The following is a 58,216-nucleotide window of genomic DNA, read 5'->3' as shown; positions in this document are numbered from 1 at the left end:
TCGAAAGAATAGTAAATATGGCAGGCGACCAGCTTGGCTTAACGGTGAAATCCTAGCGGATCTTAAACATAAAAAAGAAGCTTACAAGAAGTGGAAGGTTGGACATATGACCAGGGAAGAGTATAAAAATATTGCTCGGGCATGTAGGAATGAAATCAGGAGGGCCAAATTGCACCTGGAGCTGCAGCTAGCAAGAGATGTCAAGAGTAACAAGAAGGGTTTCTTCAGGTATGTTGGCAACAAGAAGAAAGCCAAGGAAAGTGTGGGCCCCTTACTGAATGAGGGAGGCAACCTAGTGACAGAGGATGTGGAAAAAGCTAATGTGCTCAATGCTTTTTTTGCCTCTGTCTTCACTAACAAGGACAGCTCCCAGACTGCTGCGCTGGGCATCGCAACATGGGGAGTAGATGGCCAGCCCTCTGTGGAGAAAGAGGTGGTTAGGGACTATTTAGAAAAGCTGGACGTGCACAAGTCTATGGGGCCGGACGAGTTGCATCCGAGAGTGCTAAAGGAATTGGCAGATGTGATTGCAGAGCCCTTGGCCATTATCTTTGAAAACTCGTGGCGAACGGGGGAAGTCCCGGATGACTGGAAAAAGGCTAATGTAGTGCCAATCTTTAAAAAAGGGAAGAAGGAGGATCCTGGGAACTACAGGCCAGTCAGCCTCACCTCAGTCCCTGGAAAAATCATGGAGCAGGTCCTCAAGGAATCAATCCTGAAGCACTTACACGAGAGGAAAGTGATCAGGAACAGTCAGCATGGATTCACCAAGGGTAGGTCATGCCTGACTAATCTAATAGCCTTCTATGATGAGATTACTGATTCTGTGGATGAAGGGAAAGCAGTGGATGTATTGTTTCTTGACTTTAGCAAAGCTTTTGACACGGTCTCCCACAGTATTCTTGTCAGCAAGTTAAAGAAGTATGGGCTGGATGAATGCACTATAAGGTGGGTAGAAAGTTGGCTAGATTGTCGGGCTCAACGGGTAGTGATCAATGGCTCAATGTCTAGTTGGCAGCCGGTGTCAAGTGGAGTGCCCCAGGGGTCGGTCCTGGGGCCGGTTTTGTTTAATATCTTCATAAATGATCTGGAGGATAGTGTGGATTGCACTCTCAGCAAATTTGCGGATGATACTAAACTGGGAGGAGTGGTAGATACGCTGGAGGGCAGGGATAGGATACAGAGGGACCTAGACAAATTGGAGGATTGGGCCAAAAGAAACCTGATGCGGTTCAATAAGGATAAGTGCAGGGTCCTGCACCTAGGACGGAAGAACCCAATGCACAGCTACAGACTAGGGACCGAATGGCTAGGCAGCAGTTCTGCGGAAAAGGACCTAGGGGTTACAGTGGACGAGAAGCTGGATATGAGTCAGCAGTGTGCCCTTGTTGCCAAGAAGGCCAATGGCATTTTGGGATGTATAAGTACGGGCATAGCGAGCAGATCGAGGGACGTGATCGTTCCCCTCTATTCAACATTGGTGAGGCCTCATCTGGAGTACTGTGTCCAGTTTTGGGCCCCACACTACAAGAAGGACGTGGATAAATTGGAGAGAGTCCAGCGAAGGGCAACAAAAATGATTAGGGGTCTGGAACACATGACTTATGAGGAGAGGCTGAGGGAACTGGGATTGTTTAGTCTGCGGAAGAGAAGAATGAGGGGGGATTTGATAGCTGCTTTCAACTACCTGAGAGGTGGTTCCAGAGAGGATGGTTCTAGACTATTCTCAGTGGTAGAAGAGGACAGGACAAGGAGTAATGGTCTCAAGTTGCAGTGGGGGAGGTTTAGGTTGGATATTAGGAAAAACTTTTTCACTAAGAGGGTGGTGAAACACTGGAATGCGTTACCTAGGGAGGTGGTAGAATCTCCTTCCTTGGAAGTTTTTAAGGTCAGGCTTGACAAAGCCTAGGCTGGGATGATTTGATTGGGGATTGGTCCTGCTTTGAGCAGGGGGTTGGACTAGATGACCTCCTGAGGTCCCTTCCAACCCTGATATTCTATGATTCTATGATTCTATGATTCTATTAACACATTGTCTTTAATGTCACAAATGATTCTAATCTCTGACGAGAGACTCTGTCAGCTCACCAAAGTCACAGGTTTTAATGAGTCTTCTTAATTCTGAGATATATTGTCATCATAAAGTGTCATCACTTTTTTCATGCATGTTAAAAATTTGTGTCTCTCATAGGGGTCTCATTCCTTTTTGGCATGCAAAAATGCGGCATTCCTCACATTTGGTCTGTAGTTTATTAAACTTCATGATTTCATTTTCTTCAAACTTAAAGTTGCTATAAATATCTAATGCTTCCTCCCCAACAATATGCAAAAAGATTGACGGTTTCTTTTTATCATTTTTCTCCTCTGCCCCTATAGCTGCTAAATACTAGTCTCAAAACTCTGTCCAGATTTTTTCTCTGCAACATTTCCTGGCAGTTGCAGACTGGATGGAGGTTGTAACACATCCATGTTTGTCTTTCTTCTCTTCTTAAGCCTATCAGACCACTATTGGGCTAATAAACTATGTACACAAGCCTTGTTCTTTGTTTGCTCCTCCACATTCTCCCCTTTCCTCTGTCTTCAGTTTCAAGCAGAGGAGTTAACATTAAAATGTACTGCAATCACCCTCTCATCCAGCTCTCCTGTCACCCTGTCCTAATATTGGGGTTCCTCAACTCAGTGAACGAGAAAAGAATAAACTTTTATGAAAAAACTAGAGTGCATCAGTGGTAAACTGCTATGCGTAACTCCCCTTAGTTCTCCACCCTCTGCTTCCAGGGCTTGGCTCAGAATTCCTATATTTAGAATACTGTCCCTTGTGAGGAAGGTTCTGGAAATTATAATCTTTCACAAACATTGTGAGCGTGCAGTAAGTGTGAAGAGCACAGCAAGCATGCAGAGTTTATAAACTACAAGGCCAATGGAGAGCTGAAGATGCCAGAACTCTATTCTTTTACTATCATGTAGCATTTTCTATTGTGGTCACACTAAAGGGGAAGCAGGTTGGGCCCAGGGTGCTGGCCCCTGCACAGACTCAGATGAGCTCACAGTGTCTGCCCCCAGGAGCTTACAAATTATAAGAGTATGGAATGGATCTGCTGAAACTTTACAAGTGAACCTGTTCATTAGTTTAGGAGTCAAAATGAATTTAGAAATGGGCCCTTTAAGAAATTGGCATCTGGTGTCAGATCTTTTCCTTTTCCCTAATGATCTTAAAAACAGAATAACATGGAACCTTCAAACTTCCCTGACAGTTAAAAACTTCTCAAATCTCATGCATTAACTACATGAATCGATATTTCCATCCTTTGATTCTTCATAATTGAAACTTTGTCTTTAGCAGGGCTGATGAATAATGTTCTACCCCAGGGGTTTTCAACCTTTTCCTTTCTGAGTCCCCTCCCATGCTATAAAAACTCCACGGCCCACCTGTGCCACAACAACTGGGTTTCTGCATCTCCAGTAGATTGAAAGTCAGGGCCGGCGTTAGGGGGTAGCAAGCAGGGCAAGTGCCCAGGGCCCCATTGCTAAATTGCTCAAGCTTTGGTTTCAGCCCCGGGTGGCAGGGCTCAGGCTTCAGCTTCAGACCCAGGCCCCAGCAAGTCTAACGCCGGCCCTGCTCTCCAGTTTATTTTGGTGGACCCCATGTAAGCTGCTCACGCCCCCCCTGGACCTCCGGACCCCTGGTGGAGAACCACTGTTCTACAGCAGCTTCCCCAAAGAACTGCCCTCTTTCAGAACAGCTTCCATCTCCTGTTGTCTCAGTGGGACTGAGGCCACAGGCTGCCTTTAGCAAAGATGGTCATTGACTTTTTCACTGGCTCCTCACAGTGTTCCTTCCCTGCCCCTCCAGAGTACCTGCCTCTGAGGGCAATTTGGCTCCTCTCCCACTAGGAGAAATGGGGTCTGGCAAACACTTGCAAAGATGGCAATTCCTTGGGAGTCACTGTGAAGGAGATTTTATTCATAAGCTTCTGCTGAAGGAGACAGCTTCAGTTATTAAAAATAACAGTGAAAATGGCCATTCAGCCTAAATACTGCTTTCCAAAAAGTACTCATTGTGCCAGATCTACTCAGCACTGGCCAAGGGGAAGCGAGGAGGATGGAGCAGGGAAATGTGGGGGACAGGAAGGGGGTTCTGTGTGTGTGTGTGAGAGCAGGGGAATGGGGTGGGGAGGGGTGCAGGAAGGAGAGGGAAGCTGGTGTGTACATTCCAGTTTTCTGTTCTGGCAATGCCAGGGCTGGAAGCCCTGGACCTGGCCAGTCCATCCTGGAGACTTTGTGCTGCTCCAGAGTGGGGTAAAGCAGCCAAAATGCCCTGGGAATCTGGCCTGAAAAGCTAATCAGAAAAACAAGTGTGGAGGTTCCTTTAATTGTAAGAGTTAATGCTAACAACCCTCTTCAGAAGGGAACATCACAAAGTTCACAACTGTCTGCCCCAAGTGCAAGGGGCATTTCTCTGACCTTGCCATCTCTAATATAAACATCTCGTAACAGGTATATATTTATTTAAACAAAAACACACCCTACCAAACCAAGATACTCTTCTGCACAGGTCACCCTGTGGGGAAAGGCTGAGAGAACAAGAACACATGACCCATGTTCAGTCATGTAGCTTAATCTGCTCCTGGAAAGTGCTCAGATACTATGGTGGTGAGTGTGGTATAAATACCTATAGAGCATAGAAGGGAAATCTCTACCCATCAATCTCTGACTAGCAGGGATTAGGATGAGGCCTTAATGGGGCAGATTATCCCACATCTGCCTGCTGTGGTGTTTCTCACACCTTCAAGTTTGCGGGTGACACTAAGCTGGGGGGAGAGGTAGATACACTGGGGTGGGACAGGGTCCAGAGTGACCTAGACAAATTGGAGGATTGGGCCAAAAGAAATCTGATGAGGTTCAACAAGGATAAATGCAGAGTCCTGCACTTAAAACGGAAGAATCCCATGCACCGCTACAGGCTGGGGACTGACTGGCTAAGTTCTGTGGAAAAGGACCTGGGGATTGTAGAAAAATGAGGCCCTGAAATATAAACCCTTGTATCAGGCCCGGTATGAGACCTGAGGCCTGAGCTAAAGGAATGGTCAAGACTTTGCTAACATAAAGCAAAGTTAAGGTGTGAGCCAGAGGCAGGCCCTGCTCACAGAAGTTGGCAAGAAGAAGGCTGCTAATTGGACGTATACACCTATCTAAAGGGGATCAAGCACTAATAGGATAAACAGGTGCCAGGATGGCACCAGAACAGTCCGGTACGAACACATTCCACAGAGATAACGAGGAACAGGCTGACCCATCCTAAAAGACAGGGTCAAAAGGATAATATGATGGACAGACTCGTTTGTTCGAATCAACTTGTACCAGGAGAGAGGCAGCACCCCAACACGCAGAGGGGTTGTACCTCGATATGTCAGGAGTGATGTGTAACTTGTTTGTACCTGTGTATAAGAATGCACCCCTGAGGGGATGTCTTTGTCTGGCCTGGGGGGCAGTGGAGAGTCTCACCACTGACTGAGCCGGTCTGTTGTCAGGGAGCACACATTCGTAGTATGTCCTGTAGCGTCTGCAAGGAACTATTACTGTGCTTCGTTTGACAATAAACCTGGCCGGGTGCCTTCGTACCTTATCAGAGACTGTGGTCATTGTGGGTTCTCTCGGGGTCTGCTGTGTCAGCTATCTGCGCAGAGCCAGGGCAGCACACAGGGGGAACGCGCACACAGCCAACTGTTATCAACATTGACCAGAGCAGAGCACCACACCAGTGATGTCTGACAACAGGGATTACAGTGGATGAGAAGCCGGATATAAGTCAGGCTTCACAAAGCCCTGGCTGGGATGATTTAGTTGGGATTGGTCCTGCTCTGGGCAGGGGGTTGGACTAGATGACCTCCAGAAGTCCCTTCCAACTCTGTTATTCTATGATTCTATGATTCTAAGTCAGCAGAGTGCCTTTGTTGCCAAGAAGGCTAATGGCATATTGGCCTGCATTAGTAGGAGTATTGCCAGCAGATCGAGGGACGTGATTATTCCCCTCTATTTGGTACTGGTGAGGCCACATCTGGAGTACTACATCCAGTTTTGGGCCCCCCACTACAGAAGAGATGTGGACAAATTGGAGAGAGTCCAGTAGAGGGCAACGAAAATGGTTAGGGGTCTGGGGCATATGACTTATGAGGAGAGGCTGAGGGAACTGGGCTTGTTTAGTCTGCAGAAGAGAAGAGTGAGGGGGGATTTGATAGCAGCCTTCAACTACCTGAAGGGGGGTTCCAAAGAGGATGGAGCTCAGCTGTTCTCAGTGGTAGGAGATGACAGAACGAGGAGTAATGGTCTCAAGTTGCAGTGGGGGAGGTCTAGGTTCGATATTAGGAAACACTATTTCACTAGGAGGGTGGTGAAACACTGGAATGGGTTACCTAGGGAGGTGGTGGAATCTCCTTCCTTAGAGGTTTTTAAGACCCGGCTTGACAAAGCCCTGGCTGGGATGATTTAGTTGGCGATTGGTCCTGCTTTGAGCAGGGGGTTGGACTAGTTGACCTCCTGAGGTCCCTTCCAACCCTGATATTCTATGATTCTTCTGAAGGTGCTGGCCACCGCTGGGGACAGGAGACTGAACTAGACCAGCCATTTCTGTGTTGACTCTACAGCTCTTCAAATCATCGCCCATGAACATCCTCGCTGGGTTTGTTGTTAATGGTAATGGATGGACAAGGAAGGTGAGATAATATCTTCTATTGAACCAACCTCTAATTCCGAATGAAGCTGGTCCAGTAAAAGATATGACCTCCTGCACCTTGTCTCTCTGATAGCCTGGGACCAACACCGCTACAGCAATGCTGCAGTGGCCACAGATGACATTTTTAATTTAAAAAACAAGCAAATTCTTCCAATGAAGTTAAGGCTGAGAGGACATGTCAGTAATTTAGGGTAAAACACATTCTAGGGAGGGTGTAATTATCCCAACCAACCATTATAAACCCAGACAATTCAAAGTTAGTGTTAAACTGAAACAAAATCTAAACATGCTGAAATATGGAAATACACAGCTAGGGTATGCAAACAAGCTTAATTCTGCCCTCTAGGGAGATGTGCGGGCTGGCACGCACACGCCCACATACACACAGGCACACACAAACACTCATGCATGCACCCACAGAGAAAGAAAAAATTAGATATGCCTTTAAAAATCAGTTTGATCTAATATAGGGCCACAACCCTACAATGACTTAAATATAATACCTCTTAAGCTTAACCAACACCATAAAACCCATATGCTGTCACTACAGGGCAGAGTTCACTGCATATTTTCATGCTGTTACGTATTTTTAACTCCTTCTTAACATTGCTTGCCTTAGCACTAGCTGGTGTCTCTCTCCAACTCGACCTCTGCCCCCGGGAAGTGTTCCACCTGGGAATTGGCAGCCCCAGCTCAGCAGGCAGGTCTGTGCCCTTCTGGCACAGCGCCGCTGGTTTATAGGGACTCTGGAGCCAGAGGCCAATGAATTGTCTTATGCTGCTGCCCATTGTGCAGTAGCTGAGAACCTTCCCCATCAAATCAATAGCAACAGCTCAGTTCCTTCATGCAGTCTCTGGCCTTCTTCCGTTACGGGTCAAAACCCCTTGGGGAGGGGTTGTGTTTGTCACTGTTCAGATTGTATTAATTTCCCTTTGGTTGGCTGGGTGGGGGGTTACATGGGCAGAGGAGGGCCAGTATAACTTCAGCAGGGACAGGCTTTTGTGGGGGGGGCGGGGTGCATGGGGTTTCAGTGCATTGCAATGGTCAGATCACAGCCCACTCCACAAGCTGCTTGGGTACAAGTGAGGCTCCCTGCCCATGGATTGGCAGGACCCTTCCCCATTGCTGGGGGTTGTCACCACAGTACTTCCTGCTGGTGTGGGAGGTGGCGCAGAGCGGTTGCTAGCAAAGCACTCCATGCTGCGAGCACAGAATGAGGTGAGGCTGGGCTGGGATGGGAGAGCCCTGTTCTGCCGTGACTACAGGCCACACCCTGCTTCCCCGGCTCCTGAAGGAGTTCAAGGCTTTGCAAATCTGGGCCTCCAGGCCCCACTCCACTGGCACCAGCAGCAGAGACATCCTGGCTGTGGTCAGGGAGAAGGCAGGTACTCACCTTGGAAGTACACCCCGGAACAAACCTTCAGCACCCTGGGCAGGGATGCAATGTCCAGGGACAAGATGTACTGCTGGAAAGAGAGGGGCTCCATGGCTCCGCACCCTCCCTGTGGCTCTGCTGGGATCCGAGTGTAAGGGGAGATCGGGCACTCTAGGCTTCGCTGTGTCTTTCACTTCTGCTTTTGACTGAAATAATTTCCTTCCCCAAGCAGAGGCGGATACTGCTGGCAGTGCTCCAAGCCTCTTACAAAGCCCTGGCTGCCTCAGTACCGGGACTTCTATCCCCTCCCTTTAGGCTCCCGTGCATCATCCCCACCAAACAGTATTTTCACCCCCTGCCACAGCCTCACATGCCAAAATTCATAGCCCCCAGCAGGGCCGCTGGACCGAGCCCCTGCATGCACAGCGTCCATCCTAGCCAGCATTTACAGGTTTGTTCAATGGCTTTTGCCTCTCCTGCTATAAAAACTGTTCCAGCGCTCTGGGTGCTTGGGCCTTTCTGTGCTGACGCTGCTGCTCTGCTTGGAGGGGTTTTGGTCTGTGAGCCCTGAGATGAGGAACTGGGTGCACTGGCTTAGCAGAGGTCCTGGTATCTCGGCCTGTCCAGACCAGACTGTCTCCGCAGTGTGTCTCCCTGGCTCGCGCTGCGCCTGGCTGTCTAGCCAAGGCCGAGCTCAGAGTGCCCTGGAATAGAGGCCAACCTGCCCCTGCCAGGGCCAGCTGCAACCACTCTGGAGAAAAGCCTGGGGCCCTTGCAAAGGGAGGGATTGGAAGCAGGGGAGGGATGTGTGTCTGGTGTTGCCTAATACAACCTGCAACCCACTGCACACACACCAGCCCTCCATCTGCCTCTGGACCCCCTAGCTCCACTCGCCAGCCCCCCCATCTTCCCCTGGAAGGATACCCAAGGCTCTCCTCCCAGCTGGGGGGCCCACTGGGTCTGCGCTGTGCATGGCATGGAAGGGGGCGTGTGGGGTAGGGTTTAGAGCAGGGGGCTGCAAGTCAGCACGTCCAGCCTGTGCCCCTCACTCTGCCCCAGCCTTCCTGTAGGAGCTCGGGTGAGTCACATCCCCAGGCTGTCCAGAGAGTCAGGCACTGTGGTGTGGGGCCCACTTTTCCTGCCCAGAGGGACAGCTGGGCCCCGCTGTGACATTGCACTCTGTATGATTTTATGACAATATGCTAATGAATGTGAGTATAATGTAACTGGAATATGCTTCATGCAAAAGGTCTCTTGTAAGGTATCATTACAAAGCTTATAATCGACTGAGTGTGGTCATCCTATTTGTATGTATGTATCACTCTTGTATCTGAAACTAGAAATATGAAATATAACTCTGAGGGCCTATTGTAATTATGCAAAGTGTGGGCCATTAATGGTGGTTTGGAATCTTGATGGCTCCCATCAACTAGGACAATTGACTGTAGATGGCTCTGTTTACTTGTAAGTCTTCCTGTATACGTGTGTGCTGGCAAGTGGATAATGACGTCTTACAGTGTCATGTCAGCTGACCTGGAATCCATCTTCAACCTGGTGCTTTTCCATTGAGAAGGAGGGGTGGGAACCCAGAGAGGGACAAAGGATTCCTGCCTTCTGCAAAAGATATATAAGGGGGTGGAACAGAACAAAGGGGGCTGCAGTCATGAGAAATCCCCTAGCTACCATCTGAGCTGGAACAAGGGCTGTACCGGGGAAAGGATTGTGCCCAGACTAGGAAGGCGACCAGTCTGTGATAGAAGCTTATTGCAACATCTCTGAGGGTGAGATTTTATCCGTATTCAGTTTTCTTACTGTACTAAGCTTAGACTTCTGTGTTTTATTTTATTTTGCTTGGTAATTCTCTTTGTTCTGTCTGTTATTACTTGGAACCACTTAAATCCTACTTTTTGTATTTAATAAAATCACGTTTTATTTATTAATTAACCCAGAGTATGTATTAATACCTGGGGGGAGGGGAGGCAAACAGCTCTCTCTCTCTGTGCATATCTCTCTATCAGTGTTATAGAGGGCGAACAATTTATGAGTATCTAAAGCTTTGTACAGGGTAAAACGGATTTATTTGGGGTTTGGACCCCACTGGGAACTGGGCATCTGGATGTTGGAGACAGGAACACTTCTTAAGCTGTTTTCAGTTTAGCCTGCAGCTTTTGGGGGATGTGGTTCAGACCCGGGTCTTTGTTTGTAGCAGACTGGCGTGTCTGGCTCAAACCAGGCAAGGCCCTAAAGTCCCAGGCTGCCAGGGAAAACGGGCTCAGAGGTAGTCTCAGCACATCAGTTGGCAGCTCCCAAGGGGTTTCCTGTGACCCAACCCGTCACACCCTCCGCTTGGGAGCAGCAGAGGCCGTTGTGTGGGTTCCCCTCACCACAGAAGGGCTGACGAGGCTGTAGGGGCCCAGAATCTACCCCGGGAACTGGGGTGCCTCTGGTGAGGGAGGGGGACAGGCCTCCCGTACCATTCCCCTCCAGCTGCACTCAGAGCATAACATCCCCCACCTCCTTGCTGGATGCGCTGGCAACAGGGCTGCATGGGAGCCTGGCACAGCGGGTAGCAGCATTCCTCCCATGGGAAGGTCCTTAGAGCCGAGCCTGAGCCAGCGCTCAGACACGTATTGTGCTGTAAATGCTCGTCACCTCCAGCCAGGTCCATGGTGTGATGCTGTGTCATGTCACAGAGATTCCTCACTGAGTTCCCCATGCTCACCTGCTGCCAGAGCAGGGAAGGGAAAGCTGTCTGGACTGCCTGGAATCCCCTCTGCAGCAGTCATTGCTCTGGGGATCCCTATGAGCCCAGCTCAGACACTTTTGTCCTAATTTTGCAGAACATTCAAGCCCCTGAACTCGCTGCCGAGCCTGCCCCGCAGATCACACAGCAGCCTCGCCACACTCGGTGCTCAGCATGACTAGGCACTGCGTGACTAGAGCTGTCTGTAGCAGGAGATTTCCCCACAGCTCTCAGCCTGCTTATCTCAATTTCCTTCTCTGCTGTGGTTGTAACCTCCAGGTGACAGTGGAAGGCTTCAAAGACAGCCATAGCCAGCCCAGAGCCTAGGAAATGCATCTCGCCAAGCCCTCCACTGGGGAGCCTGCCCTGTCCCCTTGCCACGTCTGCGGGAGCTGAGGTGTGGCAGGGACAGCAGAATGGTTGGGGAAAAGTCCCTGGCTGGGCGTCTCACCTGCGGGGAGGAGGAAGCCAGAGCAGAGGATGCAGGAAATTCGCCTCCATTCCTGTCAGTATTTATATGCTGGGAGTGGCCAGGGCCCCTCTGCACTGAGCACTGCAGAAACATATCCAAAGACATGGTTCCTGCCCCAGCAAGCTTAGCCCCAGCTCCCCTCCTCTCCAAGTCTGGGGCGGGAGTGGCCCCCCAAAGCTCCCTCCGTCCTGGACGGCACGGAGAGTGCAGTTGCTTTTAATCTCCACTCACAACTCCAGCGCTGGGCTCCTGTGGCCATGCTCCAACCGTCCCTCGCTGCACTCCGGCCAGCACCACTGCCCTGAGGGTCCTGCAGGCACCGCGTGTGCAGGGCGGCTCCTGAGGACTTCTCGGGGCAGAGCTGAGAGCTGTGGATGTTGCACCAGCACTGGGGCCTTGTCCACACTATCAGGTTTTGTTGCCAAAACTGCTGTTTGTCGACCCAGACAGTGAGTGTGTACACACTGCGAGGAGACTTTTGTCGGGAAAAATGTCCGGTTTTCGCGGCAAAATACATCCACCCTCACAAGAGATTTACCTCTTTTTCCTCTACATTTTTGTCAACAAAGTGCAAGTGTAGACACAATGCTTGATTTCATCACTTTAATTAGCCTCCAGGAGGTGTCCCACAGTGCCCATCCTGACTGCTCTGGTCAGCAGTTTGAACTCCCCTGCCCTGCAGCTAGGGAAACAACTGTCTACCCCTCCCTCTTAGAAGCCACAAGAATTTTTGAAATTCCATTTCCTCTGGCTCGGCGTGGAGAGGTCTCATCGCATCTTCCCAGGTGACCATGGCGGGTTATTGCAGCAAACGCTCTCCCGCTTGGACCACTGCAGAGCTGTTGGATCTGCTCAGTGTATGGGGAGAGGAGGCTGTACTTCCCAGCTGTACTTGAGCCATAGGAATCGGGACATCTATGGACACATTTCTTGAGGCTTGTGCGAAAAGGGCTATGATCATGACACACTGCAGTGCAGAGCAAAGATAAAGGAGCCGAGGCAGACGTACCATAAGGCAAGGGAAGCAAACCGTCGCTCAAGTGCTTCACCTAAGTCCTGCCAATTCTATAAGGAGCTGGATGCTATCCTCGGTGGTGACCCCATCTGCAGCGCCAAGAGCCCGTGGATACTTCGGAGGCGGTGGAACGAGGACATAACCCAGAGGATGAAGTTATTGATGAAGAGGTGGAGTTAGATGAGGATGTGCAGCTCCCGGTGGGGCAGGCAGCCAGGAACTGTTCTCCACTCTAGAGGTGTCTAGCCAGTCTCAGCAGTTGTTCTTCAGTGAACAAGAAGAGGGAGATGAGACAGCTGGTAAGTGGCTGTGGCTTGTGTAGTGCAGAGGTGGGTTCAGGGCATAGAAATGTGGGAGGCTGGCTGTGTTCCAGTGAGGTGGACATTTCCCTGTGTAGCTAAGTAGTACGGCAGAACAGGGTGTTAATCCACACTGAGCCCTCATGGGAATCCTCCAGAGAGATCTCCAGGAAAGGTTCCCGGAGGTACTCGGCCATCCTCTGCTAAACGTTCCATGGCAAAGCAGCTTTGTTCCTTCCCCCATTGTAGGAAACTTTCCCACGCCATTCGGCAATCACTTGTGCAGGGACCAAAGCAGCACATAGGCGAGCAGCATAGGGAGCAGGGTGGAAGCCACAAGCATGGAGTAGATGTACCCTCGTTTCCCTGCTTACCCTTTGCAGTGAGATGTCTGCTAGAATTACCCCTGCCTGTGGAAAAATGTGGGATAATTTTAGAATTTGTTCCCTAGAATGCTGCACCATGACCTTTGCAAAGAGTGTGTGCTCTTTTCCCCATGTGGAGCACCCCCCTCCCCACGCCAACACTCCCCACGCTTTGGCTGTTCGCAGAGATGTGTGCCTGGCTAGGGTCAGGGAGAAAGTGATGGCAATGTGGCAAAAGGTGTATTTAACTGAAATGTTTCAGTGCTCTGCGTGAACTTAATCCTGCTTCTGTGCATCGTCCCCTGTGCTTCACCCAATGCGGCCTTGAGGGACACCCCACGCGCCCCGGCCGAGCATCTCCACCAGATAAGAAAGCGCCCAAGATGCAGCAAAGAAGACATATTCCGGGAGGTCCTGCAGTGCTCCAATGCAGAAAAAAGGGAACGCAAGGAGTGCTGGGAAGCCGAACGGCAGGACAGAAAAGAGAATCACGCGTTTGTTAAGGACGCAACTGAGCAGATGATGACGGTCATGGAGGGGCAAACGCAGATGCCGAAGTCATTAACGGTGCTGCAGACTGAGCAGATCCGTGCACGCCCTCCCCTGCACCACATTCTGCGCTCGGTCCCGGGCCCCCCAACTCCGCTCACCCCGTCCTTTCCGGCACGCCTGGCTTCCCCTTCACTCACCCCCTCGGACAACTTTCACAATGAGAGCCGGGCCTGCACGCGGTGCTGAAATCTGCCCTTCCCGGGTGCCTCCTCTCCCAGAGAGCGTCTGTGTGCTTGTGCGTGCTGTTTCATCCGCAATAAAAAGGAAGTTTTGTAAGGGTAAATCTTCTTCATTTTTTTTTCTACAAGGTGAGCTTGCAGGCACTGCCAATATGTGCCTGGGCATTGTAATCACTTTATCACTGGAATATAGGCCCCAAATGTCACCATTGGCCCCTAGGAAAACGGCATGTCACGTAACATTGAAGCAACTCAGGCAGAGATAATAGCTCCCCTCTGGGCTCCTCTAGCAGCCCTGGGATCTGGCTGCTCAAAATCAGGGGCCAAGCCGTCTGCCTCAGCACTCCACCCCTGAGCAAACCGTTCACCTTTAGCTTCACAGAGATTATGCAACATACAGCATGTGGCTATGACCCTAGGAGTATTATCCTCAGTGAGGTCCCACCGGCATCGCCAGCTTGTCTTTAATCTGACAAAGTCACATTCAACCGTCATCCGGCACCTACTAAGCCTGTTGTTGAACCGCTCCCTACTGCTGCCCAGGTGTCCCATATAAGATTTCATGAGCACGGCTGTAAGGGGTACGCAGGGTTCCTCAGGATCACCATGGGCATTTCGAAATCCCCCACTGTAATCGTCTGGTTAGGAAATGAAGTCCCCTCTTGCAGCTTTCTGTAGAGGCCTGAAGATGTGTGGGTCGTGCACCTTCCCAGACCACCCCCACTGATGTCAGTGAAATGCCCACAGTGATCCACAAGCACCTGCAACACCATGGCGAAGTACCCCTTTCTACTGATGCCCCCTCAGCGACAGTGCTGCCTGGAGGATCCTGGGCACTGTCTCGATCCTGCAACTTCAGGGTGGGGAGTGGTTGTCTGTGGTCCATGGGAGCAGGGGGGTGGTGACAGGGGGGCTTGTCAGTGCTGGCTGCTGTGCCCCCTGCCAGTGAAACTGCCCAGAAACTGCCCCCCTGCAATCCGGGGAGGGGAGGGGACATGGCAGAGTTTGGGGGGAAAGGGGCAGTTGTGGGGCAAGTCCGGGTGCGAGGTGGGAGCCGGCGGTGATGCCCTGTGGGGGGTGTAGGAGGAGCAGGGTTTTAAGGTGAGGGTTGGTGTGGCAGGGGGCAGAGGGAAGGAGGGGAGAGTCTGGGTTGAAGGTGGGGGTTGGCTCAGTGTGTGGGGGGTAGTAGAAGGGAGGGAGGTGACAGCACTGGGGTGAAAGTTGGGGCGTGGGGTGGGCAGTAGCAGGGAGATTGAGGAGAGCCTTTCTTTGGGGGATAATTGTGTGGGGTGGGGACAGTAGGAGGGATGGGGCTGGGGCGGGGGCAGAGAGCCCAGGTGTGAAGGTTGGGGGAGGAGCTTGAGGCTGGAGTGTGGTGGCCTTTGTGGTAAAGTCTGTGTGTGTGTCTCAGCAGCCCTTTCTCTCTGCAAAAGACGGGCACCAGCCATCTTCCTCTCCAGAGTTCTGGAAGCATCATTGTACCAAAGTAGAAAATGCAGCTTTCAAAAAAATGTATTTACGACACATAACTTTGAGTGGTGGGGAGATGCAGGTGCGACACCACTGACTGCCACAGCCGGCCTTACTATGGCTCATCAGTGTGCGACCTCAGCACATGTGTTCGGGGCCCCAAGCAGGCCCTGAGTGTTCAAACAGCAAAGATAAAACTAACCACCACCCCCCTTCCACACAAACCAAACGCAGTGGTATTCGGGGTACACTGATGTTAGCCCAGTTTGCTCGCTGTGGGCTGAGTGGAGTCTCCATCAAGTGTGGCTTCAAAGATCTTATTTCGTTTTTGAATAAATGTTTTCATCCCACCCTGGCAACACCTCCTTTCCTGTGGCGCTGTTACTCGGAAGGGGCCCAGCGCAAGCACATGGGGGCCCACAAATATGTTTGGGGCCGGGCCCACAAAAGGTTAATCCAGCCCTGCTGAAAGCTGCTTGCCCAAGGGGCTGGGTGGCGCTAACTCGCATTCGGCCCTTGGAGCTGGGAAGGTTTATGCAGCGATTTTGGTTGTTAAATTCTGGCCGAGCGGGCTGCCTGGGACAGGCTGGTCCTGCGAGTGCCCTGGGGACAGCTGCTTGCTGGGGCTGTTGGGAACACACAGGTGACATCAGCAGCTGACTCCAAACCCGGTGGGGCCCAGCAGCAAACCCTCCCACTCCCAGCCTCTCCGCCCATGGCAGGAGCCAGAGCGTTTGTCCAATCATCTTGTCTCTCCTAGCCAATGAGTGTCACTGCAAGAGGGACACGCCGATAGGGTGCTGCATGACCCTGCCCCACCCATCGGCTTTGCCTTCCCACCTGCGGCAAAGACTGTCCCTTTGTTCTCTGTATAGCGCCGAGCACAGTGGGGCCCTGGCCAACGACTGGGGCTCTTAGGTGCTATGGTAACGCTACCAATAAATAATACGTATCCAGCCCAAGGTGCAAGACACGCTGCTCTGGGGAGCTGGCTGCAGGGCGCCGGGGAAGCCATTCCCAAAGAATCTGGGCTCAGTTGCCTGTTGCATAACGCCCAATGCTGGTGCACACCGTGTGTGTGTCCAGGCACCCTTCTGCCACAGCTGTACACCTCACCGGGTGCCCCCGGGGCGCCGCCAGAGGGGCAGAGGCTGTTTTCAAGGGCTGCCAGGGGCGTGTGGCAGTGCACGAGTTAATGAAATACTGTAGAGTCCAAGGCCAAGTGTGAAACCCTCTGTCCTGGGGTTTCACAGCCCGGCCTTTCTCTGGGCTGCTCAGCTGGGCTGCAGTGACTCATAGCAGATGAGGAAGGAAGTGCGGTGAGGATGTTCTTCAGGGATGTTGCGTAGTGACGGGCGGGGCGGGTGCTGCGGGTACATGGGCGAGCAGGCTGAGCGCACAGGCCAGCACAAGCGCCCTGGCTTAACTACTCTTCCCCAGCTGCCCCGGCAGCCAGCAGCGTCCAGCGCACGCAGCCGCTGCTGAGCCGCCGGCAGGAGTGATCAACACCCAGCGCGCGGGGCTGTTTCACTTCTCGTCAACAGATTGGGGCCTGGCAGGGGTTAAACGATTTTTTGGGCATGTTTTACCTTGGCAGTATCAGTACCGTGGGCCCAGCTCCCCAAAGGAAACCAGTGAAAGTTTGGCACCTAAATCCCCGCGGCTCAGCACCTGCCACTGGTTGCTGGAGGACCCTGGGTTTGCGATGAGCCCCAAGCCGCACGGCTGAGGCACAGCGGGCAGGCGTTGCTCAGCCTCCAGCTACTGGGCCGTCAGCTCAGGTTGTAGCAGCATCTGCTTCCAGGCCTGGAGGTGCCCCATGGAGGTCCTGGGGGCTGGCCCCGATGGTGGCTGTCACAACACCCCTTATTGGAGAAGCAGGGGATGGGTCCTTGAGCCAGGATGTGAATTAGCTGCTGGAGTGACAGGTGTTAATAAAACCAAGCCAATGGGTTCAACCAGCCTGAGGCAAAGCCCCTTCTCCCTTTGATCTGCCCTCTTGGCTTGGGATGGCCCCATAGAGCCTTCCAGCCTCGACAGCACTAAGACATCCAGGGTAAAGCACAGCAGAACCCAGCCCCTCTCCGGCCTCTTCCCTGTCCTGCAGGAAGAAGCAGAACTGGCCCAATCCCCCCTTTGCCCACCCAGCTCCTTGGCAAAGGCGACAGGGACCCGTGTCCCCTGCCCCCTCACCTTTAGGAGCATACTGAGGCCCAGGGCAGCCTGTGGTCACACGGCCATGGCTGGCTCCCTCCCCTTCAACCAGGCCAGCTCCCTCACCTGCACCCAGAGAACTGAACACGGCCAGCCCCCATCCCCGCTCCAGCCTTCTTCCCCTGCCTCTGGGAACTGAGCACTCCCAGCCCCCGACCCACCCACCCCGGGGACTGAGCACTCCCAGCCACCCCCCCTCCACCACCCCCACCCCTCCTGCAGGTAGGGTTGCCAGGTGTCCAGTTTCTGCGTGGCTCCCGGAAGCAGCAGCATGTCCCCCCGCTGGCTTCTACCTTTTTAGGCAGCCAGGGGGCTCCACATGCCGCCCCCGCCCCATGCACCAGCTCCTGGCCAATGAGATCTGTGGGGGCGGTGCCTGTGGATGGGGCAGTGCACAGAACTGCCTGGCAGAGCCTTTGCATAGGAGCCGGTTCCAGCTCGGAGCACCCTCCGGCACCCCAAACTCCTCATCCCCAGCCCCACCCCAGAGTCCGCACCCCGAGCCGGAGCCCTCAACCTCCCCACACTTCAACTCCCTTCCCCAGCCCAGAGCCCTCCCACACCCTGAACCCCTCATTTTTGGCCCCACTCTGGAACCCACCCCCCCCCAGCCCAGAGCCCATACCCTCTCCTACACCCCAACCCCCTGCCTCAGACCGGAGCCCCCTCGCATACTCTGAACCCCTTCAACTCCCACCCCCCAGCCCAGAGCCTCCTCCTGCACCCCAAACCCCTCATCCCTGGCCCCACCCCAGAGCCCGCACACCAAGCCAGAGCCCTCACCCCCTCCCACATCCCAACCCCTGAGCCAGCCCGGTGAAAATGAGCAAATGAGTGAGGGTGGGGAGAGCAAGTGACAGAGGGGAGGGATGGAGTGAGCGGGGGCCTCAGAGAAGGGGCAGGGCAGGGGGCAGGGCAGGGGTGTTCGGTTTTGTTGAGTAGAAAGTTGGCAACCCTACCAGCAGGGAACTGAGCACTCCCATCCCCTGCCCCCAAGAACTGGGCACTCCCATCCCCTGCCCCCAAGAACTGGGCACTCCCAGCCTTGCCCCAGGAAAGATCTCAGGATGGTGCCCCTTGGCGGCAGAGCTGCTGTGGGGGGAGCACTGCTGGTGGCCAGACAGGGAGGTTTGGGGAGGGGCAGTGGGTGGGGATAAACAGCCCAGCCTGAGGTGTTGGGCTGCTGAAGTTTCCAGATCGCAGGCCCTGGTTCTAATTGGGGACTTCAATCCCCCTGACATCTGCTGGGAGAGCAATGCAGCAGTGCACAGACAATCCAGAAAGTTTTTGGAGAGTGCAGGGGACAATTTCCTGGTGCAAGTGCTGGAGGAACCAACCAGGGGCCGTGCGCCCCTTGACCTGCTGTTTACAAACAGGGAATAATTGATAGGGGAAGTAGAAGTGCTGGGGGAGGGATAGCTCAGTGGTTTGAGCATTGGCCTGCTGAACCCAGGGTTGTGAGCTCAATGCTTGAGGGGGCCATTTAGGGATCTGGGGCAAAAATTGGGGATTGGTCCTGCTTTGAGCGGGGGTTGGACTAGATGATCTCCTGAGGTCCCTTCCAACCCTGATATTCTATGAAGTGGGTGGCAAACTGGGCAGCAGTGACCATGAGGTGGTTGAGTTTAGGATCTTAACAAGAGGAAGAAAGGAGAGTAGCAAAATATGGACCCTGGACTTCAGAAAAGCAGACTTTGACTCTCTCAGGGAACTGATGGGCAGGATCCCCTGGGAGGCTAAAATGAAGGGGAAAGGAGTCCAGAAAAGCTGTCTGTATTTTAAAGAAGCCTTATTGAGGGCACAGGAACAAACCATCCCAATGTGCAGAAAGCATAGCAAATATGGCAGGTGACCAGCTTGGCTTAACAGTGAAATCTTCAGTGAGCTTCAACTCAAAAAGGAAGCTAACAAGAAGTGGAAATTTGGACAGATGACTAGGGAGGAGTATAAAAATATTGCTCGGGCATGCAGGAGTGAAATCAGGAAGGCCAAATCACACTTGGAGTTGCAGCTAGCAAGAGATGTTAAGAGTAACAAGAAGGGTTTCTTCAGGTATGTTAGCAACAGGAAGAAAGTCAAGGAAAGTGTGGGCCCCTTACTGAATGAGGGAGGCAACCTAGTGACAGAGGATGTGGAAAAAGCTAATGTACTCAATGCTTTTTTTACCTCTGTCTTCACGAACATGGTCAGCCCCCAGACTACTGCACTGGGAGCACAGCATGGGGAGGAGGTGACCAGCCCTCAGTGGTGAAAGAACAGGTTGAGGACTATTTAGAAAAGCTGGACGAGCACAAGTCCATGGGTCCGGATCTAATGCATCCAAGGGTGCTGAGGGAGTTGGCTGATGTGATTGCAGAGCCATTGACCATTGTCTTTGAAAACGGGTGGCGATCGGGGGAGGTCCCGGATGATTGGAAAAAGGCAAATATAGTGCCCGTATTTAAAAAGGGAAGAAAGAGAACCTGGGGAACTACAGACCGGTCAGCCTCACTTCAGTCCCCGGCAAAATCATGGAGCAGGTACTCAAGGAATCCATTTTGAAGCACTTGGAGGAGAGGAAGGGGATCAGGAACAGTCAACATGGATTCACCAAGGGCAAGTCAGACCTGAGCAACCTGATTGCTTTCTATGATGAGATAACTGGCTCTGTGGATATGGGGAAAGCGGTAGATGTGATATACCTTGACTTTAGCAAAGCTTTTGATACAGTCTCTCACAGTATTCTTGACAGCAAGTTAAAGAAGTATGGGCTGGATGAATGGACTATAAGGTGGATAGAAAGCTGGCTAGATTGTCGGGCTCAACTGGTAGTGATCAACACCTCCATGTCTAGTTGGCAGCTGGTACCAAGTGGAGTGCCCCCGGGGTCAATCCTGGCATAGGCGCCGACTTCAGCTCCTGCCAGTGGGTGTTCGACCCCCCTCTGCCCCCAGCCCCGCCCCCAATCCACCCCTTCCATGAGGCCTCGCCCCTTCCCACCTCTGCCCTGCCCCAAATCAGCCCCCTCCCTGCCCCTATTCCAGCTCCTTCCACAAATCCCTGACCTGGCCCTGGCTCTTCCTCCTCCCCTGAGTGCGCCACATTCCTGCTCCTCCCCCTCCCACCCAGCATGCTGCCAAACAGCTGTTTGGCGGCGACCAGGCAGAAAGCGCTGGGAGGTAGGCGGAGGAGCGGGGATGCAGCGCACTCAGGTTGGGGGAGCTTGGCTGCCAGTGGGTGCAGAGCACCCACTAACTTTTCCCCGTGGGAGTCGGCACCTATGGGTTCTGGGGCTGGTTTTGTTCAACATCTTTATTAATGATCTGGATGATGGGATTAATTGCACCCTCAACAAGTTCGCAGATGACACTAAACTGTGGGGAGAGGTAGATACAATGGAGGGTAGGGATAGGGTCCAGAGTGACCTAGACAAATTGATGAGGTTCAACAAGGACAAGTGCAGAGTCCCGCACTTAGAACGGAAGAATCCCATGCACCGCAACAGGCTGGGGACCGACTGGCTAAGCAGTAGTTCTGCAGAAAAGGACCTGGGGATTACAGTGGACAAGAAGCTGGATATGAATCAGCAGTGTGCCCTTGTTGCCAAGAAGGCCAACTGCATATTGGGCTGTATTAGTAGGAGCATTGCCAGCAGATGGAGGGAAGTGATTATTCCCCTCTATTCAGCACTGGTGAGGCCACATCTGGAGTATTGTGTCCAGTTTTGGTCACCGCACTGCAGAAAAGATGTCGACAAATTGGAGAGAGTCCAGCAGAGGGCAACGAAAATGATTAGGGGACTGGAACACATGACTTACGAGGAGAAGCTGAGGGAACTGGGCTTATTTAGTCTGCAGAAGAGAAGAATGAGGGGGGATTTGATAGCTGCTTTCAACTACCTGACGGGGGGTTCCAAAGAGAATGAAGCTAGGCTGTTCTCAGTGGTGGCAGATGACAGAAGCATTGGTCTCAAGTTGCAGTGGGGGAGGTCTAGGTTGGATATTAGGAAACACTATTTCACTAGGAGGGTGGTGAAGCACTGGAATGGGTTACCGAGGGAGGTGGTGGAATCTCCATCCTTAGAGGTTTTTAAGGCCCGGCTTGACAAAGCCCTGACTGGGATGATTTAGTTGGTGTTTGTCCTGCTTTGAGCAGGGGGTTGGACTAGATGACCTCCTGAGGTCTCTTCCAACCCTAATCTTCTATGCTTCTATGAGGGCACAGGGTCTGGCGAGCCTCAGGAATCACTGTGCTCCCCAGAGTGCATTTGGCACCAGGCTCCTGTCTGGTGAGAGGCAGAGTGTCGCCTTGGTCTGCGATGCACAAAGCCCATGTTCCAGGTAGGGGGCCAAAGCCGAGCAGAGGACTGGGACCTAACCCCACTCTGCACAGGGAGCTCAGCCTCCAAGGTGCCTGGCCCCACTGGCCATCCACCAATGGGCCCTGCTCCTGGACTTGGCTGCTTAGCCATTTCTTGTGAGGACGATGGAGGAGCCTCCCCCACACCACAGAAAACCACACAGGGTGGCCACAGCCTGATACCCATAGCGCCCTCACCTGGACTATGAGTGACCCAGGGGAATTCCTCCCTCCACCTGTGAGGCAGAAAGGGTTGAACAGGGGTCTCTCCCACCAACTAGAGTGCAGGGCTCGGCTGGGGTGGGCCACCCTCAGCCCATGCTGGTGACGCAGCTCCACTGTGGATCCTGAATGGAAGAGTCACTGGGCCAGAGCAGGAGAGCGAGTGAGGGAACAGCTCTGGAGCTGGGTGGTAGGGCACGCACCTGGGAGAAGGGGGCCCAGACCCATCCTCTTGCTCCCAGCTCTTGCTCAGTGTGTAGCCAGCGGGGAACAGGGCAAAGAGGAAGGACATCCCATAGCCAGGTTCCTGTGAGGTGCGACACGCCTCTTCAAAGCGTTTCTCCCCCTCTGGCAGAGGGTGGATTGGATGCAGGCCCCCATGCCGGGCGAGTGCCCAGGTCACGGGACTAAACCTGGAAGGTGGGCAGCAGCAGCCACACTTGGAACAGGACCCAGGCCTGTCAGTGGCCCCTGACCACACCTACCAGCTCAAGCCCATGAGCAAGAGGGGCAGCTGAAAACCTGTCATGTGGCCCAGACCCTCCAGGGAGGCAGTGTGAATTTGGGGTAGTGTGGATGCAATTCGACGGTATTGGCCTCCGGGAGCTATCCCAGAGTGCTCCATTGTGACCGCTCTGGACAGCGCTCTCAACTCGGATGCACTGGCCAGGTAGACAGGAAAAGCCCCCAAACTGTTGAATTTCATTTCCTGTTTGGCTAACGTGGCAAGCTGATCAGCAGAGGTGACCATGCAGATCTCATCAGCAGAGGTGACCATGGAGTCCCAGAATCGCAAAAGGGCTCCAGTATGGACCGAACGGGAGGTACTGGATCTGATCGCTCTATGGGGAGACGAATCCGTGCTATCAGAACTCCGTTCCAAAAGACAAAATGCCAAAATATTTGAAAAAATCTCCAAGGGCATGAAGGACAGAAGCTATCACAGGGACCCGCAGCAATGCCACATGAAACTTAAGGAGCTCAGGCAAGCCTACCAACAAACCACAGAGGCAAATGCCCGCTCGGGGTCAGAGCCCCAGACATGCTGCTTCTATGATGAGCTGCATGTAATTCTAGGGGGTGCCCCTACAACTACCCCACACCTGTACGTGGACTCCTGCAAGGGAGTCTCATGCAACAGCGATAAGGATTTTGGGGACGAGGAATATGATGGGTGGGGGGGAGGTTGAAGATAGCACACACCAGGCAAGTGGAGAAACCGTTCTCCCCGACAGCCAGGAACTATTTATCACCCTGGAGCCAATACCTTCCCAACCCGGGCTCCTGGACCTTGAAGGCGGAGAAGGCACCTCTGGTGAGTGTACCTTTGTAAATATAATACATGGTTTAAAAGCAAGCGTGTTTAATGATTAATTTGCCCTGAAGACTTAGGATGCATTCGCGGCCAGTACAGCTACTGGAAAAGTCTGTTAACGTGTCTGGGGATGGAGCGGAAATCCTCCAGGGGCATCTCAGTGAAGCTCTCCTGGAGATACTCCCAAAGCCTTTGCAAAAGATTTCTGGGGAGGGCAGCCTTATTGCATCCGCCATGGTAGGACACTTTACAATGCCAGGCCAGTAGCACGTAGTCTGGAATCATTGCATAAGAAAGCATGGCAGCGTGTGGTCCCCGTGTTTGCTGGCATTCAGGCAACATCCGTTCTTTATCTCTCTGTGTTATCCTCAGGACAGTGACATCATTCACGGTCATCTGGTTGAAATAGGGGAATTTTATTAAGGAGACATTCAGAGGTGGCAGCTTCTGCTGGGATGTTTGCCTGTGGCTGAAAATAAATCATCCCCGCTGTTAGCCACGCGGTAAGGGGAGGGGTGAAGTGATCACCCCAGAGAATTGGGTGTGTGTGTGTGTGGGGGGGGGGGGGCGGTTAGTTGGGTTTGTGCTACACGTTAACCTGAAAACATCAGCCCCCCCTTTTAAATGGCCAGTGTGTCTCTTTCAGTTTTGCTCTCCCTTTTTCCCTCCCGCAGCTGCAAAAGTTTCAACGCTGCCACTAGCATCTCTGTCCCAGAGAGTAGTGCAGATACAAAGGCGAAAAAAACGCACTCGCAATGAAATGTTCTCTGAGCTCGTGCCATCCACCCAAACTGACATAGCCCAGCAGAATGCGTGGAGGCAGACAATGGCAGAGTCCAGGGAAGCACAAAATGAACGCGAGGACAGGAGGGACGCACGAGAGGACAGGTGGCGGGAGCAACAGGAGAGGTGGCGGGCTCAAGAGGAAAGGTGGCAGCAGCATGATGGGAGGAGGCAGGATGCAATGCTGAGGCTACTGGAGGATCAAACTGAGATGCTCCGGCGTATGGTTGAGGTGCAGGAAAGGCACAGACCACCACTGCAGCCCCTGTGTAACCAACTGCCCTCCTCCCCAAGCCCCATAGCCTCCTCACCCAGATGCCCAAGAACGCGGGGGCGGGCTCCGGGCACCCAGCCACTCCAACCCAGAGGACTGCCCAAGCAACAGAAGGCTGGCATTCAATAAGTTTTGAAATGCAGTGTGGCCTTATCCTTCCCTCCTCCCCCACCCCACCCGGGCTACCTTGGCAGTTATCCCCCTATTTGTGTGACGAATTAATAAAGAATGCATGAATTTGAAACAGCAATGACTTTATTGGCTCTGCAAGCGGTGATCGAAGGGGGGAGGGGAGGGCGGTTAGCTTACAGGGAAGTAGAGTGAACCAAGGGGGCGGGTTTTCATCAAGGAGAAACAAACAGAATTGTTACACCATAGCCTGGTCAGCCATGAAACTGGTTTTCAAAGCTTCTCTGATGCGCAACGTGCCCTGCTGTGCTCTTCTAACTGCACTGGTGTTTGGCTGCGTGTAATCAGCAGCCAGGCGATTTGCCTCAACTTCCCACCCTGCCATAAATGTCTCCCCCTTACTGTCACAGATATTGTGGAGCGCACAGCAAGCAGTAATAACAATGGAAATTTTGGTTTCCCCGCGGTCTAACCTAGTCAGTAAACTGCGCCAGCGCACTTTTAAACGTCCAAATGCACCTTCTACCACCATTCTGCACTTGCTCAGCCTGTAGTTGAACAGCTCCTGACTACTGTCCAGGCTGCCTGTGTACGGCTTCATGAGCCAGGGCATTAAGGAGTAGGCTGCGTCCCAAGGATAACTATAGGCATTTCAACATCCCCAACTGTTATTTTATGGTCTGGAAAGTGAGTCCCTTGCTGCAGCTGTTCATATAGACCAGAGTTCCTGAAGACACGAGCGTCATGCACCTTTCCTGGCCATCCCATGTTGATGTTGGTGAAACGTCCCTTGTGATCTACCAGTGCTTGCAGCATGATTGAAAAGTACCCCTTTCGGTTTATGTACTGGCTGTCTTGGTGGTCCGGTGCCAAGATAGGGATATAGGTTCCGTCTATGGCCCCACCACAGTTAGGGAATCCCATTGCAGCAAAGTCATCCACTATGACCTGCACATTTCCCAGGGTTACTACCCTTGATAGCAGCAGCTCAGTGATTGCATTAGCTACTTGGATCACAGCAGCCCCCACAGTAGATTTGCCCACTCCAAATTGATTCCCGACTGACTGGTAGCTGTCTGGCGTTGCAAGCTTCCACAGGGCTATCACCACTCGCTTGTGAACTGTGAGGGCTGCTCTCATCTTGGTATTCATTCGCTTCAGGGCAGGGGAAAGCAAGTCACAAAGTTCCATGAAAGTGCCCTTACGCATGCGAAAGTTTCGCAGCCACTGGGAATCATCCCAGACCCGCAACACTCTGCGGTCCCACCAGTCTGTGCTTGTTTCCCGGGCCCAGAATCGGCGTTCCACGGCATGAGCCTGCCCCATTGCCACCAGGATGGCCAAATTGCCGGGGCCCGTGCTTTGAGAGAAGTCTGTGTCCATGGTCTCATCACTCTTGTCACTGCGCTGCCATCGCCTCCTCGCCTGCTTTTGCAGGTTCTGGTTCTACACATACTGCAGGATAATGCGCGAGGTGGCCAGTCAGGGCAGGAAGTGTGGTTTCCAGCCGCGGTGACTGATTAATGAACGAGGCACTGAGTTACGGTTCAGGGGAACAGTCCTGACAGCAGAGCGTTTGTTCACCTGAATATTGGCGGAAAGGAGATTTCAGGCCCATGGCTGAGGTTTGTTTGATCAAGACACTAAATTCATTTTGTGGCACAAAGAATTTTGTTTCTGTTGGCAGTGTGAGCTGTTTTATAAAGATGAGCTTATCCAACTGGGGAACCATGCAACATAGCTGACCATAGTTTTGACTCATACAAACAGCCAAGGAATAATCCAGAGGCGTAAAGCTGGTCACAAAACTCATTCAAAGATTTGGAATAATGAAGAATTTCATTCATGGACACACCATCTGGAACCAGGGCTAAATTAGCTGTTTGCCACAAAGGGTTTGGGCAGTTTGAGTCTCCAGCCTGGAGCTGTGGGAATTACTTTATGAATAACCAGCCTGACAAATGTAACCCTTTATTTGCAAATTATCCACACCCAGACTGTGATTTTTACAGCATGTTTGTTATTTCTTTGTAACTGGTGAGGAAATCCTGTGGCCAGAGGGCTGCAAACCCATCACCCAAGTCACATGTTTTTATGCACCTTGACTGGCCGGCAAACTTTGTAGTCAAGAGAACAGCAAAAAATAAACAACTTTGCATGTAGCTAGAGGACCTTGGAGGAAGGATACCCATTCCCACACATTCATGCAAACGCGTGTTTAACACAAACATTCATGACGATGGACTGGCACCAACCTGCCCAGCGTGAAATCGAATGAATGCTCACAAGCCCAGTTTTGCAGCATTCACCCAACACTCTGGCAGGCCGCGGTGCAATGCGCCAGCAAGGGAATGTTAGGGTTGATTAAAAACAGCATTTTTACTTGTTAAACTTCTTGGTGGTGGAGAGGTAAATTTTAAAATGGCCCAGTGGTCACTCTGCCCCGGAGGTCTAGCTCCTTTGATTAGAGCAGGTAGGTCATGACTGAGATAAAGATAAATATGCCCAGGAACCTATTAAATGAACTTTCTCCATTGCTAACCTTGGGCCGAGCCAGCGCTCATTTGAACTGATGGGAGGACTTCCCTTGGCTTTATTGGGAGCGGGTTTGGATCCTGGGCTCTTCCTGTGGCCCGGAGATCTGGCTGCGAATTCCTCAGGCTGTGCGGCCCATGGAGCGCTGGTTGAGAGATGGTTTGTCCGGGACCCTGCTAAATGGGTTCCCTTGCCCCTGCAGCAGAGCATTTTCCATTACTCTGGGAGTGCTGCACATCCCCTGTTCCCCGTGAGGGCAGCCCCATGCCCTGCTGTTCCTCCAAACTGCCACATACCAGGGTGGGGTCATGTGTGGAACCTGCAGGAGTGTCCTACGGAGTCAGCGGGTGGAGGTGGCAACCATGCACTCAGCTCTTTTGCCCAGTGGAGGGCAGGGTCAGGTTGGTAGTTTGGTGCTTTGTCCTGTCGTCCCCCTGGAAGAACAGCAGCTTTCCCTTTTCCTGGTTGCAAAACGCAGCTCCAGCCCTCAGGACTTCAGAGCTTTGCCTGTTGGTTACTGCTCGTGCCTGGCCTTTCAGCTGGGCCCATGGATTTGCCAGCTTCATGCCAGCGTCCACACAGATGGCCAAGATGGCCTGGTAACGGCCTGCCTGCTCTGCAGGGAAGAGCTTTCTGCAGCCAGCACTGGGCAGGGGAGACCTGTCACCGGACGCTGGGAGTCTGGCGCCATACAGGAAGCGCTGCTGTGGGGTGCGCTGGCTCTTTTCTGCTCACAGGCAAACTTCAAATATTGTAGCTACTGCTGAGAGACCGACCATCGAGCCGGGACTGGGTAAAAGGACGACGCCAGGCTTAGCTGAGCTGGCAACCAGAACGAGGCTGCAGTGTGGCCAAGATGGTGCCAAGCAGCCTGGGGTACCAAGGAGCCTGGGGAGCCCCCTCGCTCCAGTCGGGGTGGCATGGGAAGGGACACCCCCCCACTATTTCCACCACTGTCTCTTTCCCCTCCACCCTCACTTAATGAGACAGGAGAAAGAGGCTCTAGGGTGTACCCGGAGTTTGCTTGCGGGAGGAACAGGGGCAAGGGAAGGATTCCCAGCAGGGCCTGGAAAAGGAACTGGCCCCTCGTGATGCAGAACAGAAAGCGAAGAGCCATCTGTGGCCACCAACAACCAGAACTGCCGCATTTGCTGCAGCAGCAGGCCTGCCTGTTCCTCAAGTCAGTGTCCCCTGCAGGGGTGCCTAGACTGGGCAGGGCTACGGGAGGAGTCAGAGTAGACCCAGCACACACCTTCCCATTGCACATTTTTCTGGGCTGGGGGAGGGAGAAAGGACAGGTCTTCTCCCCCTCTCCCCCCCGACAGAGCTGCCAGACTAGACAGTCCAACTCTGCCGTAGAGGGGGCTGGCGTGGCAGGGACATCCCCGCATGTCACATGGGTGACTGATCGGGACATGGGGAAGTCAGGAAGGGGCCCTGGGAAGGGTGGGGCAGGAGCCTGAAGGGAGAGGGCAGGTGCCCACCTGCCCATCTTGTAGCTGCCCAGCATGGCAAGCAACTCTGAAAGAGGTTTGCAGAAAGCAGAGCGAGATGCTGGAGCCTGAAACCCTGGGAGGTTGCTGGTTTTCGGCCTGCTGAGGGGGACAGGGCAGCATCACGGACAGTGCTGGGCTTGAGGTGCACACATGCTCAGCCCATCAGCCAGCCAACAGTGTATACTTGAGGGCTTCTCCAGGCTCCTAGGAGCAAGGGAGAGACTGGCTTCAGGGTGGCCCTAAGCACAGGGCTGTCTCCACTGTATGAGCTGGCTAGGATCCTGCCCCTCTCCCTCCCAATCGGCCCCACGCTTGCCAAGGGCAGACAGATAAAAGTGACACCAGCTGCTTTGCTCCCGACACTGCAACCTGCCAGCTCAGTGAGCAGAGAGCGCGCAGCCAAAGGCCTTGGCTCAACACTGCCCCCTGCTGAACACGTGGGTCTGTGCAGGCTGCCTTGGGAACCCTCCTGGCAAGGAAGTCCCTGGCTCCCTCTGAATGCTTCTGAAATATGAGCTTGTCTCTTACAGCGCCTGCCTGACACCCCGAGCTCCCCTTCCTTTGGTAGGCACCCCTCATACAACCATCTCCAACTTCCCCACTCCAGCCTGAATCCTCACTTCCCCGCTGTGTCCCCCTTTGATCTGGCTGACCTGCAAAGCCTCACACAGGCTTCCTCCAGCCACCCCAGTGCCTCAGCCCTGGAGTGCTTTCTCCTTCCCTGCCCTGCGGCTGCAGGAGTGCGAGTTGCTCAGCCTTTGGACCAGCCTTGAAAGATTTTAGCCAGAGATGCAATAGCAAAGGGCCACATTTCCAAAGGATTTGAGGACAGGTTTCTGGTGCTCAGCATCGTGGCCTGCACCTTGGTGGTACGGAGCACATCTGTTGCTTTAGCTGTAGAGCTATTCCTGCCTGCATTGCTGCCACTACAGAGAGCTTCCACATTCCTGCCCAAGGAGGAAGATTCTTTGAAGCAGTTCCTGGAAAGACAGGGTCTAAAAAGCAAGTATCAGATTAATACTTGGCAGAGCCACTTGGAGCAGCAGTCGCCAAAGGGCTCAGTGCATTGGGCGCACGTTGACATTCAGAGGCCCAGTTGCCCAATGGGAGCAGAGCGGTCTGGCCTCAGTTGTGAGTGCTGTCCCCTGCTTTGGATATGTAGCCCATAAACTATTGCTCCTATGGGAATGAACACTCACAGGCTGGCCCGAAGACTGCCTCTCAAAGGCAGCATTGCCCAGGCTTTTGGGAGCTGAGCCCCTTTCAGGAAAGCAAAGATTCTTTCGGACAGAGGGTCAGAAAATGGAGAAGGGCAATTACTGTTTGAGAACACTCCATGACTGACCATTCTGTGCAACTGCGTGCAGGCCATGAGCACAAGGCATAGGAGGCAGGATGGGAACAGCAATCAGACTTACTCTTCTCTCAGGGTGGAGCACTAGCCAGTCCTGCTAAGCTTAGGGCCTCCAATGATAAGGGCATTTTGCAGTGACAAAGACCTTCAAGATGCCACATGCAATGCAAATGCCCAACTGCAGCAGGGCGCTAGGTTGGGAACGAACACACTAAACTCCACAATGGCAAAATCTGCATTTAATTTACAATGTAGTAAAGGTTACAGGTAAAAAGCTAAACAGAAAGTGTGAAAAGGCCTATTACACAAATGTACAAACTTCTGTACAAAGCCCATGGGTTTCATGCCATCCCCTCCTTCCTGGCCTGTAATAGCCACAGAGCTCTGAAATAACGAGAGCTTGTACAAACCCAACGAGGAGAAGAGCTTCAAGACAACAAGCAGGAAAGTTCCCCTTCCCCAGGGAGATCTTGCAAAGAGTCACTTGTAAAATAAAGTCTGTTCAACTTTTACTTGCCCCAACTGGTCACATCCTAAAGAGTTGCCTTCATAACACAGACTGGCAGGAAAGAGAAAAATCCTACAGCCTAGGAAGAAGTAGAACTAAAAATCTAGGTAGGAAGTCTGCAAGTGGACTTTGGAGGATTTGGAATAGGAACTAAGGAGGAACACAAGCCATTTAGCATGACAACCTAAAACATTGAAACACACCATCATACCATGGAGAAATGACACCAGAAAAAGCTCCAGCATCTAGTAGTTTGAGCCAGATATGGTGGAGAGGGGGAGGGAACCAGCCAGACCATAAGGGACTTCAACCAATCCTGGTTAGGGTAGTTACTATCTCATTTTTATACCACAAACATAATAGAATTTGTCATTCTACAGAAGCAAAAATTACACTGATTTTGGAACATCTGTTCAGAGCAGTTCAAGGGTGTATGGCCAGATCGGATATATTAAAGGGCACCATACCTCTGATGGCCACACTAGTTTGCCAGGTAATTCCTCACAATGCACTACTAATGACCTGCCAGGGATGTTACGTCAAATGTCAGTGCACATATTCTGGAGGAATTCCCAAAGATAATATGCTGACTAATTAGATGAACTGTTTTATCACACAATTTAAAGGCTCCTGAATAAGCCTAGGGCAAAGTATCGCTGCTTTCTCTGAAGCAAAATATTGAATGAACTTAAAATTTCAGTTTTAGAAACTAAAGATTGGGAATACTCCTGCAAATCTTTGTCAAATTTCTCATTTTGTTCAACTGAAAGAAAACAGAGGTCAAACCAGAATGCTGTGTACCCAAGCTTGGAAAAGTGCTTCTGTTTAGATGAGGCAGGATTTTACATTCCACTAAGAAACTACCATCATTTCAGGAATCTGCTGCTTGTCTTTAACCCCTGCCCTCAGCTGTTAGCAGGGGAAAAGGACAACATACAGAAGACTGCACACAGTTTTATTCTTTAATCATTAAAACCCATGTAGTTTGCATGTGACCAACTCATGGCTGCTGGCTGGCTAGCTGCTCCTAATCACAGACCTGACACCTTGTATGATCACAAATCTTAAGGCGCTATGTGTGTGTTTGTTTTTTCTTCAATAAAAGATATTTCATTTCAGCTGAAAGATTAAAAACCATATTTAAAAAACCCCAAGTATCCTTATCTGTGTCCTTTGTAACACCTCAAATATCAGAGCAGAGGGTTTTTAAGAAAAGAAGAGTTCACACTAACCATTTCTTTGCTGTTTGCCTTTTGTGTTTAACAGAGGGTGATGAGTAGAAATCGACTAGTCAGTTTCACTTTTATTTCTTGTCCATTTCACCTCCAGCTTCTCAAGAGCTACCCAAATGCTGCAGTGTTTTAGGTTGCAAGTACAAGGGAATGTTTACAGCCAAACTAAAAGCCTTTATGTGATTTTGTAACAGTAAAACAATAAAAGCCATTCCATGTATATTACATTTTGTAATGTTTTAAAGTTACACACAAAAGCCCGATTTAGTACTGAATTTAGGCCTGCGCCGGCACACTTACTCTTAAGGTAGGGCGTACTGCCCTGAGCAGTCTAGCTGGAGCAAGGTTACTCATAGTAGTAAGCACTACACCTAGTTGATGTGTTTGCAGGATCAGGCCATAAATTTGGGGGTTGAATTACTTGACAGTGTCCCTTTAACTTATGGAGAGTAATGGCTAAGGGAAAAGGCTGCTGGCCTTTGGATTCAAAAGGAGGTGGGAGATGTGTTTTATACAGACATATAAAAATGTTTTGAAGACAGATCTTTGAGGGACATTTCACTCTTCCAATCTTGATATTACATGTGGTTAGGACACAAACTTTAAAAGACGATACTGCACGGGAACAGTTTCTCAAGTTCATCGCTCCCACCCCCAAACAAAGCCCATCTCAGATCAGTAGAGAAGGGGTGGGCTTCTTGCCTGGCCAGGCCTCCTTTGCATATTTCTTCTTCTTCGGTTCATTCACAGCTTCAGGATTAAAGACGGCTGGGTTGGGAGCAGGGTTCATGCTAACTGTCGATGGCACAACGGGAGTCAAGTCCACCTCTGGGGCAAGATTGGGGTAGGGCATTGGCAGGCCCCCAATGAGTGCTGTCCCATGAATACCATGCGATTGGGAACCTGCCTCATTGTGAGTGGGAGGCAGGCCACCATACAATCCTCCGCCGTAGGGGAAGTTCTGCATGCGCCGGGTTACAGACTCGTCCATGCTCAGCGAGCCTGGGTTTTCCATCCGTTTCTTCTGCAATTGGAGGGAAGAGGGAACTGTTTAGTGAACGGTTCACAGCATGGGGGACCAGAAGAAGCAGCCACTTTAACTGGATCCCATCTAATTCTTTCACCTTCTCCTCACACACCACCACCAGTCACCATGCACAGCTTTGTCCTATATGAAGGCGTTACACAGACACGGACAGGTTATCCTCTTCCCCATCACCCCAGCTGGCTTTCCTTTGGGGCTGCCATTGAAGTCACTCCCAATGCTCTCACTGATGCAGAGTGCAGGACAGACTGAGGGCATGTCTACATGACAAACTTAGGTCGACTTAAGTTAAGTGGAGACGCAGTCACTGCACTAATTAATTACTGTGGTTTTTCATGTCCACCACTCCCCTCCTTCTGTCGGTGGAGCACGTCCTCTCCAGGAGTGCTGGCACTGACTAAACAGGGGCAGCGAGGGGGGGCTGAGAGCACAGGCTCTCAGTTCTTGGTAGAGCTCCCCGCTGGGAGCCTAGAGGGCAGCCTGTCCTCAGAGCAGAGACTGCCTCCACCTGCCCTGGGGTGGGGTTCACCGCAGGGAACCTTCCAGCCTTTTTGTCAATTTCACAGCTCCAGCATCAACAAGAAATTGACAAGAATGACAGCCAACAGCCGATGTAAGTAATGCTGTGTCTACATCAGAGGTGGGCAAACTGTGGTCCGAGGGCCACATCTGGCCCGTGGGACCCTCCTGCCTGGCCCCTGAGCTCCCGGCCAGGGAGGCTAGACCCCGGCCCCTCCCCCACTCTTCCCCCGCCACCACAGGCGGCGCAGCTTGTGCCCGCCCACCTCCCAGGCTTTCCAATAAGCCTGTCCTGCCGCTCTGAGCGGCCTGGTAAGGGGGCGGGGGGAAGGTTGGTTAAAGGCAGGAGGTCCCGTGGGGCAGTCAGGGGGCGGAGGCTCGGGGAGGGGGCGGTCAGGAGACAGGGAGCGGTGGGGGGGGGCGTTGAATAGGGGGAGCAGTTAGGGACGGGGGTTCCAGGAGGGGGCAAGCAGGGGACAAAGAGCAGGGGGAGTTGGATAGGTCGGGGCTTCTGAGGGGGTCAGTCGGGGCAGGAAGGGGTGGATGGGGGCAAAGGCCAGGCTGTTTGGGGAGGCACAGCCTTCCTTACCTGGCCCTCTATACCGTTTCATAACTCCGACGTGGCCCTTGGGCCAAAAAAAGTTTGCCCACCCCGGGCTACATGGACACTATTGCCCTCACTACACTGATGCCTCTTGTGGAGGTGGAGTTAATATGTTGGTGTAGTAAGGCACCTACATCACCGGGAGCAAGGCTGTAGTGTCCACGCTGACATAGTTAGGTTGACATAAACTGCCTTACATCAACCTAACTCTGTAGACCAGTCCTGGGTGTTGAAAGCATCAGGTAGGGTTTAGTTTATGGAATAGACTAAGCTTCCCATCTTTGCCTCCTGAGCTTGCTTGCCCAATCTGCCTGCGTCCAAACGGCATGGCTGAGTGGGTGTCTGAAGGGTATTTATTTACCTGGATACAAAACGACAAACAGGGCCATCTCTGGATTATGACTGGCAGATTTTATGTCTTGCTTTCGATCGCCCAGGTCTTTTTCCAGAACAGTTATAATTAATTTAGAACGTAAGTGATCTTAGAGTAACTCAAAGTATTCCTTCCCATGCGCGTTACTTTGTACTTGTCAATTGCAGATTTCATCTGCAATCACATTGTTAGGCTATTCTGAAGTTCCTCAGTTTTCTTTAGTCCTGAGTATCCTACACAACGGTGCCATCTGCAGACTTGCCCACTTCTTTGTTCCCTGCCTTCCCACAGAAAAAGTGAATGTACCAAACCTCACCAGTCCTAATATGGGACCTTCTCTGACACCCACGTTAACCTTTTCTCATGTAGAAAACAGACCATTGATTCCTACTTGGTGTTTTCTGCCCCTTAGCCAGCTTCTAATCCGCTGGCGGGCCGCGAGACAGTGTTTACATTGACCATCCGCAGGCATGGCCGCGCGCAGCTTGCTGTTTCTGGCCAATGGGAGCTGTGGGAAGCAGCGGCCAACACGTCCCTGTGGTCCGTGCCACTTCCCGCAGCTCCCATTGGTTGGGAATGGAGAACTGTGGCCACTGGGAGCTATGGGCGGCCGTGCCTGAGAATGGTCAGTGTAAACACTGTCTTGCAGCCTGCCAGCTAATTACCCTGATGGGCCACAGGTTGCCCACCATTGCTCTAATCCATACAGTACTTTGTCTCTCACCCCATAACTTCTTAAAACCAAAAGACTACAGCCAATTGATTTTTAGAAAAGCATTTTGGGACATTTCTATTGATCTTCAATTTTGAAAATGCTGCCTAAATTATGAACCTGAACAGACCTGCCAGTTTCCCTTTAATCCATCTGAACACAAAAAGAAAACACTGACAATTCCCGCACCCTAATGCATAGTATTTAAGACAATAATTCACGCTACAGATTACAAATTACAGATGAAGAGTTTTGGTTAGATTTGGAAGTTAGTTTGTACCTTAACTGGGACCACTGCTGTCTGTACCATGTTTCTGAAACGCCCAACTGAAGGGTCCACGTCCTCTGTAAGCATGAGAAGGATTATGCTTTTAGTACAATGGCTACAAGAGAGGATGTACACTGCAGTGTGCCCACGGCATGCAAGCGCATCTCTGCATGGAAGTATCGTATGCACCCTCCCTTCAGAAAGCTGCAGTTCAGAAGCTGTGTGCACACGGGAGAGAAATTAGGATCCTTCAGACTGCTGGGGCCATCTAGTGGCAGTGGGCTCCCAATCTATTTAGGCTGGGAAGAGCTGGAAGAACTGTTGACGCTTGGGGATGGGGATGGGGATGTTGATATTCTGTAGGTTACAGTTGTTCCAATGGTTAATTTACCTTACCCACCTTCCTTCCAGACACACTTTGTCAAACTTCCAGACAAACAAATTCAAATTGGAAATAAGGAACCTGAACAACTCATGTTGGCTGATGCGTGAAGTGGGATGTAAAAGGTTAAATGGTTTAAGCATTAGGCTTACCATTAACCCCGTCCCCCCCACAGCTGCCCATGCAGATTAGCAGGGGAAATTTGAGCTGTGGATCCAAACTCAGGTCTGCCATCCCGGCAACTACAAGTGCTCAAAGCATCTAGGGCTAGATTTTCAGAAACACTCAGCTCCCATTTAGACACCAAAGTAGGAGAGCTCAGCATGTATGGTGTTGAGCTGTTGAAAAACTGGTGCAACTGTGAGTTCGGAGCTCTCGGAAGTCTGGCCTCTACCGCCTCAGGGGCTTCGCCTGGGTGCGCAGCAAGCGGCCTAGGAGCTGTAGGGGTTGAGGGACCTCATGTGCCTCTCGGAAGACAGCAACAGTACTGTTTAGCTGGAAGGTGCCTCGGAGGGCGCATAACACCGACGTGGAGAAATGTGGGCACTTCTCTGAAGGGCCAGTCCTCTTGGAGTCTCCAACTCAGATTTCTGTGTTTTCCAACTGACTGGCCGGCCGGCCGGCCACGGGCGGGATCTCCAAATATGGGATATTAGTACGCAGGCTCTCAGAGGGTTGGAGGCGAGGAGATGGAGGGGCAAGATACACATGCTCACCTGGATTAATGATCTCGTCATCGTCGCTGAACGTCACTCTGGAGTTCTTCCGTTTTCTCTTTGGTCTCTGAATATCCAAGTTCCCTTCCTCTATGGTGAGCGTGGAGATTCTCTTGTTGTGGGCTGTGTTAAACTCTGTCAGGTTCTAAGGACACAATCAGGGAGGAAATGGTCAGTGCAGCTATAACGCACAAAGCTGCCGGCTGAGAGTTAACAGCAGAGCACAGCACATGGCTTAGCCCCAGCCTTAAACCTCAAGGAAAGAATGGGGCAGAAGTGCCAGCTGCACTGGTCTGTGTCCCTCCTGGCCTGCCCTCCACTAGCAGGTAATGGGGCTACAGCAGGCATGGCTTGTGAATCAGCAGCAGGGCTGGGGAACTGCCAGTGACCTGGTGTGGGTTTGGCTGGAGTGGTAGAACATGGGCTGTTATATAAGAGGTGCTGGAAAGAAGCATGAAAGCAAGCCTATCCTAATGGCATGAGATGGCTTGTGAGTGCCTGCCAGCAGCAGACACCCCTAAAACCATCTACAGCGCCAGGGAAATGAGCACCCCAAGCCGATGGTGGGGAGTGCTATCCAGTAAGAGGTACAATGCTTCATGGTGCTCACATCAAGCTCGGTCTCCTCCTCTGGCAGGCCCAGCAAGCCCTTGAGCTCCTCATCATCACCACCCATTTTCTCATCTCCTTTAACTGCGGACGGCAGTGTCTGCGGCTTCTCTCGTAGAGTGTATGCCCGTGTAGAGGCACCAAATGAAACCGTGGAGTCAATGGGAATCTGTTGGGGTTTGTGAGGTTCCAAACGAATATGACCCAAGAACGTGCCATGTGCTGAGGAGAATATCAGAATGAAAAAAAAAAAACAGACGGTCATTGGGGAACTGGAACACTGCCAAAACCCACGCGTGGATGGCTGGATATATACATGTCACTGCAGTAACGCTATCACCCTAACATCCCATGCAGGGGTCAACGCTCCCCATATAACTAACAGAAATGACAAGCACACTTTGGTTTCAGGCTTCCTCTAATATTTCTAGCCACCCCCTGCTTGTATCCATCTGCATGGAACAGGCTGGAGTTCCCTTGAGTACCAGATCCTGAGAAAGTGCCCTACACAATGGAGATGTAGCTTTCTAACCAGAAGTAGTCAAAAAAGATTATAGTTTTGAAGGGAAGGCCAAGTCCCTCTGGAACCTCACTGCCATGCCACCAATCTGATCCGCTCGAGAGCCTGGAAATACCATCACCAATCGCTGAATGAGGGAGGGACACTGAGTGACACAAGGAATCCCTCTAGCCCCAGCTTGTGTCAACTTCAGAATGAGCGTTAGTTCATATCCCAGATGGCCATCGTTTCCCCACATGGCAAAGTGTGACTGGAAAGGAATATAGCTCTGGGGATGTTCAAGAGGGTTTGAGCATTGGGATGTAGTGCACTGGAAGTGTTACAAGGCCTCAGTCAATAAGAAGCTAACACAAACTCAATCCTCATGCATCAAAATGTTCTTTCAAACATCTTCAAAATCCAACCAGTCGAACTATCAAATCACCCTACACCCGCGCCCTGGTTAAATGCCAAGTTACTTACTGCTGTTAAGGTCTATGAGAAAAACCCTCTTAAGATGTTTGTGATACACCAAGGCAGCATGGACCCGAGAGCAGGACTGGTGATCGATGGTAAAATCGCACAGATCAGGGTTTCTCCCAAATAGATAATATTTCTTCTCATCAATGATCAGTTTCTGAGGTAGAATATTAAATAAATAGCAGCGTTACCTTATCAGATTTATACAAACTTCCAGATCTTCCTAAAAACATGGACTCTACAACAGAGGTGGGCAAACTACAGCTTGCGGGACCGTCCTGCCCAGCCCCTGAGCTCCCGGCCAGGTAGGCTCGCCCCCGGCCCCTCCCCTGCTGTCCCCCTCCCCTGCAGCGCACCGCGTTGCCAGCGCTCTGGCCCGATGCTCCTGCCAGGCAGCGTGGATGGTGTGGCTGGCTCCAGCCCGGTGGCGAGCTCCTGCTGCTCTGAGCAGCATGGTAAGGGTGCGGGGAGGGTTGGGTAAGGGACAGGGGGTCTCAGGAGCAGTCAGGGGACAGTTGGATAGGCGTGGGAGTCCTAGGGGGGCTGTCAGGGAGTGGGAGCAGTCAGAGAACAGAGAGCGGGGGGGGGGAGGGGGAGGAGTTGGATAGGGGTCGGGGCATTCAGGGGATGGGGGGGTTGGATAGGGGATGGAGTCCCGGGAGGCAGTTAGGGGTGGGGAATCCCAGGAGGGGGCAGTCAGGGGATAAGGAGCAGGGGGGGTTGGATGGGTCAGGGGTTCTGAGGGGGGCAGGAAGTGGGAGGGGGCGGGGGCCAGGCTGTTTGGGGAGGCACAGCCTTCCCTACCCAGCCCTCCATACAGTTTTGCAATGCCGATGTGGCCCTCAGGCCAAAAAGTTTGCCCACCTCTGCTCTAGAACATGAAGCAAACAGATCAAAACCCAACACAATCACACAAATCTTTAGCAAATTAGTAGAGAAAGGAAAGCCTATGCACGACATAGGAAGCGACACATGGTCTCAGCATATTAAAACCTGTTGGATAACATTTCAATGTTGTCTTGACCCACTCAAAGGAAATTCAAAGGAAGCTCTGCCTTATAGAATCAGAGCAACTGGAGATTGAAGAGACCAACTGGGTCCTATCCAGTCCACCTCCCTGAGGCCAGTGCAAAACACAGCTTTGGAAGGGATAAAACACTTCTTATACCTCAGGGCTTAAACCAATCTAACTATTAGGTATTAGGATGAGGCCGGGGGGAAGAGATTATGCCACATGTGCCTACCGTGGGGTTTCTCACACCTTCCTGTGACGTATATGGTACTGGGCACTGTCAGAGACGTACCTTGGGTTCAGTGCAGAATGGCAAGTCCTCTGTTCCTATGCATGCATTGTGAAGAGAGTGGTCACTTTGGATGGGCTATTACCAGCAGGAGAGTGAGTTTGTGTGTGGGGGGGTGGAGGGTGAGAAAACCTGATTTTGTGCTGGAAATAGCCCAACCTGATGATCACTTTAGATAAGCTATTACCAGCAGGAGAGTGGGGTGGGAGGAGGTATTGTTTCATGGTCTCTGTGTGTATATAATGTCTTCTGCAGTTTCCACAGTATGCATCCGATGAAGTGAGCTGTAGCTCACGAAAGCTCATGCTCAAATAAATTGGTTAGTCTCTAAGGTGCCACAAGCACTCCTTTTCTTTTTGCGAATACAGACTAACACGGCTGTTACTCTGAAACCCGTACCTACATTGTGTTCTCCAGAGCTTTGTTTGGCCTGGTTGGTTTCTCCAGTGTGTTTTCACCCACAGCCAAATCCACCTATCAGCCCATTTCTTCTGTTAGACATCTTAGCTTTTCCTTCTTACTCCGGCTCTCCATACTTATTGTATAAACAAAGTATTTTGTTTTAACTGGATTAAGGTTGGGCATGCATGACATCCACTCAATGTAAACCCTAAAAAAGCAAGGTACCAAGCTATGAGACACTATGGTCTAATGCCAATAGAGCAGAGGTGGGCAAACTATAGCCCGTGGGACCCTCCTGCCTGGCCCCTGAGCTCCTGGCCTGGGAGGCTCGCCCCCAACCCCTGCCCCGCTGCTCCCCCTCCCCCACAGCCTCAGCGCGCCATGCTGCTGGTGTAGTGTATTAAACTGCTCTGCGTAGGAATGTGCTACGGCAGCAGTTACGGAGAGCAATTTACTCCACTACACCGGCACAACGCTCTGGGTGGTGCGGCTGTAGCGCCGCCAGCCACCGGTGCTCTGTGCTGCACGGTAAGGGGGCAGAGAGCGGGGGGGTTGGATAGAGGGCAGGGGAGTTTGGGGTGGTGGTCGGGGGTTGAATGGGGTGGTGGGGTGGGCAGGCAGGAGTCCTGCCCTCTCCCCTCTCCCCCCCCCCCATCAGGGAACAGGGGGAGTTGGATGGGGCAGGGGTCCTGCCCTCTCCCCTCTCCCCCGCCCCCCCATCAGGGAACAGGGGGAGTTGGATGGGGCAGGGGTCCTGCCCTCTCCCCTCTCCCCCGCCCCCCCATCAGGGAACAGGGGGAGTTGGATGGGGCAGGGGTCCTGCCCTCTCCCCTCTCCCCCTCCCCCCCATCAGGGAACAGGGGGAGTTGGATGGGGCAGGGGTCCTGCCCTCTCCCCTCTCCCCCGCCCCCCCCATCAGGGAACAGGGGGAGTTGGATGGGGCAGGGGTCCTGCCCTCTCCCCTCTCCCCCGCCCCCCCATCAGGGAACAGGGGGAGTTGGATGGGGCAGGGGTCCTGCCCTCTCCCCTCTCCCCCGCCCCCCCATCAGGGAACAGGGGGAGTTGGATGGGGCAGGGGTCCTGCCCTCTCCCCTCTCCCCCGCCCCCCCATCAGGGAACAGGGGGAGTTGGATGGGGCAGGGGTCCTGCCCTCTCCCCTCTCCCCCTCCCCCCCATCAGGGAACAGGGGGAGTTGGATGGGGCAGGGGTCCTGCCCTCTCCCCTCTCCCCCTCCCCCCCATCAGGGAACAGGGGGAGTTGGATGGGGCAGGGGTCCTGCCCTCTCCCCTCTCCCCCTCCCCCCCATCAGGGAACAGGGGGAGTTGGATGGGGCAGGGGTCCCAGGAGGGTGGGGGGTAGATAGGGGGCAGGGGCAGCCTGGCACAGCCTCCCCTAACCAGCCCTCTATACAATTTCCAAAACCCGATGTAGCCCTCAGGCCTAAACGTTTGCCCGCGCCTGCAACAGAGTGTATTTCCATTGACAAGTGACATATCCCCGAAAGGAACTTCCTTCTGCCTGCAGATAGTAAGGAAACACTAGCCGCCACCACATTAACCTTCCTCATGGCATAACAAATTAGAACTTAATTAGAACTGCAGCAACATCAGCTGATATTCAGGGTTGACGCATGCATTGGTTAGGTGTGTGCTGTGCCTTATGGGGGAAGTAATTTAGATGATTAAGGGTCTGGATGGATTAAGATTTAAACTACAGTGACTCAAAAAGTCCCCATGCCCTTCTAAGTCATGGAACTTAGAAACCTCCAACTCAAACACTGGAAGACCAAGAAATGCTCACTTAAGGTGCTGCTGCACACCATACAACTCTGCCTCTGTGTGGACGCATATAGGAACATCACAGCACCCTGGCCAACAAAAGCTGACATTTTCCCGTGTGCCCATAGCACCACGCTAGGGTTCCTATTCATACAGTCTGATGGAATGGGCAGTGGGCTGCATGGCAACATCACAGTTAATACGAATTCATAATTATTTTAAAAAACGTTTTTAACTTAAGTTAAATAAAATTAAGCAGTACTTTTGTTGCAAAGTCTAAAATAACCTGGTCAAACTAAATTGGTGGAAGTCACTGTCCAAGCACATGGAACCAGAATTTGCTGAAGTGTTGAACAAGTTTTTGATGGCAGTAGCCTCTTCTGTAGGTTCAAAGATATTTTCTTCAGTTGAGTTTATTCAACTAGTTCAGTTCAATAAGTTCATTCAAAGTTAAGAAACCAACTGGGAGTTGAAAAAGCAGGAAAGCTTGGTTTCCCCTTCCAATCTATGAATAAAAACTAGGTTTAAGAGGATGAGATCTACTAATTCTAAAGTAATGAAGGGACATGGAGTATTGTAAGCAAGACACGAGAAGTAATTCTTCTGCTCTGCACTGATTAGGCCTCAACTGGAGTATTGTGTCCAGTTCCGAGTGCCATATTTCAGGAAAGATGCGGACAAATTGGAGAAAGTCCAGAGAAGAGCAACAAAAATGATTAAAGGTCTAGACAACATGACCTATGAGGGAAGATTGAAAAAATTGGGTTTAGTCTGGAGAAGAGAAGACTGAGAGGAGACAACAGTTTTCAAGTACATAAAAGTTTGTTACAAGGAGGGAGAAAAATTGTTCTTAACCTCTGAAGATAGGACAAGAAGCAATGGGCTTAAATTGCAGCAAGGGCGGTTTAGGTTGGACATTAGGAAAAACGTCCTAACTGTCAGGGTGGTTAAGCACTGGAATAAATTGCCTACGGACTTTGTGGAACCTCCATCATTGGGGATTTTTAAGGACAGCTTGGACAAAAACCTGTCAGGGATGGTCTAAATAACATTTAGTCCTGCCTTGAGTGCAGGGGACAGGACTAGATGACCTCTCGCGGTCCCTTCCACTTCTAGGATTCTATGGTGACCAGAAACAATTAGTTCCATTCAATAACTACAGATAATACTTCCTTTGTTTAATAAATCAGTTTTATTTGCAAAGCATGTTTTGATAAATGTTCTGATAAGAAAAAAATTTATGTAACCAGAACATTTAAGGTAGTTTTACTGAGCTAATAAAAATACTTTAAAATGCTGTGTGTGTGTATTTTAATTGAATTTTCATCCAAATACAGCTTAATGCAAATTGCAAGTTAATTAATCTAGTAAAGAAAGTATCATTCACCATTTTCTAACAATATAAAATGTGAAAATTAAGAATCTGAATACATTTAAATTAAGTTACATAATTTCTTAAATGAGCATGTACAGATATAATTTATCCTCCTGGTCAGCAAAAAGAACCACCAAATTTAGCATAAAGGCTATATTTAGTAGCAAATCAACACATTTTAGTGGTTACCAACCAATGAGAATCATCCCTTCATTAGCAAAAATTAAAAAGTACAAAGGTAAAACACGATTCAAGTCAAGGTTTCCTGCTTGTTGATTTAAAGTCACTTTGACTTAATCTACCCTGATCAGCACTGATGTGGGGAGATGTGCTGCTGATTGGTGGTGCTCACACTGACTTGCCTTTTCTCCTTACTGCCACCTGCACAACCACAATTAGAGATGCTAACAATACATTAAAGATCTCTTTTGATTGTTGTTCTGCAATTTAGCCAAATATTCCCCACCTCCCAAAGAATGTTACAAGGAGTAATGTCCCAAAGAGGGGCTGCATTAAGGTTGTATTGTGTGTGAAGCAGCAGCTCAACTTGGGAGACTGTAACTCAGCAGTTCCTCGTTTCCAAGTGCTTGAGGCTGGGGTTCTGAAGTCCCATGTGGCCGAAGAGCACAGAGACCTAAAGGCCCTGTGCAGCAGCAGAATCCTCAAAGTTTCTTGAAAATGAATGCAGCTCTTCAAATCACTCAACTTAATCCCTCCAGCTCCTCATCATTTAAGTTGCTCTTCCTGCTCTTTTGTTTGTTAATCTTTCTCGTAATGTGGATGCCTAGAACGGATCTCAATATTCCATATGCAATCTTCTCAGGCCTATAGTTGGAGGGCCTGGGGAAGGCAGACAACTTCTGTGACTAAGCACCAAGTCACATGGTGAGGGACAGAGCCAGGAACAGGCATCTTGACATCTATTCCTGTGCCTCATCAACAGATACAAAATTGCACTGGGCTCATTTTCTTTGCAAACTTGCCTAATTAGCTGTCCACTATCACCTTTAGTCTCTTTCAGCATTACTGATATTCCAGTTTTTATTCTGTTTCAGATTAAATTTCCCCCTTATGGATTAACTCACCTTTTCCAAACTGAACCTCGTTTTGTTTTCTGCTTTTGTTTTTAAGCGCTCTACCCCATTTGTATTACGTATTTCTCTGCTCACATGGCATTTGCGGCTTCTCACAATTTAGCATTCACTAATGAATGTTTAGCAAATTTCATGTGTTTCTTCTCTTTTCTAGATCATTACCCAAAGACGACAAGGCACAATAGCAGCCTTCAACTACCTGAAAGGGGGTTCCAAAGAGGATGGAGCTCGGCTGTTCTCAGTGGTGGCAGATGACAGAACAAGAAGCAATGGTCTCAAGTTGCAGAGGGGGAGGTCTAGGTTGGATATTAGGAAACACTATTTCACTAGGAGGGTGGTGAAGCACTGGAATGGGATGCCTAAGGAGGTAGTGGAATCTCCATCTTTAGAGGTTTTTAAGGTCCGGCTTGACAAAGCCTCGGTTGGGATGATTTAGTTGGTGTTGGTCCTGCTTTGAGCAAGGGATTGGACTAGATGACCTCCTGAGGTCTCTTCCAACCCTAATATTCTATGATAAGTCCTCTGCCAACTCTGCATGTTACCATTTATCATCATCCCTTACCATCAGGCCTGCAGCCAGTTTTCAATCTACACGATAGTGTTCATATCAGAGTCAATTTGAACAAATTTTCGGAGCATAATTTCACGAGACATCATCAAATGCTTTTGCCAAAACCCAGAACATATCACAACTTCTGCATTCTATTCGCCCACCAATTGTGCCATCTGGACCTGTCGATTGGTGTATGTTCACATTGTTCGTATATTCCCTTACCTGCTCTTTGTGAACAGCAATTTGTACAAGGTCTTCCCTTATTTCCAAGTTAACCAAAACATAAAAGTTTGGACAAGACAGTTTTAGAAGAAAATGGCTCTCTTAGCCACCTCTGAAGCATTATTTGGTGTTTTTCTCCTCCACCACATGCACTTCTAAGAAGAGCTCTTCCCATTCATATTAGCCTCTCTGGATAGTATCTTTTTGCTGCCCTTCTCTTTTTCCTGCAAGTCTTAATGGATTCTGGTTTGTTTGGTTACATCAGTGTTTCATAGAGGTTTTTTCTCAAGACCTCATTTTATCTGAGCATTTCTTTGCAAAGCCATATTGTCTGCTTCTTGTTCTTTTAATTCTGAGGTCAGCTGCACTTTAATCATGGCAGGTTTTAGGATTCCCCAAATTTTTCCACCCCAATGGATTTATTGCTTCTTCCAAAAGTGTCTTACTCACTAGATTCAGTTCCCCAGGTGGTTTTCCTGAATTCAATACCTTTGTGGAGCTGCATTCTGTGATCCCATTTCTTATTATGGAGAGTCAAGGAGCTGGTGCTTCCTTGTACTAAGTTTCCCTTTTATTCTCACATTCTCAACCAACTCCCTCTTACTGGGAGAGCAGAACCAGACATGGGTATTTAAATCCCTATGAGCACCGTATCCTGTGGCTTCAAGTACTGTGGAAAAATTCCTAGGTCAGTTCTTATTCTTACTTCTAGTCCGAAGGGGCTGGAGAAGAGTCGATGCAATTTCTCATTTACACCAGTACTAAGTGTAAAATGTTGCCATTCGGACTTGGCAGTATTTGACACTCACTTTGCATAGGTGTAATGACTTCACAAGGCAGTGGCAAATCAATAACAATGAACACTAATTTTACAGCCTTTATCTGACCATGATGAAGGCTTGGTCTACACTAGGAAGTTAGGTCGGTATAACTACGTTGCTCATGGGTTAAGAAAATCCACCCCCTTAGCAATGCAGTTAAACTAACTTAAGTCCCCTACCCCCTGGTGTAGACTGCACTAGGTCAAGGGGACAATTCACCTGTCAACCTAGCTACTGCCTCTTGGGGAAGTGGATTACCTACACTGACAGGAAAACCCCTTGTGACAGACCCCAGGGTATACTCTGGACTGTTGAACAGTGGTGTCCCCTTAACTCTATAGACTAGGGTGCCTTTTATAGTACTCTGCTCTCATCTCCAGGTTGTAGCTCCGCTCCTTTTCCTTCTCCTCAGCCTCTTTGGCTTTCAGCTCCATGGTTCTCATGCAGCTCTGTGGCTCGCCTGTGAGCCTCAGCTTCCAGTTGCCTCAGGGCTCCTTTATGGGCTTCTCCTAAAGCAGCAGCAGCTACTGCTGCTTCTCTCTCTCTCAGCTCTAATGCCTTCATTTTCAGTTTAATCTCTGCGTTAACCAATGCTTGCGTTCATTTGCTCTCCTTCAACTTGGCCATATCCATCTTTGTAGCTGCTGTACCTTTGCTCATTTTTTATGCTTTTCTGTTCCTATTTCCCTTTCCCGAAATAAGCAAACAGAAAACAAAACTGTAACCCTTCGACTGTTTTCAGCCACCACGCTTGAATTTCACTTAAAATTGCTACACCAGTGCTTGAAGTGCAAACTTCACTCAGAACGACAAGCTGTGCATATACCCTGCTCCTCGCTGCACCACTGTGACATTCCCCAGGGTACGATCTGGACTGTTGAACAGCGGTGTCCCCTGAACTCTCTAGCCTGGGGTGCCTTTTACACTGCTTTACTGCCAGAGCAGCTACTCCTGGTCTGCTTGTGAAGCCTTCAGTATGTAAATTCACTCCCAGTTAAATACACAAGTACTCTGACCAGTCACTCATAAATTACATATAGGGCAACACCCGCCACTTCTTAGTCTCGGTCTTGTTCCCCGAGAAATGTGTGTCTTGTACTGTCCAGCACACTGCTGAACAATGCAAGCTCATAGAAAGTTAGTCATTTCAGCAAAGGAAAATGATAATGCACCAAACTTGTTATCCCAAATGGAGTTTCTCCACACACTGGTTAAAATGAAACAATCACACACTGGTTAAAATGAAACAAACTTATTAACTATAGAAAGATTTTAAGTGATAATGCATAAAAAGGTCAGTACTGGTTACAAAAGAAAATAAACACGGAAGCTACTTCCTAACCTTTAACTATCGAATAGCGTCTAAAGCAAGAGACTCTTTCACCACAAGTTGTCATAGTTCACAGTCTGGATTTTCTTTCAGCCAGGGACCACTCTGTCAGTTCAGAGTCAGGTGTCCGTTGATGTGATGAGCAGAGAGATAGGAGGAGAGGCGAGTTGGAGGTTTCTCTCTCTCATACCAGCCTCCCCTCTGTGAGGATCCCCCTCCCCCCATTGGGGTGCACATCCACCATGTGACTATGTGAGGGCTGAAATGTTCCTGAGATGCAATGTAAGTTTCATATTCACACCTTCCCCCTGCAGGAGAATGGTTGCTTAAGCAAGTGATAGGTATCAGTAAAGTCAAGGGGGCTGTCTGGGGGTGCCAGTGTGTCTTTGTCTCTGAAAAATGGTTTGTGAGTGTTACCCAGACTTAAAATATTTCACTAATAACCATACAGTAGAATATCAACTTCAGAGTTTTCTACTCATATTTCAATGGGATAATAATGTTCAGCAGATTAAGTTCTCAAATGATACCTCAAGGCAAATTTTGTACAAAGTATATCATAATCTTGTAAAAGTGGTGACCATAATAGCATAGACGGTCACACCCCTCCTGCTGGCGTAGGTAGAATCTTCACCGAAGCGCTACAGTGGTGCCACTGCAGTATTTTATGTGTAGACAAGCTTAAAACTCATCTGTGCCTCTGAGTTATAACCCAGCGTGATCCTCTACATGCTGAGCTTAATACTTCATGGCTTGTTTTAATATTGCACTTCTCAGACCCAGCAATCACAAGTTGTATCTCAGATCTCTACATGAGAGCTGGGATACAGATAGCTCGGTTAGTATCAAGTGCTTAGTAAATCTGTAAAGATTGAAGTGTTCTATAACCTAGCCACTAACTACAGAAAAACATGCAGAGCTTTCTGACTAGTCTAAACAGCTGAACCTTAAAAAGGACAGTTAACTTAAGGTCATGTGTCGGGAACAAACATTTCTTCACCTTTACCAACAATACTAGATTAGAAAAAGTGAACATTTTTGAAATCCACTTTGCCTGCCACTATCTTTGCTCTTTTTACAGCCCTATGAAGTTGACCAATGAAAATCAGTGAAGTCAACTGCATTTTCAGGTTCTTGATGTCACAACATGTCCAGCCTTTACTCATGGTACAGCCAGATGTTTTACATACCCGCGAGTGTTGGAATATAGGCCCTGCAGGACGATTGAAAGATGAAGATTTTTCACCTTGAAGTTGCTGGCTGTGATATATGGCTTATGGCAGAAGGGCAGGATAAGCGATTACAAGACAAGAAAGAATCGGAGCAGGGATGCCAAGGCATCCGAGTAGCACTTCAGAAGAATCCCGGTGAAGGAATCACTTAAGGTGTTAAATATCTGCTATTTGACTATGGTCGCGCTCTGCACTATACAACACATACAAGACATAATCCCTGTCCCAAGGATCTTACATTCTATACAGACAAACAATATACTGCAGACAATACTAGGTGATAAGAGATACATCAACAAAGTGCTTAAAATAAGCCTGAAGACTTACTAGGTTCTTTCACCACGCCACCCCCAAATTGGGTTGGTTATGTTGTACAGTAGAAAAAAATTGTGAATTATAACTGGACTGTGGCTTGGGAAGAATACAATTAAATAAGTTCCAGAACATGCATCGTTAAAAGGGAAGAGAGGGTATTTTTGGTACCATAACCAAAATATGGACCAGCAGATCAAATACAATCTCCTGTGAGTCAGGGGCAATTTTCCCTTGCTGGCCAAAGATCCTGCAACATCGTATACTGCAAACCAGTGAACAATGACCCCCAGCTCCTCTGGTTCTCTTCACCAGACCTCAGATTTTTAATGCTCCAATTTCTTGCTTAGCAGCATTATTTTGGCTCCCCCTACTTTGTAACCTTTGGCTCCCTGAATGGTTTTGTTCCCACTGCTGAACTCTAGGCAAGAGAGAAGCATTACTTTTATTGTAAAAATATTACAACGTAAACTATAGTAACAAACCCCTGCAATAAGGAGCTCAGAATCAGTCTAATACTACTTACTTTGCATTAAACATTTGGGCTCCCCAGGCATTAGTTAAATGAGCTTCTGCTTACAAAACCAGGCTCCTGGAGCACTTCTGACAAGGACTGCTGGTCAGAATCCAAGACTAGCTATACTAAAACCTTCAATAGCATATGTACTTTTAGGGGATAAGCAGACAACTCTGACCCAACATTTAAGTTTAGTAAAATAAGGCTTTGCACAAAGTAACAGTTTTGGAAATACTTGCATTTATTTTTTTAAATTGTAGATGAACAGTGTTTTGTTTGGGATTTACCCACATTCTAGAAAGATGAATGCAGACTCACCAGATGCAGAGAAGTGCTGTTAGGATGATGAGAGGAAGGGAGAACCTCTCTTATGAGGGGAGACAAACAAGCCAAGTTCCTTTAAGTCTAGCAAAATGAAGGCTTAGACGGAATAAGGTTGCCTCTAAATACATTGGAGGGAAGGGGTAAACACAAGGGATGGAGAAGAGCTCTTGAAGCTAAAGGACAATTCTGGCACAAATGGGGATAAACTGGCCATGAATAAATTTAGGCTGGAAATTAGAAGACGGTTTCTAACCATCAAAGGAGTCAGGTTCTTGAACAGCCTTTCAATACGAGTAGTGGGGGCAAAACACCTAACCAGTTTTAAGATGGAGCGGGCAACGTTTATTTACATGGACTATATAAATGGCTACCTCTGAGAGCAAGAGACTAGACTTGCTGACCTGGAAGGTCCCTTCCAGTCCTATGTTCCTAAACCCAATCACCATGCCACCATGTCGCTGACAGATGCACAGCACAGCTTCCTGACTGGGACCCAGTGCATGTATACAAAGGGGACTTTGCACTTCATCAAAATCAGTTACAAACATTAAGGGTTGTGGTGAAAGGCTGGGGGCTGGATCACTGTTAATAAAAAAAAGGAAAGCGCATGTCGGGGAAGAAAGGGTCACTTTGGGGCGCACAAAGAGAGGGAAGGGTCACTTCGAGGTACAAATGGAGGGGGAAGACTGGGAAATGAAGCAATGGAATTCAATTCCCCATCAACAGATGGGTTAAATCCCATCTCCTTCTGCATGCATCTAAAACGCTTACTACATCTATTTTCATACCTCAATTAGTTTGTCTCCTTTGACTACATCCAGATGCAAGCCAGGGGGAGGTTTTCCTGCCCTGGAAAATAAGGAGAGAAATAAATATTGATGTGTAGTATTGTTAACATTGTACCATCGTTCTATCAATCCCAAACAAATCCAAACTGAAGCAGGTTTACTGTGAAAAATAATAGTCCCACAAGTGTCCTGTATGTGAAGTCCTAGATTCGTTTTGCTTACAGATAAAAATAGATCTCTCTACTTACCGAGTTATTCAGTTGCCACAGCACACTAAGGTTAGATGGGCTTGAAACACTCACCAGAAACCTGCTAGCCATCAAAGGAAACCAACCAACAAGAGAGATACAAAGATGAGCGGGGTAGTGTTGCCATTAACAACTTCCTTGGATAATGCCAGGTGAGAAACGCAGCCAGCTCCCAGCTTCTGGAACTGGAGAGGGGCTGGGGTTCCTAACAAAGGCTGTCCCTGCACCCTGCTTGGGGACTTCCATCTTTTATATTAACTTCTAGCTAATAGATATCTGAAATCTGAAGCCCCCTGCCTATCCCTTCAGCTGCTAGAAGCAAGACAGTGGTTTCCCCATCCCTGCATTTTAAAACCTCCTGATTGTTGGGGAAACAGTGAGGACACATCTCTAGTACTTGTCCATCTCCAGTACTCTACTCCTCCTCCACTAGGAATATCTCCATTGCTTGCCTCTGGTGCTGTTCAGACGTTCTACACACCTCCATGATTCTCAGCTACATGCTGCCCACCAATTTCTGAACAGCTGGAGTGTAAGAGACCAGAGTCTCTGCTACTGTTGGGAAGCTCTGTACAAGAGCAGTGACACTGGAGCATTGGGAAAGAAATTTGTAATTGGAGTTCTCCTCATGGATTACCTGCAGAGGTCAACGTTTTGGGGTTGTGCTTCAGAACCCTCTGGAAAACAGTGTGTTGGGGGCTGTGCATGTGCCTTTCCAGATCTAAAACATTTGAAAGAAGGACACAAGAAATCACAGCCCTTATCCCTCATTTCCTTTCCTCCAAAATTTAGCAGAAAATCTTTGTATCAAAGACCTCTGTTTGTATACAGTCTGATCAGCCACTACCGTAGCCTCCTAAAGACTCACTTCTGCTGTTATGCCTACAAAACACTGGCTGCTGCTCATAGCTAGGCAAATGAGAAGCTTTGATTGTCTTTTTCTACTCCTTCCTTCTCCTACTCTTTGCTCTTACTAATGTTACGCTTCCTGCCATTCCCCATCCTCTTTCTACCTGTAAGGGGGAAAAAACAAACAAACAAAAAAAAACAACCCCCCACTTACACACGAAAACACATAGCTAACAAAATGGTGCCAATTCATTGCACGTTGTATTTCCCTCCTCTGCCCTTTGTACCTGAGGCTTTGTCCACACTCCACTTTCTTCATTAAAAATGATGTCGCTCAGGGATGTGAAAAAAAACATGGAAGTTTTAATGACAAAAAGCGCTGGTGTGGACAGCCCTTTGTTGGCAGGAACTGCTCTCCCGTCGATGAAGTTACTGCCCCTTGTGGAGGGTGGTTTTATTTTGTCACCAGGAGAGCTCTCTCCCGGCAACAAAGAGCGGCTACACTGCTTACCTTAAACGGCGCAGCTGCAATGGCACAGCCACGCCGTTGTAAGGTGTGCAGTGTAGACTTAGCCTTAGATTCTAAGCCCTTCCGTACAGGAACCTTTTCCTACCTATGTTTGTGTAACGCCCAGCACAATGAGACCCTATTCCTAGCTGGGGCCTTCTGGCACCACCAGAATAAAGGCGTTTATCTTTAACAAGAACTTGTGGAAACCTTACAATTCTAGTAGAATCTGACACTCACTGGAAAAGACTAGATCAGAACTCAGTATCTCAATCGAGGCTGCCAAGTTCAGGTTCCTAAGGAGACAAGGTGGGTGATGTAATATCTTTTATTGGACTAACTTCTGCTGGTGAGAGAGACAAGCTTTTGAGCCCCAAAAGCTCTTCTTGAGGTCTGGGAAAGCCCCAGTGTCACAGCTAAATGCAAGATGGAACAGGTGGAAAGAGGGGGTTAGTGGGTTATGAAATTAAACTAACTTAATAACTGGTAGACACTAAAAATCATGGTCTGAACAGAGACATTGGATTTATGGTTTCTTTCAACAATCTAACCCACTACCCCCTTTTTGTTTTAAAGATTGCAGAGGTGTTAATGGGCCACTCTACCTTGAATGGTCCCTCACAATATGTTTAGTATAAGTAGCACAATCTGTTCCACCTTGCATTTAGCTGTGACTCTGAGTACCTTTCCCAGACTTAAAGAAGAGCTCAGTGTGGCTCAAAAGCTTGTCTGTCTCACAAACAGAAGCTGGTCCAATTAACACTGCATGTTCAGGTTCTGTCAGTCTCGATAGGGAATTCGGCCTGTTTCTGGTAAGACACGAGATCTGGAAGAGGTGGAATAGAACCAGAGACTTCAGTTAAGCCCAGAATCTGAGTACCCGCAACGGATGTGCCCTAGTTCAAACTACCAAGACCACGTGCTCTTTGCTGTCACGCCTTCCTGACGACACCTGAGATCAGAGGTACGAAAAAGAAAAAACAAGGAAATTCCCGGCTGCAATCTACCAAGGTACATCTGTGGGCAAGTCTACGTTACAAAATTAAGTCGACTTAAGTTAGTTAATGTACAGCCACTGCAGTGATTAAACCGGTTTGCATGTCCGCACAAAGCTCCTTCTGTTGGCGGGGTGTGTCACCATCAGGAGTGCTTGCACTGATTTAACTGTGAGTGTGGGAAACTGCCAGCCCAAGCCCCAGGGTGGTGGGGCTCTCGCCGTCAACCACCTGGGGCTCACAGCCAGAACAGTCTGAGTAAGCAACGCCGGGTCTACACTGACATTGTGTTCACCTAACTACATCGACCTAAGCACTACACCTCTCGTGCAGGTGGGGTCATTAAGTCGGTGTAGCGGGTGACTTACATCAGCAGGAGCAACGTTGTAGTGTAGACACTTAGAGTTAGATCGACATAAAGCAGCTTACATCGATGTAACTCTGTAGCGTCGGCCAAGCCTGTCAGGCCATTTCTCATTTTTGCCTTTAGCAAAGAAGTCTAGCTGGAGCATGCCACCTCTTTTAATGATCAAGATCTTTCAGAGACCATTTATGAAGTGAGCTGTGGCTCACGAAAGCTTATGCTCAAATAAATTGGTTAGTCTCTAAGGTGCCACAAGTACTCCTTTTCTTTTTGCGAATACAGACTAACACCGCTGTTACTCTGAAACCTGTCATATTTAAAAAAGTATTTTTAAAATGTGTTAGCTGTTCAAGATGTGGGCTGGACAAGTTTTATTTTAATGTGTTAACTTCAAATCAGGCCACTTATTTGGGTCTCTAAATGTAGATTTAGGAGCCTAAATTTAGCCACCCCTTTCATAAAATTTTGGCCTACATTACTATATAGATCCCAGTGCCTGGCTTGTAGGGCATGGTGGAATTTCCTGAACTCTGAAGGCATTCATCCTCTCCAGATAACACTGTGACATCTCCACCAGTGAAAGCTTGACCTTGGCTCAAAGATACTTGTGAAGTGCAATTTGTATCTTTAAATGCTCCAGTTTACATCAAATTTCCTAGCAGTGCCTTGAGGCCCCAACTACTTGCTTCTCCAGACTTGCTTGCTGAAACCAACTATTCCCTTGCCAACTGCCTTCTGATGAACCAAGTTTCAAGTTTTGTATCACACACACATTATATTTCATACACAGATAACTGAGGTTCACCCTGCAGGATAAACACAACTCAGGGGTTACCTGAAACTTTTGGATAGTGAAGGATTCAAATAACCAGGAGTTCAGGAACACTGTACAGCTGAAGGCTGTTCCTGCAAATCCTCTCAAGCCAACTGGAGGACAGTTTGCCATGTTTCCTCTGTATACATATGATTTACATACCCAGCTTTTATAAACCCACCACTGTGCTTATGTCAAGACCTTGTGGTCCATGTTTCAGTCCAGAAGAAATTAAAACTAAGTTTATGACCAAGAATTTATAAACAAACAGGTGCCAGCATAGTTTATAACAAAGCTTTTAAACAAAGCATGAAATTCTAAATCTTTACTGCAGACTAGTACTTCAAGATCAGAAGAAATAAAAAAAAGTCCACCTGCAAGCAGGACTCCTCCCCACAACTGGTTAAAGCACAAACACCAATGGTGGAGTGTGCCTGACACTCTGTAATACAAAGACCCCATTCTGAGGTACTTATAACATGGCCAAACTTTAAACACTGGGGCTGAAATTTTACATTCTGGGTGCCTGCCACATGCTGAATTTTTTTTGAAAGTGTTAGTAAAAAGCTGTTTTCAAGAGAAAAGTTAGGCAAACCAACATTTTCCTGGTGCTAAAATATTCTTTCAGTGATTTAACTGAAGTTTTATTACCTGCATGCTTTGGAGGAGGAACTTGAAATGTGGCAGGGACATTGCTCGTGTGTCAGAGATGCAGCTTTTGCTGTTCTAGTGTAAATCTAGCAAATTTGGATGAGTTAAAAGCCTCTGAAAAATTGCAGTTCGCACATGCTTCTGGAGAGGTTTGTTAAAAGCCAGCAGCATTCTTCTCTGAAGATTCTGTCTGCACCAAGTATGCTCCATCCCCACACAGTTTCTGTGTGGTGTGGTAACTGGACTGAGCATGCTCAATACCAGAACTAAGGAAGGCGTTTCCTACAATTGCTTCTCCCACCCACTGCAGGCTTCTAAGACCAGATTTCACAGTCCGTAATGCGTTTTTCATGACCATGAATTTGGTAGGGCCCTACACATGATAGATGGTGCTCAGAAAATGAGTCAGGGTTCTGCAGTGAATGTGCGTGGCCTGTAGGACCCCTACCTTGTTTATTGCAAATGGGAAGGTGTGTCGCAAAAGAGGCACGGGATTGAAGGAAGAGAAAGGATGGTCTCCTGGTTAAGACAGTTGAATGACACCCTGGAGAACTGGATTCTATACTCATCTGTGCCACAGAGTCCCTATGTGACGCTTGGCAAGTCACTTAAACAAAACTTTTCATAAGTGATCACTAATTGGGTTTTTTCATTTTCTGGGTGCTGACTTGAGACATTTGGGGCCAGATTTGCAGAAGCGCTGAGCATTCACGACTGCAAGTGAAGTCAATGATCGCTCTCTGCTTTGAGCATATGACGTGCTATAAATATGCTAAGTACACTGAAACATCAGGCCCAAACCATCTGAATTTAGGCATCCATGATTAGCTGATACTTAACAATTTTGGCCTTAATCTCCCTGTACAACACCCCTATTTTATAGGTGGAAAACTAACACCATCTTGCCTCACAGGAGCACTCCTTAATGGTTGTGAATCTCTCAGATATTATGACAATGAAAACGCTAGAAGAGCCCATAAGTAAATTAGTAGTTTTGTATTAAGTGTAAGGTTTACATGGTGTGCAGTAAATAAAGCATGGGATGATACAAAGGGATGAGAAGGATAAAAAGCAATATTGAACAGACACACATTCGGTGAGCACTATCCACTGAATACAGCTGGCATCTTGTGGAAGAAATAATAGGTGATCATGCCAGCAGAGACTTGATCACATGCATACAAACAAGGGTCGGAATTAGGCTACAACTGGCATTTCCTGATTTTTGAGTGCTTGACTTTGCCACTTCAATGTTTTTACCATAGTTTTCTCCTAGGCAATTTAAAGTTTTACTGAGCACAGTACTCGAATGTATTGAAGAGAACAGTCCTGCACTGTGCAAGGATGATGGTGTGGATGACCAAATAGGCCTTTGCTATCTTTAGCTCCAAAAAGAACAAGACCTACCAAGTCCATAATGCTTTCACATTCCACCTGTGCATTCCCTCTGACAGTCTCCCCCTCAGCAACACGAAAAAAATCACGGCCACTTCCAAGTTAACAGGCGTCTCACACTGTGCATGCCAAGGCCTTTGCTTGCTCTGTCCCAACTCCCTGTTTTGCTAAGGTCTTGGGGAAACACTTACCGAGCAAACACATAACGCCGCTTCTGAAACACGCCTGTTATTTCAGCCGCTACGTTCAGTAGGAACCAGAACTCACGCCTGAAGCTGCGCTGAGAGACACTCGCCATCCGCACAGGGGCGGGCAGGTGAGCAGCGGCCCGCCGCGCCTGCTTCGCCGGGCACCCGCCCTACACACCCGTGGGGGAGGGGGGGCGTTTATTAATGTTGCGGGTAAGGAAACTGAGGCACGGGGAAGGAAAGCGCTTTGTCCCAAGCCGCAGCAGGCGGCGGGGGCAGGCCCGGGCAGAGCCCAGCAGCCCGGCCGCAGCTCGGAGCGACCGGACGGCGGCACGCACCGAGGACAGACCCCCACACCAAGGCTGGCACCTTGGCCGGCAACCTGCTGAACGGGAGGCTCCGCCGCGCCGCGGCCAAGCCCCCAGCCCCGGAGCACGGGGCCGGGCCCGCCCCGCCGCCCGCGTCCCCCCCGGGCCCCGCCGCGCTCACCAGCTCGGGCAGTCGAACAGCGAAAGACCGCCACAAGAATTCGCGTTCGCCGCCATCTTGGATATACCCCATTCAAGCGGGCCCGGGGCAGGCTGGGAATCAGGAGGACCGGCCTGGAGGCTATCCCGGCATACATCGCGCGCCGCTCCCGTCACAGTGAGAGCGAGTGTCCGGGGCGGGAGGGGGTGAGGGGGGCGGAGTGTCAGGGGAGGGGGCGGTGGAGTGTCTGGGCCCGGACTTAGGGGCGGGAGGGGGCGGAGCGTCGCGGGAGGGGGCGGAGTGTCCGGGCCCGGGCTGGGGGGGGTGGAGTGGCGGGGGCGAGGGGGCGGAGTGTCCGGACAGGGGGCGGGGTGGCGGGGCTCGGCCTGGGGGGGGAGGGGCGGAGTGTCGGGGGAGGGGGCGTGGGGGGGCGGAGTGTCCGGGCCCGGGCTGGGCCGTAACTGAAACACCCCCCTCATTAAAGCCAAAATGGAAATAGCTTAGAGACAAAAATAAATAGTGACTGGCGCACTTGTTTCCTTTTCCTTCGGGGGTGGGGCCTGCTGTGTTTTAATTAAGGTTATTTAAATACAAGTTCCTTGTACGAGCGCTCTGCGGGAAGCCGGAGGACGCGGTTGCGGGCGAGTGTTAAAAGGGCACCAGGGCTGCTAGGTCCCAGTAACTCTCCGGAGAAAGGAGCTCGCCCGCTGTGGGTCCTCCAACGTGGATTAGAAAGGGGAGAGGAGTAGATAAGGGATTTTCAGATTTTTATCCTCCCCTTTGAAGGTACCTGGGCTGTAGCATGGTACAGGGAGGCTAACAGCTCCGGCAGGAGCAGGAGGGTTTTCTCCACTCCCGGGAAGGATAGCAAGAGGGTGGTAGAGGTTGGGCTACACACCACTTCCGGGGTAGAATCTGTCGTCTCTGCCCTCTTAGAAAGCAGTTTTTAAAAGGAACCTAGAGCCATCCCTTGGCCCAGCTCAGAACGGAAACCAGGCCAGGGTCACCGGGGGTTGGGTAGTACAGAAGAGGCACCTCACTGCAGCTGGGACTGCTACACTCACCTGCAGCGTGAGAATGAGTTGCCTTTGCCTATCAGCTCCCACCAGAGCAAAACTTCAGAACCTTCCAGAGCAGGCATCCTCCCCCCTACTAATGGAAGGAAGAGGTCATACAGGAAAGTGAATAGGGTGGAATGGTACAGAGAAGGGTGAGACCGCCTGTTCTAGGAAACAGTTATTGGGGGGCAGCTGAGCTCCTGCTTTGAGTGCTATCCCTTCACTTCAGAAAGAGAGGCCTGTGTTCCAACTGCCCCCTTGGTTAAAAGCTCAGTCTGGAGTCAAAGGTGCATGGGAAGTAACCTCTGTCACAGTCCCACGGGTGAGAGCTTAGCAAGCAGCAGTCTCCAGGAAGATGGGTTGATAATTCCTCTCCCAAAGAACAAAAACAGTGAGTTAGTACCAATAGGCAGAAGGCTGCCAAGCACCAGACTCTGGTTACATCATCTGCAACCAACCACAGAAAAAGGAAGCTTGGATACTAAACACTTTAGTAGCAAAGGCTACAGCTTTCTAGACTATTCTGAAACTGCAGCAACCATGGCATATCCCCCAGTGTGGAAACATACAGAGGCCACTTTGAAAAGCAGCGGTTTGTTTTCATACATGGGCCCACCGCACTGAAGAGTCACTTCCCAATCATCAATACTGCATAGATAACACACTGTCCATGGAGGAGGCAAAGTCTTGGATTGTTTAGTAGCAATACCTGATGATGTAAGGAGCAGCATGCACTGATGTCTCTTGCCTCAAGTCAGAAAGGGCGGGATGAGCTCTCCCAAGAGTATTTAGAAGACAGTGATGCTCGGCGGATCTTTC

At 50.1% G+C, this 58,216-nt stretch overlaps 2 protein-coding genes, 1 long non-coding RNA gene and 1 other non-coding gene across 6 annotated transcripts in view; 1 reads left to right on the top strand and 3 right to left on the bottom strand.

Annotated features, from left to right (window-relative positions):
- Positions 1-8,316, bottom strand: part of THEMIS2 (thymocyte selection associated family member 2) — a 25,870-nt gene extending 17,554 nt beyond the window's left edge. Inside the window, exon 1 of the mRNA XM_007066088.4 lies at positions 8,127-8,316. Within this exon, the coding sequence (XP_007066150.2) occupies positions 8,127-8,220 (94 nt within the window). The 5' untranslated portion in view covers positions 8,221-8,316. The remainder of the gene's footprint in view (positions 1-8,126) is intronic.
- Positions 8,317-10,805: 2,489 nt separating this feature from the next.
- Positions 10,806-13,837, top strand: LOC122463356. Its single transcript, XR_006286622.1, has 2 exons — positions 10,806-12,637; positions 13,265-13,837. It is a non-coding gene; the product is annotated as an uncharacterized LOC122463356 (long non-coding RNA).
- Positions 13,838-30,087: 16,250 nt separating this feature from the next.
- On the bottom strand, positions 30,088-56,569 carry PPP1R8 (protein phosphatase 1 regulatory subunit 8). Of its 3 annotated transcripts, XM_037881532.2 has the most exons (8): positions 56,361-56,389; positions 55,875-56,041; positions 49,860-49,920; positions 37,814-37,967; positions 36,833-37,053; positions 36,223-36,367; positions 35,137-35,201; positions 30,088-32,627 (listed from the first exon to the last, which is right to left on the bottom strand). In XM_037881532.2, the coding sequence occupies exons 2-8, from the start codon at positions 55,979-55,981 to the stop codon at positions 32,274-32,276; spliced, it is 1,107 nt and encodes a 368-aa protein (XP_037737460.2). In that variant the 5' UTR covers positions 55,982-56,041; positions 56,361-56,389; the 3' UTR covers positions 30,088-32,273. The 3 variants fall into 3 exon arrangements, with proteins under 3 accessions (XP_037737460.2, XP_037737461.1, XP_043388360.1); XM_037881533.2 differs by lacking the exon at positions 55,875-56,041 and having other exon boundaries at positions 56,361-56,569; XM_043532425.1 differs by lacking the exons at positions 49,860-49,920; positions 55,875-56,041; positions 56,361-56,389 and adding an exon at positions 46,699-46,797.
- LOC114020906 lies at positions 47,377-47,541 on the bottom strand. The gene has a single exon (XR_003565632.1).
- Positions 56,570-58,216: the final 1,647 nt, after the last annotated feature.

The sequence above is a fragment of the Chelonia mydas genome, chromosome 19 (genome assembly GCF_015237465.2).
Source record: "Chelonia mydas isolate rCheMyd1 chromosome 19, rCheMyd1.pri.v2, whole genome shotgun sequence".
Classification (NCBI taxonomy): Eukaryota; Metazoa; Chordata; order Testudines; family Cheloniidae; genus Chelonia; species Chelonia mydas.
The sequence above is the reverse complement of the archived record's forward strand: the minus strand, read 5'-3'. Positions and strand labels throughout refer to the sequence as shown.

What these genes read in the sequence shown, in the direction of transcription:
- PPP1R8 (XM_037881532.2), bottom strand. Translation starts at nt 55,981, where the DNA reads ATGGCGAGTGTCTCTCAGCGCAGCTTCAGGCGTGAGTTCTGGTTCCTA. An exon ending in TCTCATAGACCTTAACAGCA is followed by an intron (nt 37,054 to 37,813) that starts GTAAGTAACTTG and finishes TATTCTCCTCAG; the next exon opens with CACATGGCACGTTCTTGGGT. An exon ending in AGGAGGAGACCGAGCTTGAT is followed by an intron (nt 36,368 to 36,832) that starts GTGAGCACCATG and finishes TTGTGTCCTTAG; the next exon opens with AACCTGACAGAGTTTAACAC.